Raw genomic sequence first — 72089 nt, 5'->3', positions numbered from 1 at the left:
CATTCTTCCAATATTTACCTATCAACAATCTTGCTGCTGTTATCATATACAATATTAGTTTTATTTCACCCCGTGTAAAACCCTTAACTATACCCAATAAAAACAATTGTGGAGAAAATTGAATTTTTTTCTTCAAAACATTCTGCATGACCCACCAAATTTTTATCCAAAAAGCCTTAACTTTCCTACAGGTCCACCATACATGATAATACATAGCATCCAAACATTCGCATCTCCAACATTTTGGCTGAACATTAGGGTACATACATGACAACTTTTTAGGATCCAAATGCCATCTATAAAACATTTTATAAAAATTTTCCCTCAAATTCTGCGACTGTGTGAACTTAACATTCTGAACCCAAATTTTTTCCCATGTTTCCAACATCACTGGTTCTTCAAAATTTTGTGCCCACTTAATCATACAATCTTTAACTAATTCAGTTTCTGAGTCCCTTTCTAACAAAACATTATAAAGCCTTTTGATATGCATTGGACCTTTCTCTCTTATATGTCTAACTAATTCTTCCTCATGCAGTATAATACCAATTTTTTGGTCCTCTTTCCATCTCATTTGTAATTGATTATATTGTAACCAGGTTAAATTAATCCCTTCGTCCAACAGTGTCTGCAATGTCTTCAGCTGCCATCTGCCCGCATCTGTAAAAAGAACCTCTTTGTATAAAAACCCCCCGAGTGACATTATATTTGTATTCCACAAGGTATGACCAAGATCCAGCCATAGCAGTATTTTATAATCCCATTTGAGTCGGTGCTTCTTCCAAACTCTCATCAAAGAATCTCTGAGTATATGACTTTTAAATACTTTATCAACTTTATCATCATAAAATAAGTAAGCATGCCATCCAAATTCAAGATCAAAACTTTCTGCATTCAATATTCCAGCCTTTTTATTTCCAAACCAATCACTTGTTAAAGTTAAAGCTGCTGCATCATAATATAACTGTAGGTTTGGGAGTTTAAGGCCTCCTCTTTCCGGAACATCTTGCATAATTTTCAATTTCACTCTCGGCTTTTTCTCGTTCCAGACAAACTTATTCACACCAGACTGCCAGACTTTCAGTTGTTTATCACTTTTAAGCACCGGAATCATTTGAAACAAAAACAGAAATCTTGGCAAAATATTCATCTTAACTGCTGCTATTCTTCCAAGTAAAGACAGTTGCAGCTTTTTCCAAGTCTCCATGTCTTTCTGAACCTCTCGCCACAACACCTCATAATTATTTTGAAACAATTTCATATTTGATTCTGCAACCTGAACTCCAAGATATTTTACCTTAGGTACAATTTCAAAACCTGCCTTCCTTTCAAGCTCATGTTTACGATCTTGTGTCATATTCTTAACTATCATTTTAGTCTTTTTTGAGTTCAGTTTAAAACCTGAAACTCTACCATAGTCTTGTATAATGTCGTTCATCAGGATTGTTGATTCCATTGGTTGTGATAGGGTAACAACCAGATCATCTGCAAATGCCTTTATTCTATAATCCTCTTGCCTTATCACTATACCTTTCAAAATTTTTGAGTCCCGTATTGTATTTAGCAAGACTTCCAATGTTAAAATAAATAAAAGTGGGGACAACGGACAACCCTGTCTTGTTCCTTTTTCAATTTTAAACTCTGTCGTCAAACTTCCATTAATAATAATCTGTGCTTTTTGCTCTTGATAAATTGCTGAAATCGCCTGTATAAATTGGTCCCCAAAGCCCATCTTTTTTAAAGTCTTTAGTAGAAAGTTCCAATCCACTCTATCAAAGGCCTTCTCCGCATCCAAAAAAACCAGCACTGCAGAAATCTGTTTATTCTTATCAAGATATTCCAATAAATCTATTACTTGCCTTACATTGTCCTTCATGTATCTGCCCTCAATAAATCCCGCTTGGTCCTCATGAATCACTTTTTGGATTACTGGCATCAACCTGTTGGCTAATACCTTCGCATAAATTTTATAATCTGTGTTCAAAAGAGATATTGGTCTGTAGTTCTCTGGTTTTTTAGGACCAACTTGTTCCTTTGGTATCAAAGATATATAAGCAGTTGTCCAAGATGGGGGTATTTTACCCCCTTGTTGAATATTGCAAAATAAATCTCTAAGTTGTCCCACCATTTCAGCTTGTAAAGTTTTGTAATACACTGCAGTCAAACCATCCGTGCCAGGAGCTTTGGCTGTTTTTAGCTGCTTAATTGCTGCTATTATCTCCTCCTCTGTTATAGGATAATTCATTCTTTCTTTTTGTTGATCAGTAATTTTTGTAACTCTCTTATCCTTTAAATATTTTTCTATAAGTCCATTCTGCACCTCTTCTTTGGCATATAATTTAGTATAATAATCCACAAAAGCTTCTTTAATTAATTTTTGTTGAAAAATTTCTTTCCCTCCAATGTCAATACTATCAATAGTCCGTATACTTTGTTTTTTCCTCAGAGTGTAAGCCAACCATCTGCCCGGTTTATTAGCATTGCAAAATGTATTATGCTTCGCATATTGTAAACTTGTTGCAACTTGTTCCGCCATAAACGTTTGAAATTGGTCTTTCAAAAGTTTTATAGCACTTCGTATTCTTTCATCTGTTGGGTTTTTAATAAGTAACTGTTCTTTATTCTTTATTTCCATTTCCAACTCTAATCTTTTCTTTTGTCGGAACAGTCTATGTTTAGAATTCATGTAGATAAGTACCCCTCTCATATAAGCTTTACTAGCGTCCCAAACAATTTCAATTGGGGTACCTTTATTCAAATTTATTTCAAAAAATTCTTTCAAATGCTTTTTAAGTTCTATTGTATTTTTTTCATATCTAAACAAGTTCTCATTTAATCTCCAAGAACGTCTCTCAACCTTATCCATCTCAATTTCTATCCAAACAGGGCTATGGTCAGTCAAAGTTCTTGGAAAAATCTTTGTTCTTTTTGTCTTAACAAATAGATCATTTGACAACAGGATAAAATCAATCCTAGAAAAAGATCTATGTCTATCGGAAAAAAAAGTGTAATCCAATTCATTTGGATTATGTATTCTCCAAACATCTTTTAGTTCCATATCTTCTTTCATATCAAAAAAGGTCTGCGGTAGTCTAATTCTAGACTTTGCCAAGCTCTTTTTGTCTAATTTAGAATCAATTACTCCATTCCAATCTCCCATCAATAAAATAGATCTATAGTCCCATTGCAATATTTTAGTATGTAACATCTTGTAAAAATAATCCTGTTGTTGGTTGGGAGCATAAATTCCAATCAAAAGAATTTGACCATTTGCTGTGAGCAATTCAATTGCTACAAACCTACCATCTTGATCTACTTCTATAACTTTTGCTGTTAATTTTTTATTTACATAAATAACCACACCATTCTTTTTCTGCGAAGTTGAAGATATATAATGTATTCCTAATTTTGAATTTATCAAATATTTCTGATCTTGAGTTGTAATATGCGTTTCTTGTAAACATATTATATCATTATTAAATTGTTTCAAATATGTAAATAGTTTCTTCCTTTTCTGTGCTGAATTCAACCCATTAACATTCCAAGATAGACACTTAAGGGTCATCAGCCTGTTTCTGGAGCGCAGAGCAAAATATTTGAAGTTCATCCAAGAGCTTCGATCTTGCTCCTCCCATAGCTCCACTCTCTTGTGGGGTACTCTTAGCTGCCTTCTTGTCTTGTCTTTCCTGTTGTTGTTGTTGCTTTTGTTTAAGTAGCTTGGATTGAGCTCTAGTTATACGTTGATCTTTAACTTCAGTCAACTGAATCAAATCCAAAATTGGGGAAGAATCCAGCAAGGGCTCACTCAGAAAACCTCCTTCTGCACCTTGCACATTTTCTAATTCCTGCTTAGACTGTTCTTCCAATTGCCTCTCTTCACTCTCCTTAATCTCCAAAACTGTAGATGTACGTGGAGATGGTGTTCTTTCCTTAAGAATAGTACTATAAAAATGTTGTGCCTTCTCCACGGTATTCAACCGATATCCTTCTCCCTTATATCTAAAAATTATCCCAGCTGGTGCATCCCACCGGAAGGGTATCTGTAAGTCTTTCAATTCCTTAACAAGAAAACCAAATTCCTTTCTAGCTTTCAGCATTTTAGGAGGTAATTCTTTAAAAATGATATGCCACACTTCTTGAAAGACTTGATTACTGTTTCTGCATCAATATCATTCCAGGCTTTTATGACAAACTTGCACAAAACATCCAGCTGTGGAGTACACATGTTTCCTCCTTTTGTGAATGACTTTTCACCGCTAACCATCCACTCATTCCACTGTTCTCGAATGCGATCTTTAAATGGCTTGTTTAGGCACACATCTAGTGGCTGTACCAACAATGTCAATCCTGCAGGAATAACTGCCGCATCTGTGTTTATTCTTGCAAGCCTTTGCTTGGTGCTGGGAGTTAAATGAGCCCTGAACATATCCCACACCAGTAGACTACGTTTTTGAATAAGTCCACCTGGTCGCCTGCTCCATACATTATCAAGCCATAGCTTTACCCCTTCTTCATCCATCCAGCCTTTTTCATTCCCATGTACAAAACAACCAACAGGGAACTTGAGTTTCGGCATTGTTTTTCTTTTAAAAATAATCATTGATCTCAGTTTGGAGCCATCAGCTGTGCATGCTAGTACCACTGTAAAACTGGACTTCTCATGTCCTGTTATTTTAATTAAAATTGTTTTTCACCTTTTGGATGGACAGTTTTATTTCCAATCATATCAAAATTCATTGGAGTTTCATCCATATTTCCGATACTACTTAACGCATAGCCATGTTTATTGCGCTGTTGTATTACGTATCGATGGAAACTATTTACTTTGGCATCAAGATCTGCAGGTAATTTTTGTGCAATTTTTGTCTTTTGCCTCAGTACCAAATTATGCCTTTCCAAGAATCTAGTACAACAGGATACAGTGGCCTTAAATCTGTTGCTGTGATCTGGGTTAGATTTGGCCCACTGAAGTGCAAACAAACGTATTTTATTTCGTGTCACTACATAATCGTTTTGGCGATGCTCATTCACCATGTCTGCTACATGTTTTTCGAGTTCTAGCCAATGTGGGGTGCCTTTTCTTAATGCACACTTACCCCTTGGCATACTCTTTAATGCTTTTACATTTGCTTTCCAGTCCTGAACCATCTTTTCTGTTACTCCATATTGTCTTGCAGCAGCACAGTTATTATGTTCCATGGCAAAGTTTACAACTTTAAGTTTAAAACTGGCTTCATATTTCTTTCTTCTTGCTGGTGGAGCCATGATGGGGTCTTGACAGTTAGCTATTTGTATACTGTACTCTATATACTGTTGCTGTACTGTATGTATTGTTGGTGTACTGTAGAGATACCTATGAGCCAGGCTGCACATCTGCCTGTCAAAGTAATGGGCTACCCTACGTGTAGTGGCAAGAGGGCTATTTTGTACCAGGTTTTTTTCCTTCACCCATGCAGCCTTGACGAGATCGGCACAGCTTCCCGAATCTGAGTTGCTGGTGCTGACTGATGATGCTACATGAGTGCCGACAACATTGAGGGGAAGCTGTGCCGATCTCGTCAAGCCTGCATGCCACTCGATGCTGGAACCAGCTGGTTTCTGCGCGGAGCTTCCCCCAGGCATCTAGGGGGATATTACCGACGCTCCGACTTCCCCAGCTGACCCCCAGTGATGGCGAGCCCCACCTGTCTGGGGAAGTCGGAGCATCGGTAATATCCCCCTGGATGCCTGGGGGAAGCTCCGCTCAGCAACCAGCTGGTTCCAGCATTGAGTGGCATGCAGGCTTGACGAGATCGGCACAGCTTCCCGAATCTGAGTTGCTGGCGCTGATTGATGACGCTACAGGAGCGCCAACAACATTGAGGGGAAGCTGTGCCGATCTCATCAAGCCTGCATGCCACTCAATGCTGGAACCAGCTGGTTGCTGAGCGGAGCTTCCCCCAGGCATCCAGGGGGATATTACCGACGCTCCGACTTCCCCAGACAGGTGGGGCTCGCCATCACTGGGGGTCATCTGGGGAAGTCGGAGCGTCGGTAATATCCCCCTGGATGCCTGGGGGAAGCTCCGCTCAGCAACCAGCTGGTTCCAGCATCGAGTGGCATGCAGGCTTGATGAGATCGGCACAGCTTCCCCTCAATGTTGTTGGCGCTCCCGTAGCGTCATCAGTCAGCGCCAGCAACTCAGATTCGGGTACCCGGCGTATAAGATGACCCCCGACTTTTGAGATGATTTTCCTGTGCTAAAAAGTCGTCTTATACGCCGGAAAATACTGTATATGTGGGTCAAAAAGCAAGAGTGAGAACTGGACACAGAACCACTGATTGGTTCAAAATTGGGAAAGGAGTCCAGTAAGGCTGTATACTGTCACCCTGCCTATTTAACTTACATGCAGAGCATATCATGAGAAAGGCGGGGTTAGATGAATCAAAAGTTGGAATTAAGATTGCCGGGAGAAATATCAAGAACCTCAGATATGCAGATGATACCATTCTAATGGCAGAAAGCAAAGAGGAACTAAATAGCCTCTTGATGCAGGTGAAGAAGGAGAGTGCAAAAGTTGGCTTTAAACTCAATATTAAGAATACTAAGATGGCATCCAGCCCTCTCAATTCCTGGCAAATAGATGGGGGAAAAATGGAGATAGTGACATGTTATTTTTCCTGGGCTCCAAGATCAACGCATATGGGGACTGCAGGCAAGAAATTAAAATATGCTTGCTCTTGGGGAGGAAAGCTATGACAAATCTAGACAGCATACTAAAAAGCAGAGACATCATCCTCCAACAAAAGTGCATATAGTCAAGGCTATGGTTTTCCCAGTTTCAATGTATGGCTGTGAAAGTTGGACCATAAGAAAGACTGAGCGCCAAAGAATTGAGGCCTTTGAACTATGGTGCTAGAAAAGACTCCTGCGAGTCCCTTGGACTGCAAGGCGATCAAACCAGTCAGTCCTAGAGGAGATCAATCCTGACTGCTCTTTAGAAGGCCAGATTCTGAAGATGACACTCAAATATTTTGGCTACCTAATGAGAAGGACTCACTGGAGAAGAGCCTAATGCTGGAAAGATTGAGGGCAAAAGAAGAATGGGACGACAGAGAATGAGGTGGCTGGATGGAGTCACTGAAGCAGTAGGCATGAGCTTAAAGGGACTCCAGAGGATGGTAGAGGACAGGAAGGCCTGGAGGAATGTTGTCCATGGGGTCACAATGTGTCGGACACGACTTCGCAACTAACAACAACAACAAGGTCAAAATTAGCACAGCAAAACATACACAACATTACTATTCTTACTATTACTTTTAGCTATTGTCCTTTTTAAGGACCATTGAAACTGATTAAATTGTTACATACCAATTTATATTACATACCAGTTTTTCAAAGTTTTCTTTACCATCAGCATTAAAGTCTTCACATCTACTCTTCTTTATTCAACAGAATCACACAAGCCATTCTTTTAGCTATTGTCCTTTTTAAGGACCATTGAAACTGATTAAATTGTTACATACCAATTTATATTACATACCAGTTTTTCAAAGTTTTCTTAACTACCATCAGCATTAAAGTCTTCACATCTACTCTTCTTTATTCAGCAGAATCACACAAGCCTTTTTATACATTCAAATGCAGGTATGATTTGTATTTGAAGTTGAGTTTTCAAGTGCATTGAAGTATGCAGAGATCAAACACGATTTGCTGAAGATTTTTTTCACAGTGTGATGAATCTTATCCCTGCTTTACCTACATGGACATTTCAGGATGTCTTTCAGGCGAACCTACACAGTTTTAACCACAATTAAAAACTCAGCTCGGTGACCTTAATTAGTTGATTAGAACCCTCCCACAATGAAACTGACAAGACCTTAATGAGTTTCACACTGATTGTCAGTGGTAGGAAACTTAATCCTAAATGTGCACATTGATTAGAAAATTACTAACTGAAGTAGCCACTAAGTGAGGAATGGCTGTATTTCTCCCTAGTCCTAATGTTTAGATATAAATAAATAAAATAAACAATACAATATAATCAAATCCTGAATTGAACCTTTTGAAATAAAAAAAAAATCATCTTTTTGTGATACTATGGTATGGAATGAAAAGGCACTGTAACATGAATACTTTACTTTCAATCAGATAATTTGATTTGCTAGGTATAGGTTTAAATCTGATTGGTTGTAGGATTTTTATTTGCATGCTTTGAGTTGGGAATGTTTCCTGTGGAGTGCTATGCATATTTCCTTGGGCAAAGATTATGAATGCAATCTAGAACATTACAGTAACAGAGTTGGAAGGGACCTTGGAGGTCATCTAGTCCAGCCCCCTGCTCACGCAGGAGACCTATAGTAGGGATTTTTATAATTATACTTAATTGAACTTTTTTTCTAAATTATTCATATTTTGTGAAAGGATGTAACTGATTTCAGTAGTTGATTGTATATGCTTATAGATGTCAAATAGCACACAGTGTAATAAATGTAAGATTTTTGTGTGAGGGGTCACTAAAAAGAGTATCTTCCTTCATGGACTATAACTTTTGAATGTATTTTCCACATGGAGTGTTTATGAGCTGGTAATATTGACAGCATTATGTTGTTCTGGCATGAAATTTGTGTAACTCAGAGCTGTAATTTGAGAACTGGATCTCACTTGCCATTGCCCATAGCAGATTTACATAAGTCAGGGGTCTGCAACCTTAAACACTCAGAAGAGCCATTTGGACCTGTTTCCCACAGAAAAGAAAACACCGGGAGCCACAAAACCTGAGTGGGCATGGCCAACTCAATGTCACTTCCACCAGTCACATGACAACCCCCCAGCCATGCCTACCTGGGTTTTGTGGCTCCATGTGTTTTCTGTGGGAAATGGGTCTTTCCCTCCCTCCCGCTCGTTTTTCTTTTTCCTCTCACTTGCTCCCTCTTTCCTTTCTCTCCCCTTCTCTCGTTTCTTTTCCCTCTCTCATTCTCCCCCTCCAGCTCTCTCATTTGTGTCCTTCTCCCTCTCTCTCCCCCTTCTCTCTCATTCTCTTTTTCCTCTCTCATTCTCTCCCTCCATCATTTTCTCATCTCTCTCTTTCCCTCCCTCTCCCCCACTCTCTCTTTCTCTCTGTATGTGTTCCCTCTTGAACCATTTCCCAAAACAGGCAAGAGGTGGGGTTTTTTGTTTTTGTTTTTTGCTGATGTTGTTCTTTCTTCTTTGGGTGCTTTTTACCATGATTTAAATCAAGAGTCATTTCAGGTTCCCAGATAAAAGTCTTTCGTCCCTCCCTGTCGGCTGAACCCATCACTGGCTGGCCCCACCCTGTCCCTCCCCTCCCACTCACTCCTCGCCTGGCCTGAGAAGGTAAGGGTGACGGTGAGCGGTGCAGACTCGCTCCATATTCCAGTGCCCCTATACTTGTCATATCTTGCAGGCCCTTGTAGGTTTTGCATGCATGTTGGTCGCTCAGAGAGACATGCGACTTGCTCTCCGCCCTGAGACACAGGTTTGCCTGGCTGCAGACAACGCTGCTGCTGTTGCCACCTCCATAGTCTGCCTACTGCTCTTGCAGCGCCTTGTGCAACAGAGTTAAATTTAGCACACTTCACAATGGGGGAGATGGTGTCCCCTCCTCCTCCTAGAGACCATTATGACATGGAGCATTAGCTGCAGCCGGGTTGGGCCAGTGTTTCAGGGCGGAGAGCAAGTCGCACATCTCCCTGAACGACTGAGGTGCACGCAGCACCAACAAGGGCCAGAAGAATCGCCCACAAGATATGGCAAGTACAGGGGTGCTTCACTCCCACTCTGGAATATGGAGTGAGTCTCCATCTCCCGCTATCACCCTTACCTTCTCAGGCCAGGCAAGTGACTGGGAGAGGTGGGCGAGGGGTGGGGCCAGCCAGTTGTGGGTTCAACGGACAGGGAGTCACAGCAGGGGGACAAAAGAGCTGCATGCAGCTCCGGAGCCACAGGTTGCAGACACCCACTTTAGGTGATAAAGTGCCACAATGAACTAATGCATTTTGCAGACATTAAAGTCTCTTTTTCCTGGCTGAAAGAATTTGGAAATCATGTCCAAAATTTGCTGACTGAATTCTACCAGGTTCCAGAGGCTCAGACAGCTTGCCATAGGATAGAAAAGGTAATACTTGCAGGTTTTCTAACATATTATATGGCTGCAATTATTAATATTTCTTCCTTAGTTTGGCACTCTAATAAATATTGGACAAAATGACACACTGTATTTTATGGTCTAAAGCAGTTTTTATGGCAATTTTTTTCAGGCCATAAAAAATCTGTTAAAAAATTCCTAGAATCTCTGATCCTCAAAATAACAGCAGTGGTTATTTTTGTGGGAAACAAGACTTATCTTTTCCAGTGTTTCTTTGAAAAAATACTTTGGATGCCCTGGCTGCGTTGAAGTCGTTTGTTTGACTCTCAGTCGCCTAGAGTTGCCTGATGGTGAGATCAATGGCATATAAATTTAATGAATAAATAGTTAATCATGGCACCCCTTAAAGTTCTTGTGGAACATATTCTGTGGAGCACAACTGGAAAAGCCCTACTCTAAGAAAAAAGCTGATGTGTATGAGTGGGTTCCTCTCATGTAAGATTTTTCTATAGATTTTAGTATAGATTCAATTAATTTCAGTTGCCATTTACAAATTCTACCAAAAGGATTTCTATCAGGCTATTTTAGAAACTGTGTGACATACTTCATTGTAGAGAAATGCTACAAACACTGTCCAGGATGCCAAGAGTATATTGTTCACACAGCAGAATCTTCTGGCTACTCTCAGAAGCTGAAGGGAATATTAGAAAATAGCTTACATTAGAACAGGAAATCTGACTGCTTCTGGCCCAATAACAAATAATGCTGAACATATTTGATATTTGGATACTATTTAAGCATAAAATGTACTTTCATTAAGGGCTTACTTTCAGGCAGCTATCAGAACAGCAAGGTCAGCATATTACCTGTGTTTTATTACGTTTTGGGCCCCCAAATAAGCACAGGGCTTATTTTTGGGGGTGTCTTATTTGCGGCTGGCTGCCCATTCCCTCCCACTATCTGTCAGGCATGCCTCCTTTCAGATTTCAGGAAAGAACGACCCCGACTCCATTTTCATAGATAAAGGTACTTTTACTAAAATTGAATTGAATGCAGCCAAGGAAAGCAAGATCTGAGGCAATAGGCACGAAAATCACATATAAAAAGCATCCCCTCCCACTGTCCAGCGTAAATCATCCAATCCAAAGGTCCTCCAGAGGTCAGGTGGAATCACACATCTGGCAGTGTCATCAATCTGGAATGTCAAGACCATTAACTTGATAGCAGCTTCAAAGACACAGGACTGCAGCTAAGTTTTTCTTTCGTTTCCCCAGTCATTTCCTCCTCCAGCATGTTTCCCCATCTAGCAACTTTCTAGCTCCCCCCTCCCCGTTACCATGGCAGCCGACAAGCAAGCATTGAAAGATTGGAGGCTGACACTATCTGCTTTCCTGCGGCCACAAGGGCTTATAGGGATTCCCAGGGCAGACGCACTTTTCGCCCGGACGGAGAAATGATGGAGACTCAAAGCTTTGTCTGCTTGGAAATGGAATGCTTTGAAATGGAACTGTACATGTTGGGATTGGCTGCCTCCCACCCACCCCCTCCCCGGCCTCTGGCTCCGCCATGCATTTTTCACCCAGAGGGAGATGAAGCTTCATCTGCTTGCAAATGGGATGCTTTGAAACAGAGCTAATTGCACAAAACTTTGAGTCTCCTTCATTTCTCTGTCTGGGCGAAAAGTACATCTGACCTGGGAAGCCCTGTAAACCATTGTGGTCAGAGGAAAGCAGAAGGTGGGAGGGAGCAGGCAGGCAGCTGCCTCCCCCCCACCCCCATGCCTCTTCCTCCATCTGCTGCCGGTGCCCCTACGCAAGCCTCCCATGAGCCAGGCAGCCTCGCAGCACGTCCAGATCGCCTGCCTGCCCCCTCATGCCTCTACCTCCACCTGGATCCCCCATGCACTTTTCACCCAGAGGGAAAAAGAGAGCCGAAGCTTTGTCTGCTTGCAAATGGGATGCTTTGAAATTGAGCGATTATCCCATCTCACTCCAGCAGCTACCCAGAAGTAAGAGGGTGTCCAAGTGAGAAGTCACCAAAGTGCCACCAGCGCCCCCACAAGAGAGACAGAGAGCGATCCAAGCAACCTCTGTGTATATGTTTTTGTGTATATGAGAGACGGAGAGATCTGATCCAACCTCGGAGAGTTATACCAGGTTGGATCTCTCACTCTCTGTCCCTCCCTCCCTCCTCCCTACCTCTCTTTCACACACACACACACACACACACACACACACACACACACACACACACACGTTGGATCGCATCACTCTCTTGCTGCTGCTGTGGTGGTGGTGGTGGTGGTGCTTTGGTGCCTGGCTGGCCAGGATGGCCTCATTTCTCACTCGTCCACTTTCCCTCTTTGTTCTGCACAGTTGCTGGAGAGAGATGGGGCCGCCCAGATCCCCTCGCTTCTTCCCCAAAGCATCCTTTGCTAACCTGCTTTCCAGCTCCGTGGTGTTTCTCTGCAGCCACATGCAGGGCAACAAAAGAAGTTTGTGGGACTAAAAAAAAAGTTCAATCAGACCTTCCAACTTGCAAAAAAAAAAAAAAAAATTAAAAAAAAATCTTGCAGTGGGGAAGTGCACTGGAGCTGGAAAGCAGGTGGCAAAGCAAACCCAACAATGGCTCCAGGCGCTGAAATAGGCCTGTCTCAAGGCAAGGGGAGCATCTACTGAAATGCAGCAGCAGAGCTGCAGGCCTCCAAAGCTGCTGCCTTTGAAAAGGCGAATGTGGACCAGGCAGCATGAGGTGGTGCTGCAGAACCCAAGCGGCAGGTGGAGGTGGAGGTGGAAGCCACCACTGGGCAGGTGATTTGCAGGGGGGGGACAGACACACAGAAGAAAGCCCCTCCAGTGGATGCGGCTGATGCTCAGTGGCAGCGGAGGCCTTTCACTGTCACTTCCCCTAGCTCCAAAACATCAGAGGGGGGCCAGATAAGGGGACTCACTCACCCATCCTCCATAGCATGGCAGTCCAGCTCAGGAAGGGAGTGAAAGGGAAGAGGCAGGCGGTCAGCTGGGTCATTGAATGGGCAGGGGGAGGTTGCCAAGCGGGGAGTGGCCTGGCTGTGGGGGCCTTGAGGTGCACGGGTGTGGGGTATATGTGGCAATTCCCCTGCCACCTGCCTCGCCTCATCTCATGGCGGTGTCACGTGTCCTTCTGCCGTTGCAGCTATGAGCAACCAGACAATGGGACAGAGTGGGTGGGGCTTAACTAGGGCTTATTTTTTGGGGTAAGGCTTATATTAGGTGGAGGTGTGAAAATCGGGTTAGGTCTTATTTTTGGGGTAGGTCATATTTTCTGGGAAACACGATATTAAATAATGTGCTAACATCAATCAGGGGTTTGGTCTTTATCTTTTGGTTTCTTAGAACAGTTCTTTCCAGTCTGTGTGATCATCAATATCCAGTTATTAGTCATTGTCTAGTTTGGCATTTTGAGAAATACAAACCAATAGATTTGGATTTCATCAGATGGGGAATGTCTGCTTCTATCCTTGATTTTCTCACTAGCTTTTTATTTTATTTGTGTTGTTTTTAATTATCCCAATAGTTCTTGGAATCTGATTGGAATGTTCACATAGCAGGAGATCAGTTTGATGGAATGGAAGGTGAAATGAGCCCGAGACTAATCAGAGAAACAGAACTAGACCTGAGAGATTTGAGGAAATCCGTTTTCTTGCAGAATATGGAATGACATCAGAAGATGTGACTTAATTGCTGAAAACAACAACAAAATAGTATTATACTTATACTTAGATTTTGAAGTTGATCATTGATTCGCTGTAGGAGTATAATGGAAAAAGGCATTTCAGATTACCCTTCACATTTACTGCAAGAAACTATATTCAATAAATCTGAACGTTATTGTTCTTTAGTTTTTTACTAGAAAAGACGGCTACTTATCCAGAGCACACATAGTGCTTAATTAATTAACTTGTATCTAAGTATTGTTGACATGTAGAAGTTGTTCTGCCTCCTATCCTTGACTTTTCCATGAAGTTCTTCGTTGGCAATCTTTTATGGTAAACAGGTAATTTAAATATCGAAGTTTATAGTTTTATAGGCAAAAAACGTGGAATTCCTATTTTATAATTTATTAGCTTGGTACAGCTGTATCCCCAGTACTGGAGTATTTCACTTCTATTTTTTAAAAAGCCTCTTTATTTTAGTGGGAAAAGATTAACTCAGATACATTTTTCAACAGAAATATTGCTAGTCTGTGTAAGAATGGAAGACTAAAAGGTTTTGCTTTTAGCCTATAGAAAAGTCTGAAAGAACTCCAAGATGGTAAAGGGTTTGTAACCCAAGTTTTGTGTGAAATTGCTGAAAGCTAGGTGGAAGATTAAGGAAAGATACAATACCAATCTTTAATTATCTCAGGGGCTCTTCTACAGCAGCTTTGTTCTCTGATACTTCAGAGGTCACACTGAAAACCAAAGGACTTGAGTTAAAAGTAGATACCCTTGGAAGGTAGTAAATTTTCCTTTGCTAAACACATTTAAGCAGAATTGGACAAACCTATATTACAAACATATATCTGCATTTTTATGATGAATCCTGCATGACTTAAGAGTTAGATAACAATCACTTTCAACTCAGTGTTTGCAAGTGTAAGCTCTGAATCTTGCTTTGGAAACAGAGATTGGAAGCATTGTTTATCACAGAGCTATAATTGTTATTTTGCTACTAAGAAAAGAGGTAATTTCCCATGATATAAAACTGACTCTCTTACTTTACCAATAGCCACCAATACCATTACTGCTTAGTAATGGTATTATTAAGCAGGAACTTAGGAACTATTTCTAGTTTAAAGGAAGACTACATAACCAGCCACTTGATTAAACAAAGCAACTTGAAAAAGAAGTTTCATGCGCTTAAGTCACTTACCTGTATTTAAAATATGAAACTAGGTTGGCTGAAGAGCATTTTATTGCTTTCACCTCCCCACCGTGGTGAAGAGAAGTAGTGGTGAAATGACTGACATGGTTGTTAAGAATGCCGCAATGGGCATAAATGTGAGGATGGTCATAAGTGTGAGGACCAGTCAGAAATGACTTTTTTCAGCCCTCTGAGTAGTCCCTATGCACATAGCCGCGCCCACCCGGTCACATGACCAGCTAGCCATGCCCACCCAGTCACATGGCCACCAAGCCACACCCCCAACTAAGCCACACCCACAGAACCGGTTGTTAAAGAAATTGAATCCCACCACTAATTACATATCATTTCCATAATTTCTTCAGATTCCTGCATTTCATATCCCTGCTTAGTGATTGGGTTCTTACACTGTGTTAAATTTTAAAAAAACTGATTTATAGAATAAGCTAAATTGGCCTGGTACATAAACTATAAACACAAAACCATAAATTATTAGAGCTGAGTTTGCATATAGTATTATTCAAAATATAATTTGGGATTAGCATATCTGCAAACATACCTTATAAACTATGGTCTTATTTACAAATCATGGTTAAAAATAATGATCTAACAGAGTCCCAAAACCTGGTTATGTCCTACTTCTTTGAACTATTTTGTCTTGACAAACTTTCCAACATTTCTTCCTCTTCATCAGTAAAATTTTGTCAGAAGTCTCTTCTAGATAATTTCCTTTATGCCATTTCCCTCATGCATTGTTTCTAATTTGTGTTTCTTTCAATTTCTTCTTAATTCACTAACTACAAAAATTATTTTAGCCGCCATATCCAACTTCTTTTTCTTAACAGCTTTTTATCAGCTTCTCAGCTTCTCTTCTCAATCTGCTGCTATGATTCAGCAATCTACTTTAAGGGGTGAAAAGTAGTATTTTCCTGAACACTGATTATTCTTGGATGAAATTAATCAATGAGAATCCATTTTGCAGAAATTCTTTACACTGAAGATAGTTCTGAATGACATTGATTGTATATTTGGGGCTGTTGTCTTGCTGCAGAATAAATTTGCAGCCAATCATACACCTCCCTGATGGTATGGCATGATGGATAAGTATCTGCCTGCATTTCTCAGCATTACAGACACCATTGATTCTGACCAAATCTCCAATTCTGTTTGCAGAAATGCAGCCCTGAACTTGCAAGGAATCTTCACCATGCTTCACTGCTGCCTACAGACACTCATTATTGGACCGCTCTCCAATCTTTCTATGAACAAACTGCCTCCTGCTACAGTCAAAATATTTCAAATTTCAACCCATCAGTCCAGGGCACCTGCTGCCATTTTTCTGCATCCCACTTATGTTTTCATGAATAGTTAAATCGCTTAGCCTTTTTTCCATGTTTGGAGGTATGGCTTTTTGGCCACAATTCTTCCATGAAGATCACTTCTGGCCAGACTTCTCTGGACAGTAGATGCATGCACCTCATCCACTGGTTTCTGCTAGTTTTGTGCTGATGGCACTGCTGGATATCTTCCAAAGTTGAAGGGAAGTAAGCATGATGAGTCTTTCAGGTGCTGCATTAAATTTCCTTGGCCAACCAATACCATCTACAGTCCTCAACGTTGCCCATTTCTTTGTGCTTCTTCAAAAGAGCTTGAAACCTGTCTACTTTGAAATGTTTGCCTGGGAGAGATCTGGCTGATGCAGTATAACTACCTTTTGTCTTATTCCTGTGCTGTTTTTGCCATGGTGTATGTATGACCTGTGACATGAAACTGTCTTACACAACCTCACCTTAATAGCAGAGTTTGGCTGTTCCTCACCTAGTTTAAGCCTCCTACAAAGCTATTTGTTTCAAACCTGTAGCCCTAAAAAATCCCTGACTTTGTGCAAGTGTAAGAATTGATGCCGTTTTGAAGGCTGAGAGTGGTGACACCAAATATTGATTTGATTTAGATTTCTGTTCATTTACTTTACATTTTGTTAATTGATAATAACCTATTAACACTTCTATTTCTGAAAGCATTAATTTACAGCATTTTTGCACAACTGCCTAACATTTTTGCACAGTGTCATAGACAAAACATTAAAAATTTGCATTAAAAAGGACAAAAGACAAACACACATATATATATTATCACCCCGGTTGACTACTGATAAATATATATCAACAATGTTGGTTTCTGCCCCTTGCAAAGCAGGCTAACAATTTATAAACTTCTACATCTATTTACAATCAACTTGGCCTGTCCTCTATCTACTATATGAAAAAACAAAAGTAGTTAACAGGTAAGTCAATAGCGAAGTTAAACTTCAAATCCCTCTGTTAGCAATGTTATTGTATTTAACAATAACTGTCTACACCAGCTTCTTATCTGCCACAAATCACCACAATCATGATCTCTGATCCATCCAGGATCAAATATCTTCTTTGGTTCTTAATAATAAAACTTTCCCTTAAAATTTTTATTGAGGGCTTTCCCAACAATTTTACCTCATCTTCCAAAATCCTAAACCTCTGCTGTAAATATCTCCACCACATCCATTGTTTAGACAGTCTCTCTATAAACTAAAATACAAAATCTCTTATCAGTTATCTGGTTATATATAATAAATTCACTTTCCAAACTCAAGCCATCTTCCCAGGAAAATCCAGTCCAAATTATTTTCTAGTAGGGTATAAGTCCATTTTCTGTAAAATCCAGATCTTTCAGACTTCTGCAACAGGCCGCCAGTTTTCTAGCGTGTTGCTTCTTCATATCTGCCAGCAATGGCTTAGCTGCTATCGTTTGCATCTGGGTACCTTCTTGATTGGAAAACCTGGTAATTTTATCAAGCTTTTTACTTAAGTTTTCAACTTGAGCTTGTAGATTAAAAGGCATTTTTTCCTATGTCTTCTCACAAGGCTTATCTTTAAATTGGTGCATTGTTTGCATGTTTGATATACTTCAGATTCTCCTTTTTCTGAGTTTACACAATCCAAAAAAAATAATTCCTTTCAAAGATAGAGAAGTTAAAGATACTCTAACAAAATGGCTGCAGAAAACATTGAAATAATATTTCTCATAATGAAGGTGCGAAGAAAAAAAAAGTTCCATTATTCCTTTTTAAAAAATGAAGATCTAAAGTTTTTAAAAGTTAAAAAATGAAAAGTCTGATATACAGTGGATGTAAATCCAATCTGGTCACTTTCACTACTCAGAAAGTTGCCCTGGGCTGCCATATGGAAAGTGAAAATAGTTCACAACAGAAAAGGGGGAAAACACCAGTAAAGAAACAAAAGTAAGTTGACCTTAAAATACAAGGGGTTGGAGCAGGCCAGTCAAACTGGCAGGTCGGATATGTCCCGCACAGGCCATGCCCACCCGGCTCCGCAAAGGCAAAAAACACCCTGATACGTCATGATATGGCCCACGATGCAATCGGTTTTGACACCCCTGGGTTACAGTAAATCAGCCTTCAACCAGTCAGTTAACTTTCAAAATTAGGAATCTTAGTAAGAGAAAAAAACATGGAATACTTTATAATTTGATTATAAAGGGGAAAAGTTGTAGACATTTTTTAAAAAAATTTCATTTTGGATACATTTTATAGTCAGCATTATGGAACAAATGAAAGATGTATTACTCTCCTAGTACTACATCTTGGAGGCCTCAAAGTTTAAATGGGTTGCTTTCTAGCACATAAAGAACTGCAGTCTGTTTGTATAGAGAACATGGCTTTATTTAGCGACTGAAATATTTATTCTGAACCCAAAGAAACCAAGGATCCATTGCAGTTGGACAGCCAATAAATTTAAGTTAACAATAGGCTCAATAATTACATATATTTCTTTTTGTTTTCCAAACAATAAATTTAAAAGTAGTATCTAGTAGGTAAAGGGCTGTAAGTTTTCTCCATATTTATACAGGAACAAACCCTCATGAACTAAATAGTACTATTTCCCAAAGGATTGAGAAAAAGGATTTCAGTATTGGATAATTATGCAGAAAATAAATGGCATACCTTTACTTTAAGATTGCCTGGGTATGAATACAGAAGAGCATATTATTTTTTTTTAAAAAAAGATCTTATTCGTTATGCTACCAACATCCCATAATGCATGCATGATTGTTTTAAAGTCGGAAGCAGAAGCAGACATTTCAAAAGATTCTATTACAGTATAGGATTAATATTTAGAGGAGCAATATTTGATTAAGTTCTTCAAACTTCAACTGTAAAGCTAAGGTTCTTGAATATGAATGAGTACATGTTGTTCCTTCAAACGTTCCTTTATAATTTAGCCCAAGTTAAAAATATTTTGGTGTCAGATGTGCCAACAGTATTAGGGCAAACTGATCTTCTCTCAGTTGTTGTAGTAATACACTGAATAGTTTATGCTTAAGAGTTTTAAAGCAGATGTTTTGTCATATCCAAGGCCAATATTAACATTGATCAATTCTATTAATATTGAAATTATTCATTTCAATATGTGTCAAACTGGTGGCCCACAGGCCAGATGCATCACGCGCAGGCCACACCCACCCCAGCTCCGCAAAGGGTAAAAAGAGCACGATACATCACATGATGGCAACGTGACGCTGCAAGTTTGACACCTGTTTTAGATGAATTATTAGAACCTATAGACATCACCTCTTAACAAATCTTTTTATTCATATCAGTATTGAACAATTTATAAACTGACACTACTACAGGGAAACCAGTGTCTAATTTTTGACCCTATCATGCTATTATTGCTAGTGGCCTATAGTATTATTTTTAATACTATATGATGTTACTAATGTAATAGTACTATTATATCAGTCCCTTACTTGCCAGTTTTCCAATTGGAACTTGTTTAAATACATCAGTTAAATATTATTTATTTTCTCAAGTTTCAGATTAATTTCAGATCTGCAGACCAACTCCCTTTTTTTCCAAAAACTACTGAGAGAAATTTGTTTTTTTTAAAGAGGTCAGATTCATCAGAAAGAAATTATAACTCACAATTCTGATCATATAGCTAAAGCAAAGCAAAACAAAACAAATGTTTTTACAATGGGAAAGATTGTCCCAGCTGGAACTAGAATTCAAGTATTTTCAGTCGTGTGTATGGTTGTGAATTTTTTTACTTATATGTGTTTACATTAACTGAAAATACACCTGTACAGTTTAACTAGAACATAAGTAACCAAGACCTAGCATATTCATAGTGCCAGCTACAAGATCTAGAAGAAAATTGGATATCCCTCTTATAGCAGTTGAATATCAATATACCAATGCACCCAACCTTGTAAATTAAAGAATATTAATGTATACACTAGTACAGGGGTGTCAAACACAAGGCCCAGGGGCCAGATCCGCCTGCAGGGTACTTAGATCTAGCCCACAGGCCTGTCCTGAAAACAGTGAAGGAGCGGCCCGCAGTGCTTCTACTGGCAAAAACGGAGCTCTGTTTTCGCTGGCAGAGGGTTGCAGGAGGACGTGGGAGCTGAAAATAGAGCTCGGGTACCTGTTTTCACTGGTAGAGTGCTTGGGCCACCACAGGCGCACCCAACACAAGTGACGTCAAGCTGGCCACGCCCACCCCGGCCTCTGGAGGTCAAACACAACCCTGATGCGGCCCTCAATGAAATCGAGTTTGACACGCCTGCACTAGTATAACATTTAATTAAGTACAGTTACAAATGGAATGTTAGTTGACTCTCTATGCTAAATACTTTATATTCTCTGTAGTAGAACATCTGTTCAGTTCCTCACAGTAAATGAATTTGTGCAGTGTTACCATAACAACAATCTTTCAAGCATCTCAAGCCATTACATTTGTTTAATATTAATTCTGCACTGCAAGCAGATTCTATTTGATGTCAAGGACTATACCATCTTCAGTGCTATGTTTATACCTAACATTTGATGCCCAATAAAACATTCCACTCAAATATCAGACTTTTTGGTTTTTTTAGCGTATATCAAGAACTGAAATACATCATGTCAAGTACAGAACACAGGCCACTATGTACCATTTGTTAACTGATCACGTGACAAAAGAACATGGTATATAACTGAATTTTTCATCAGAATTCACTACTCATAAATACCACAAGATCCTACATTCCTACAATTATTAATACAGATGCTGCACCCATATGTATTTCTCTTCCTTCATGAGTATTTCTACTTCATTATTTTAAGAAACACAGTAACTTTGAATAAACATTTAGGGTGAATATACGTACATGTACAGCAAGGTTGTATTTTAAAAAGGTACCTCTGCTTAAAGAAACTTTTACAATGGATAATCAAGCTTAATAGGTTTAAAATCCTAACATTTGAAATATTTACATCATGAATTACTTTATTTATCTATAACATAGTTCAAGAAAACATCCTAAACTTTCAGTGTAAGAAAACTGATAGAATATTAGTCATAAGCAATATAAAGAAACACCCTTACAGCAAAATGCACACTGCACGGTCACAGGGTAGAATAAATATATATTTCAATTTGAATTAGCTCATGGTTGTGTAGTCCTGCTCATTTTCAACTCTGCACATTGGCTATACCCACTATTACCCTTTAATATATCCTCACAAAACAAATGTATACTTCATAAAAATATTCACACTATGAAAAGTCCATACTGAATGCTGCCAGAATACTGAAGAAGCATTTCTCCTCTAAGATTTCCATTTAAAGGTTAATCCATTCTAATTTTCTGGTTGGTCATTCTATAAATGATGCTGTCATAGCCTGGATCCATATTCCACAGATTGTAGGAGATAACCACCACAGCTATCACCAGTCCAAGCATGATCCAGAAAATTATATTGAAGACAACAGCATAATTAAAGTTGTATGCATATCCTAGGTTATATGGATTTTCAGGCTTGCTCTATAACAAGGAGAGAACAAAGGAATGAGTAAGTATATACAATAAATCATCAATCACTCTAAAGAAACACAAGGTGTATTCTAGATGATTAATTGTAAAATGTCAGTATATAAGGGTTCATGAATTGGAATAGACATGGTAACAGGTCAGCCAATGGGGATTGTTTGGTGACCCAGAAGGCTCGGAACCTGGGCGTGGCTTAGGTTCACTGATCTATATCTATCTATATCTATCTATCTATCTATCTATCTATCTATCTATCTATCTATCTATCTATCTATCTATCTATCTATATGAATGCTTTTGTGATTCTGTGATTCTTCTGTGTTTTCCCGAAAATAAGACCCTGTCTTGTATTTTTTTGAACCCCAAAATAAGTGCTTGGTCTTATTTTTGGGGAGATATTATTTTGGGGTGCGTGGAGCAAGATGGGGCTCCTCTTGCCGTCTTACCTGATTTCGTTTAAATATTTTCGGGGAGGGCTTATTTTTTGGGGAGGCTTATTTTAGCGCATGCGCTCAAAAGCCCGATTGGGCTTATTATCAGGGGATGTCTTATTTTCGGGGAAAGAAGGTATAGCTTCTGTGATTATTGATTCTGTACTTCAGGATTCTGAATTCTGGTTCTGGCTTCTGCTGTATGGTATTGTATATAAAGAAGTTTCTTATATAAATGAATCCTGCTGAATTGTTTACTTGTGTGCTGGTTGGATTGCTGCAAACTCTTAACAGGTTATGGGCCCAGAGCACACCAGATACAGTAAGACTGAACTGTAATTAAGCTGAAGAACAGCCTGTGTTAAAAAAGAAAAAAGAACAAAGCAGAGAAGGCTTGCATGATGGCTGTTGAATTCAAGGACAGCTCTCTGCCTCGATTGGGACAGAAGAATTATATTATTTGGGCTGCAAAAATGGAATGCTTCCTGAAGGCTAAGGAGCTCTGGGATATTGTTATTAATCCACCCCAAGACCATTAGCAGCAGGAGATCAAAGGCAGCATGATAAGGCACTGGCCTACATCATCTTAAGTTTAGAAAATGAACAATTCCTGAATGTAGCTGAGTTAAAAACTGCAAAAGAGGTTTGGCTGAAATTAAGAAGTATGCATGTGAGTGCGTCAGTATGCAATATTGTGCAATTATTGAGACAATTATACAGAGCCCAATTGCAACCACAAGAGAATGTGGAAAGGCATTTGCTGCATATGCAAACTTTATTCATTGAGTTGGAACAGCGTGGCATGCAGATCCCTGAATCTCAGAAGATACTGTTGGTGTTAAATAGTCTTGATGAAACGTGGGACATTGTTTCAGCTGTTTTTGAGTGCAAACCAGAACAGGACTTGAGAATGGAAGCTCTTAAAGCCTGTTCGATTTCAGAAGAAAACGAACACCATTTTAGAAAAAGTCACAAAGAAAAATTCCTGAGATGGGGGCCCAAGGAGCAGAGAGAGAACAGCAACAGACAGCATGTCTGCAGAGACGATGTCTGCAGAGACCCGAGTAACAGAAGAGACCAGATTACAGCCCAGCAAAGGTTTTCTACAAAGAAAGCAGCAGAACGGAAGTGTCTCATCTGTAGTGATAAGACTCATTTGAAGAAAGACTGTTTACAAAGAAAAGATACCACTGATGGATAGGCTGCTGTTGCAAAAGTTAGCTATTGTAATAGCAGGGACAAAGTGGGGCTAGTCAAACAATTGTTAATAATTCTAAATTGTTTTTCAGAATGGATCCAGTTGGAGATGCAGTAGCCTTGGCGAATGGCCAGAAGGCTAAAGTCACTGGAAAAGGCAGTGTGGTGATTCCATGTCTGAAGGAAATTAGACAACATATGTGTGCTTGAAATGGAGCATAATTTACTGAGTGTCTCTAGTCTAGACCAAAATGGGTTTGAGACCACATTTGTAAATGGGAAGTGCCTTATAAAGAGAAATGGGAATGTATGTGCACAGGGCATAAAGCAGGAAAATCTTTATGTGTTGCAGGGACAAAAGGTTCAATGTGCTCAAACATTTGGAAATGTGGCACAACATGATCCATGCATTCATCTCTTGCATAGAAAGCTTGGCCATGCCAGCTTCAGAGTTTTGCAAAAGATAGAACAGTTTGGAGAAGGGTTAAATTTAAAGGGATGTAAGGCATACTTGGACTGTGCAGTATGCAAATCATCAAAGTCCAAAGCATTCCCAGTAAGCAAGAGTAGTACAAGGCAGACAACAAGAGCTCTAGAGCTGGTACATGCAGATTTGGTAGGGCCAATGCAATCCAGTTTGGGAGGAGCAAAGTATGCACTGGTCATTGTAGATGACTACAGCAGATTTGGGTTCTGCTATTTACTAAAGAGTAAAATAGAGGTGCTACAGAAATGTAAGCAACAGGTAAGCTTTGTAGAAAGGAGATATAAACAACAGGTATGTCAGCTGCAAACTGACAGAGGTTCAGAATTCATGTCAGAAAGTTTTCAACAGTGGTTGGGACAGTTAGGAATAAAACACAGATGCAAAAATCTGTACACAGCAGCTGAGAATGGCGTGGTTGAGAGACGGAATGGTGTTTTATAAACAATGAAGGACTCACTGCTGGAGGATTCTGGTCTGAGCAGCTCATATTGGGGTGAAGCCATGTTGACTGCTAATTATTTAATCAATAGGCTGTGGAGTTCCTCTATTAATAATACTCCATATGCTGCGCTATATGGGAGAAAGCCATCTTTGGCACATTTAAGGGTTTTTGGAAGCAATGCATGGGTGCATATTCCAAAAGCAATCAGGAAAAAAGGTCAACCAAAAGTTAGAAAGCTCAGGTTTACAGGTTATGAGCCTGGCTCAAAGAGCTATTTTAGCGATGGGAGCAAAAGAATAGTCATTTCCAGGTCTGCTAGCTTTGCAGAGCAAAATTGGAACATAATTGATGCAAATTTTTGGAGTGATCTACTTAGTGACAGTGACCCACTTAGTGACGGTGTCAGCGTTCAAGGAAGAGAAACTGAAGGAGAGCAAGAAAAGGAGTCAGGAGAAGATGATGACTTGGATATGAAGCAAGAGAGGGTTGAAACACAAGAGCAGTCAATACCACGCAGGTCAGAGCGATGGAATAAGGGATTCCACCTGACAGGTATTCTGCTAAGGTGTGTAATGTGTGGTATAAGCCAAGAAACTATCAGGAAATATTGACATTACCCAAAATTGAACAAGTAAAATGGAAAGAAGCCATGGACAAAGTACTGCCCAACAATGAGGTACAATATAAAGCAAGGTTAGTGGCACAAAGTTTTTCACAAAGGAAAAACATGCACTATAAGGAGGTATTCGCGCCAACTGTAAAGAGTAAAAGCATAAGGTTGGCACTAGCATTGGCAGAGGCAGAATTTATTGCTCTGTCTGAGCTTTGCTCAGAGATAACCTGGTACGTACAGCTGTTAAAGGATTTACACATAAAAGTAACTGAAGCTGTAACAGTGTTTGAGGATAATGCTGCTTGCATTAAAATGGCTACAGGTGACACAGTAAAGAATAGAATCAAGCATGTGGATATTAAATACTGTAAGAGAAGCCATCAAATGTAAATTAATTAGCTTGCTTCACTGTTCTTCAGAGGACAATCTGGCACATATAATGACCAAGCCATTGGTTGAGTGCACCATGGGAAGAATATTAAGTTATTCGGTTTTATGTCTATTGCAGTCATGAAGGGAGGAGTGTCAGTATATAAAGGTTCATGTATTGGAATAGACATGGCAACAGGTCAGCCAATGGGGACTGTTTGGTGACCCAGACGGCTCGGAGACTAGCTGTGGATTAGGTCCCCTGATCTGTATAAATATATGAGTGCTTCTGTGATTATTGATTCTGTACTTCTGAATTCTGAGTTCTGGTTCTGGCTTCTGCTGTATGGTATTGTATATTAAGAAGTTTCTTATATAAATGAATCCCGCTGAACTGTTTACTTATATGTTGGTTGGATTGCTGCAAACTCTAACATAAAAAAATGTCAATTTATTCAATGTAATTTTTTTCCTATTAAGTTATTGAGTATCGGTTGGAAGAATCTTCATCTTAATCCAAATTAGAAATCTACTAAATAATCCCTGACCAGTAGTTATCTAGCACCTATATGAAAATTTCCAAGGAGGAAGTCTACAACTGCTTAGGTAGATTGTTCCACTGGTTAGTAGCTTTTATCTTTATGGAATTCATTCTAATATTCAGCATTAATCTAATTTCTTTTAATAGCAACCTTTTGGTCACTGTCCTGCCTCTTTAACAGAGAACAGTCTGCCCCTCATATAATGGACAGCCTCATGGGCATATCACAGTCAAATCTCCATTTAATCTTACCTTTTGAAAGTATAATACATCCAGTTCCTCATGTGGGCTAGTTTCCAGACCCCTCAATATCATCTAAACCTGCTCCAATTTTTTCAGGCCCTTTTAAAAACAAGCTGTGCCTCATTAGACACAGAACAATGTCTGGTCTAAACAGCACAAAAACATTATTTCCTTCTGTGATCTGGGTGCAACGTTTCTATAAATGCAGCCCGAGACTGCATTGGCCTTTTAGCAATTACAGCACATTGCTTACTCACACTCAACTGGTAGACCACCAGGACTCCTAGATCTTTCTCACGTTCTCTAAATGACAATGTTCCAATGCATCTGATTTTTTTCCTACCCAGATTCTATACAGTATTTACCACAGCTGAACACCAATCTGTTGGATTTAGCCCAGTGTTCAGGCCTATTGAAATATTTTCAACATAAAAAACCAAGCAATCTTTACATGCCAGTGTAATTCATGGAATTAAGGGCATGTTGCACCTAATGAAAAATTCCAACAAAATGTTTGGAAAATAACAGATATGTATATTTTATAAATTCATCAGTAATCTGTGATATTACATTATTTTTAAATTTGCTTTAAACTTCACAGAAGTAATTTGGAAATCTAGTGACAAATAATTTCAGTAAATCAAATGTTTTCCTAATTTCTGAGGTTCAAAGAAAAATGCTGTAGATTATTATGTCAAATCATTAAGTCACAAAAATAGAAATGATAGAGAAATTGAATAATTATTCAACTTCTGCATTATATTACTCTGAGACTCAAGTGACTATACTCAAGTGCATTTACAACTACTGTTTTTTATTCCAAGAATTATGTACTGAGGGGCTAAAAAAATAAAGTATAAAGCACAGAGTAAACAGGTTATCATTAATACTCTGCATTTTTCTGTTTAGTTATTCTACTAAAATGCATGAGATTTTCAAAAAAAGATGTATTATCCAACTACCAAAAGAAATGCAAAAGTTTGTATAACCTCTGAGGATTGTAGAATAGATCTGGATTTTCTCACAAAGGGAGTATCAAAAGTCTTCACAGTTACCACTTCTACCACTGCATTCCCACTGTAGATGTTGTACATCTCATCTGCAAACTGAAAGAGCCCAACATTCAGAATTTGCCAGCTGAAATTAGATTCAAATGATAAAAGGCACACAACTCAAATATTATAATGGAATAACAGTTGGAAGGGACTTTGGAGGTCTTCTAGTCCAACCCCTTGTTGAAGCAGAAAATGCTGTACTAGGCCTGTCAAACTGGCGGCTCGCAGGCCGGATATATCACAAGCAGGCCACGTCCACCTGGCTCTACAAAGGCAAAAAACATCGTGATATATCACAATCCGGCCCGTGACGCAATCGAGTTTGATATCCATGCCCTATACCAGTAGTCGGCAAACCATGGCTTGTGAGCCACGTGCAGCTCTTTGGCCCCTTGAGTGTGGCTCTTCCACACTCGTGATGCCCTGGCCGGCTGTGGCTGAGCCGGGAGCATGCGCATGCGCAGGGAGACCCTCCTCAAGCGAGCGCTAAAGCTCAGGAAAGGTGCGCGCAGGGTGGGCAGTGGCTTGCTTAAGGAGGGTCTTCCCACGTGTGCGCATGCTCCCAGTTCAGCCACAGCTGGCCAGTCATCACGAGAGTGGGAGGAGGAGAGTGCAGGAGAGAAGCTGCCTTATACCTACCTTCACGCCACATTTGCACATAAGGCAGCCTTTGCTTCTTGCTCTTCAGGCTGGAGTTCACTTTGGAGAGAGGGTGGGGCAGGCTAAGAGCTGGCGAGAACGGCCACAGCCTTCACCTGCCCATTCTCTCCAAAGTTCCTCGCGGCAGAGGCAGCATTGCTTACCCGCTGAAAGCGCAGCCCTGGCTGCTGTTTCTGCCGCTTCTCCAACCACTCGGAGCCCTGCGTAATAGTGCTGTGGCTTGCTCAAGGTAGCTGCCATTTACACTTCCCACGCCCCCCCTCTTCCTCCGTCTTCTCCTTGAGTTGGAGCCTCGTGGCATGACCGAGACTGAGGAGGGGTGGGATAGTAGCTACACGGATCCCCTGGCGCCGCCCTTGTCCCCTGCCCTGCAATAATGAACCGCTTTGCCAAGGAAAGCAGTCTCTCAACCGGGTGGGAGGCGAGATCTGGCATCGCAGGCATGGGAGACTGTGACAGCCGGGTAAGCCCATTCTCTCTTGGCTGCTTGGAGAAAATAGCGAGAAAGCAAAGGATAAGGAAGTTGGGAAGCCATGAAACAGGACTGAGGGAAGGAACAAATAATTTAAGTAGTATATTGGTTTTTCCGTACAACGGAAGGAGCAGCAGACTGGGGCTTCAATCCCTTCCCCCGGACTCTGGAGGTCTGGGCCATGCCAAAAGCCCGCTCGGGTGGGGAGACAGGGAAGCCCTGGACTGCCTATTCTTGCCAGCACCCCCCCCTTTGCCCCCAGCAACAACAGTTCTCATGCTGCCACTTCTCTGGCAGAACCCCCAGACCAGCTGGCGGGGCAGAGAGGGCGGGGGGAGAGAGAATGATTTTGTGGCTGGGTAGGCATGGCTGGGGGGGGGTCATGTGACTGGGTGAGTGAGTGACATCGAGTTGGCCACGCCCACCCAGGTTTTATGGCTCCGGTGTGTTTTTTTTCTGTGGGAAACGGGTCCAAGTGGCTCTTAAGTTTGCCGACCCCTGCCCTATACCATTTTAGACAAATGGCTGTCCAATCTCTTCTTTAAAAGTTGCAGTGATAGAACACCCACAACTTTACTGATTATTCTAACTCTGTGATGGCAAACTTATGGCACATGTGCTAGAGGTGGCACACAAAGCCCTCTCTGTGGGCATGCGCAGTTGCCCCAGCTCAGCCAGCTGGTCATCGGGTTTCCAAGGCTTCCATGTGTGCTGGCCAGGTGGTCGTTTCCGGTGGTTTCCGGTGCTCTGGCGCGCATGCACCTTCCGGTTTGGGCATTCTGTGCCTAAAAGGTTTGCCATCACTGTTCTAACTGTCAGGAAATTTCTCCTCAATTCTAGGTTGGTTCTCCCCTCCACAAATGGGCAGGAGAAAATGGCGACTACAGTAGAGCCACTTATCACACAGCTTCAGGACAAACTGCTGCCTTACCAAGATCTGCACAATGCTGCAGAAACTTTCTGTAGCGTTCAGAAGTTTCTGCAGCACTATGCAGACCTCTCTAAAGCAGCAGGATGAAGAATTTCTTTAGTGGCCTCAAATGGGCAGGACAAAATGGTTGCATTTTGATTGCTGCCATGCAATCCAGGGACACATGGCCTGTTCTCCTTCTACAACATGAACTCCGGATAGCTTCAAAAGCTAAGTGTGGGACATGATGGATATGTGGAGAGTAGGCAATGCTGCAGGGTTCCAGAAGGGTGGGATGAGGGGAGAGAGGTGGAAGAACACTGCAGCAACCTTATGGTAAATCATAAGGGCAAACAACTGCAGGCCTGCTGCAATAACTTTGAAATAGGGTCATATGTTTTTGGGGTCTGTTATAATTTCAAATGTTTGTTAAGTGGCCTGTTGTACCTCAAGGATTACCTGTACATATGACTGAAGAATGAATTAAGACTATATCTTTATTTGGCCAACAACTATAAACTGAAGAAAATTTTATTTGAAAAAATCCAAACAGGTATCAGCAATAAAGCACTGCATAATCTACTCATGCCTGTTTCTATATTCTAAGTTAAGAAAAAGTTACATTATTTACCAGCATTTTTGCTCTACTAACCTTTTGCAGAGTGTCTGCAAGAATCTGAGAAGCATCCTTGAACTGCTGTGAATCTTCCCCATACCTTTTACGTATTTCTTCCAACCCAGAAAGTTCTAGAGAATATAGATCTGGTGAATGATCCTTGGCCAGATGTTTGTGTCTAGAAAGCTTGGGAAGCAGTAGGTAAAAATTGTTAAAAGAATATCAAAGTAAAAAGTAGGCATTTCAATTTTAGAAAGCAACGTTTTAACTATTTTAAGTAACTGTTTTCTAGAATCTGTATCCTACAGATGACTCTACGTGGGGTGGAAGTTAATGTTAATGGTTGATGTTAATGACAGGCGCACTGGTGCAATTTAAGCCATGATCCTTTTGTATAGCCCCCAGAGACAAGACAGAGATCTCTTAGCAAGTGGAAGCAGCTTGCCACTGTCTTTCTGGGAAAGCAGCAAAGAAGATTGCAAATGGAATCACATGTTGACAGGATGCTTGGCAACCAGTCATAAGCACAAACAGTTTGCTAAACACCTAGATCATGGTCACAATACTGAGGGGGGGGGAGAGGTGGATATGACATTTTGCATGTGGTCAGAAGTGCACTACAGGACATAAAGCACCCTTTCTCAGGTGGTCATTAATTCGGACCATTAGAGATAGTCATAAGTCAAAGATACCTTTATATACAAAAGATGTAGAGCTAGAATCATGGAGCATGACATTCCATTTTAGTGAAAGTGCTGGAACATGTTGATACTTTTTATCCTATATTCCGCTTCTCCAGGAATTTATCAAGGTCCAGTTTAGCCAATAAACTACACATTCTGTGTTCTTTCTAATTTAAAATGTTCTAAATCAGCTGAATAATTACAGTCATAAAATATACAGTCAACCACATAGTAGAATTTTGCTTGCAGAATTTGCTTACCAAGCTTGTGATATCATTCAAAACTTGCAATTCTGACAAGAGGAGGAGATCAACCTATGAAATAAACATGTATACATAAAAACAAGCACACATACAAAAAGGTGAATTGAAAAAGCATTTCAATTTATAATAAAAAGACTGAAAATCAATTCTGATATTAATTTAGCATGGGTAGCACATGCAGGACTTACCCATACATTCTCTTAACAAATGAAACACTTAATATAAAGCTGAAATAAACTGAAGCAGAGAAAAATATTATTTTGTTGGGATAAATCGGAAGGGGTGATACTTACCATGAGCAAAGATTTAGGCTGAATTCCACAGAGAATAGAATAGGAATAGGAATTTTTCTTAAAATTATTTTCATATTTTCCTCATTGTCACTATTTGTGTCCCTTCACTCAGAATACTTTTAATTCCTTCCTCAGAAATATTTAATAAATTATTCTCTGAATAGTTCTAGCATTAACTTGTGCTAAAGAACAACAGTAGGAAGGGAGCTTGAAGGTCTTCTAGTCCAACCCCCTGCTTAGGCAGGAAACCCTATACCAGTAATGGCTAACCTTTTTGCCATCACATGACAAAAATGGGGGTCGTGTGTGTGTGGGGAGGTCACACACGTGCATGCCCACACCCATAATTCTATGCACCCCACTCCCCGCGCATGTGCTCGCGACCTCCCACGCTCCCCCCGCTTTTGGCACGTGATGGCACAGTGGGCCCTGTAGTCCCATTTTAAACCCTCCACAGGCTCCACAGGCTTCCTAGGAACCTAGGGAGGACGAAAACGGCCTCCCCCCCCCCAGAGGCCCTCCAGAGGCTGGAAACAGCCCATTTGTGGGTCTGGAAGGCCCGTTTTTTGCTCTCCCCAGGCTCCAGCGCCTTTCCAGAAGGCACGAAAATTAGCTGGCCGGCACACACATGTGCACCAGAGCTGAGCTCGCGTGCCCACCGATATGGCTCCGCGTGCCACCTGTGGCACATGTGCCATAGGTTCACCATCACAGTCCTATACCATTTCAAACAAATGGTTATCCGGTCTCTTCTTAAAAACTTCCAGTGTTGGAGCGTTTACAACTTCTGGAGGCAAGTTGTTCCACTGATTAATTGTTCTAACTGTCAGGAAATTTCTCCTTAGTTCTAAGTTGCTTCTCTCCTTGATTAGTTTACCCATTGCTTCTTGTCCTACCTTCAGGTGCTTCTTTGTGGCAGCCCCTGAGATATCAGAACACTGCTATCATGTCACCCCTAGTCCTTCTTTTCATAAGACGAGACATATCCAGTTCCAGCAACCATTCTTTATATGTTTTATCCTCGAGTCCCCTAATCGTCTTTGTTGCTCTTCTCTGCATTTTTTCTAGAGTCTCAACATCTTTTTTACATCATGGCGACCAAAATTGGATGCAGTATTCCAAGTGTGGCCTTACCAAGGCATTATAAAGTGGTATTAACAGTTCACATGATGTGGAGTCTATCCCTCTGTATATGCAGCCTAGAACTGTGTTGGCTTTTTTGGCAGCTGCAGCACACTGCTGTCTTAGAAAGCTAAGAATTTTTTGATCAGATATAAATTAATTCCAGATTCATGTGGAGAAATGGGTATAGAAAAGAAGTTAGTCGTTGAGCAAGACCTCAAAGGAGGCATTGAAGAAGACGTGGCAGAGAGAAGTAGAAAGAAAAGAGATGTGGCCAAGATAGTTGTACAGGAATCTATTACGGTGCTTAAAGATGGAGATTAAATCTATCACATGGAATATTAATGGAGCAAATGCCCCATGTAAGCGTAAAAAATTATTTCACTATTTGAGGAAACTTAAATTAGTTATAGTCTGTCTTCAAGAAACACATATTAAGAAACAATACAAGAAATATTTAATAAATAAATGACTAGGAGATGAATTTATATCAGCTGGTGTAAAAAAAATTAATGGAGTTGTTTTATATATAAAACCCCATTCAAACCTAAGTTACTTGTAGCAAATGAATATGGTAGATTTGTAGCAGTCGAAATTGAACTTAATGGAATAAAATCAATAGTGGTGGGCATGTATAGGCCCAAATGATGATAGAAGCAAATTTTTTGATCATTTAATGGATCAGTTACTGCCTTTCTCATATGGAAACAGGCTTATGTTGGGGGATTGGAATTAAGTGACTACACCAGCTTTGGATAGAACAATCATCAAAGGGGTTAAATGCTTACAGGGTAAATTATCTAAGATTTTCTTTGAGATGATGGATAATTTAGTACTAATAGATTCATGGAGATATAAAAATGGAGATGCCAGAGAATATACCTTCTTTTAAAACTCTTTTAACTTTTTTTAAAACTTCTTTTAAAACCTGGACCACACGTTTTCTGAATAGTTTTTATCCCAGAGCTATAATTGCACTCAACAACAAATTAAAGGGCCACCATCAGTGAGCTGTTGGACAGCATTACTTGGTCTGCTGTGTGGATGTTTGGGTGGTTTAGGAGTGGGGAATTGTGATGGGTGGGGGTGTGTTTGGGGATTGTTGTGTGTTGGACCTGGTCTTTGGGTGTTAAGTGAATTTCGTTGTATGGGTATACTGTGTATAAACATACAATGACAATAAAATTATTATTGTTGTTATTATTATTATTCTGAAAGAGATAAATCTTTTTCAAGGATTGACATGATATGGATATCTAAAATCTTGCAAATAAAATTCTGAAAGTGGACATTCTGCCTAAGTCTTTCTCTGACCATAATCTTGTGCTTTTGGCTTTAAGAGGAAAAAGCTCGAGTTTCAGATGGAGATTAAAGAAGCTATTTTACAAAAGGAAAAGATTGTAAAAGACTGTAAAAAGAAACTGCAGGAATACTTTGAGAATAATTTGGGTAAAGGACAAGCTTAACAACAGTATAGGAGGCTAGTAAAGCGGTTATAAGGGGCTATTTTATACAGTATAATCGCTTAAAGAAGAAAAAATCCCAGGAAAAGACGCAAAGAACATTGGATGAAATTAGACAGAAAGAAATTCAGCTGCAAAAGACATCTATGGATCCTAAAATTTTACACCATATTAAATTGTTACATCAACAATTATCTATGTTAGCTGTACAGGATATAGAAACCAAATTGAACTATGCAAAACAAAGACATTTTGAATTTGCAATTAAAGCAAGCAGATGGTTGGCATATAAATTAAGAAAAGAAAGAGAAAAGACAATATTGGAAAAATTTGCAAGGCAATAATGTAATAACAGACAATGAATTCATTAAAAAGTCCTTTCATAATTTTTATTCAAATTTCTATAAAAGATAGGAGATTGATATGTTAAAAATAGATAAATATCTTTTAAGACAACAGTTACCTACCTCTAGGTATCACAAACCTAGAGACAATTTAGGAATGATCCGATAACTGTTTTTGAGGTATCAGAAGCTATCAAAAAAATGAGGCCAGGCAAAGCCCCAGGCCCAGATGGTCTCACAAGTCAATACTATAAGTACTTCGAGGATTAACTTCTTCAACCACTAAAGGACACAATGAATGATATACTACAGGGGGGAAATATACCCCAGATGTGGAAAGAAGCCAATATTGTGCTGCTCCCAAAGGAAGGTCAAGACATTACAAAGACAAAGACTTATAGACCAATTTCATTATTAAATGAAGATTGCAAACTCTTCGCTGCCATTCTGGCAAAAAGACTAAAGAATATTCTACAGGTATATTATACATGAAGACCAAGCAGATTTTCTACTGAAAAGCCAGCTAAGAGGTAATTAGAGGACTGTCTTAAATATTATTGAATAGTTACAATATCATAATTAGAAACAGGCTGCCTTAATATTTTTAGATGCAGAGAAGGGCTTTGACAACATAAATTGGGCTTTTATGTTTTAAGGTGCTGGAAGAAATGGACTTTGGAGTGAATTTTATCTGAGGAATTAAAGCAATCTACACATCAAGAATGCAAAAATTGTCATAAATGGTGACTTAACTAACATGCGAAATTCAAAAGGGTACAAGACAAAGATGTATTTTGTCCCCTGCGCTATTTATCTTGGTTTTGTAAATCCTGAATAAAAGTATTAGACAAGATGATAAAATAAGGTGTATAAATATTAAGAAAGAAATTTATAAATTGACGGCCTTCACTGATGATCTGGTTATATTTTTACAGGCCCCAAAAATAATATAGAATACTTGATGAGGAAACTGAAAGAGTTTCCTCATCAAGTGGAAGGTTGATGAGGAAATCATCCTCATCAACCTGGGGGATTTGGCAGGTTTCAAATAGATAAACAGAAAACAATGCTGATCAAGAATATGTCTTCTCAGAATAGTGATATATTAAATTAAAACTCAGGTTTTAGGGTTGAGAAAAAGGTGAAATACTTAGGGGTTATGTTGACAAATACAAATATAAAACTGTTTCAAAATAACTATCCCTTCTTTGGAGGGATATTAAACAGGATTTTCAAAGATAGGATAAATTACTAGTGGGTAGAATTTCTGTAATCAAGATGAATATCTTGCCAAAGATGCTTTTTTTTATTTCAGACGTTACCAATACTTACATCTGATAATTTATTTAAACAATGGCAGAAGGATATTTCTAAGTTCATATGGCAAGGGGAAAAAACCAAGAATTAGATTTAAGCCACTGCAAGATGCTAAGGAAAGTTGGGTCTATCAGATATGAAAATGTATTTTGATGCATGCTGTTTGACCTGGGCAAAAGAATGGGTGAACCTCCAGATAAGAGGTTACTTGAACTAGAGGGCCATAAATTAAGATTTGGATGGCACGGCTACTTATGGTATGATAAAAGTTAATGTTGATTTTAATAACCATTTTGTGGCAAAGCAGACTGGTTGATGTACTGTAAAATTTTATCTTTCAACTCTGGTTACCCAATATTAAAGCCGAGGGAAGAACTTGAATCAGGTGGTTATGTTTGCCATTGGTTTACCTATCAACAACTGCCTAAAAATGGAAGGACACTTTGATTCCTACTATGGACAAATGGTTGCAGAAGTTGATGAGTTGGCTGAAATGGCAAAATTGACCACTTTGATTAAAGAAAAGAACTTAAGTACTTTTGTTTTTATATGGACACCACTTCTGAACTTTGTGCTTGATGTGGCAAAGAATGAAACTGACTTTGGTTTTACAAATCAGACTGATAGATCTTTATAGAAATGGCTTGTTCATATTATTATGAAAAAGCAAAAAGTTGTGATTTGATGTTAATGCCTTATTTTACTGTAACAGAGAGTTGGAAGTCAATGCTTCTTTTTCTTTCCCCCCCCCTTATCTTTCCTCACTTCTCTTTCCCTTGCCCCTACCCCCACTGCTTTTCTATTTACTTTGTATTTTGTATTTTATAATACTTTATAACTCAATAAAAATGTTAAACAGGCAAATGTAAAACTGAAACTAATAAATACTCCATGCCCTGAAACAGACCTTATCTAGAATATAGATTTCACAAAATGGGATTCCTTAACATACATAACATCAATTTAAAATAGTTGTCAAGCAAGACAATTTGATTGAGTCTTTCCTTACCTCATTGTTTCTGCTTAATGAGTTGAGGGGAAGGGAAGCAAGAATGGAGTTATCCTGGAAAAGTCTGTTCCGAAGCTGCCGCAGTGTGACAGAAAGATCTTCAAATACAGAATTTGCTTTTCCCACCATATAAACTCTCTGAAAGAACCATCATTATGCATTATAATCTTGCACTGTTATAAGAGTCTTCAATTAACTCTTTCCTAATATTGAAAGTTCTAAGAAAAATCTCTACTCAGAAGCATTTAAAGATCATAATTTTTGATGCTTTTTTTTTAAAAAAAATATGGAACTTACTTCTTCACTAGGAGCTAGTTGGACAACTACTGGCGTTTCCTCAGAAAATAAAGTATGTATTGCATTTGCAACCCCATCCAGGCTGAAGGGAACTGCCTAAAATAAAATGCTAGTAAATTAAAATTGAAATCTATAGAAAACAGGAAAATAATAACTTTCAGCATATATTATTGTTTCTGTATAGGTAGTCCTTGATTTACAACTACAATTGAGCCCAAAATTTATGTTAAGTGAGAAATTTGTTCAGTGAGTTTTGCCCCATTTTACAACTTTTCTCGCCAGATTTGTTAAGTGAATCACTGCGGTTTATCTTAGTAACACGGTTGTTAAATGCAACTGGTTTCCCCATTGACTTTGCTTGTCAGATGCTCTCAAAAGGGGATCATATGGCTACAGGACACTGATCATCATAAATGTCAATCAACTGTCAAGCATCTGAATGTAAATCAAGTGACCATGGGGATACTGCTGTTCTGACCTAGGCTTCCTTAGAAATTAAACTTGGTCCTGGCAAACCTCTTTAATTCATACGGCTGTAAATTACCTTCATTTACAGTCTGCAAGGCTTGATAAACAGTCTTTCAGAGGAAGGTTATCAACACCCACCTATCTCACGTGGAATGCTGCCAAAAAGCTAATTTCCAGAGGCAGGGCAAGGCCTGCCTCTGGAAATAAGCAGCTTTGGTGGCGCAGCAGACTAAAGTGCTGTTAAGTAGCACTTAGCTGCCAGCTGCCTGCAATTACTGCAAGTTCAAATTTCACCAGGCTCAAGGTTGACTCAGCCTTCCATCCTTCCGAGGTAGGTAAAATGAGGACCCGGATTGTGGGGGCAATAAGCTGACTTTGTATAAAAAGAACACCGCTGGGGGGGGGGGGGGGAAAGCCCTACTAAGCAGGTATATACAAAAGTATGAAGGCTATTGCTTAACGCATTGTAAGCCGCCCTGAGTCTCCGGAGAAGGGCAGCATATAAATCGAACCAATAAATAAATAAATAAATAAAATAAATAAGGCCAAACTTGGCACAGAGTCACAAACAAATGTTTCAAATATTGAATCAGCCAGATGAACTAATTGCTTCCTGCAAAAGCTCACATCTTGTTCGCTTCTCTTTTATGTCTTATGGAAAGTCTTATGGAAAGTCAATCATTTCCAAGCCTTACTCCCAAGTCGACCCTGTTTCCTTAATCGTTCCTGTCTCCTAGCAGCTCTGTGCATGCACACACTGGGAACAGGCTCACACTGTTCTTCTGCCTCGCTGATATCAGACTCCAGAGGCAGCAAAGAACTACTAGATGCCTTGGCCCCCTCTCTGCCTCTGTCTCAGAGCCATCGTCAGAGCCTTCCCCAAACTCCAGGACTGGCCCTCGTTCCTCCCCAACCTCCTCACTGTCCGAATCTGCTGCCAGCTCTGCTGGCCGCTGGCGGGCCATAACACCTGCAACGTTTGAAAAAGTGTGAAAAATGATCCTAAGTCACTTTTTTCAGTGCCATTGTAACTTCGAACAGTAATTAAATGAACTGTTGTAAGTCAAGGACTACCTGTACTGTCCCAAGGAAAACAAAAATCGACATGAAATATATTTATGAAGACTTTTAATTGCATGTAACTACTAGCTTTCCCCAAAATAAAGAAACATGTAGTTCTAAAAAATAACAGGTTACATTTCAGACTAGAATGCATAAAGTTGTAATTATCTGAAGTAAGGAGAGTAAACATTAGTTATATTTTCAGTAGGGCTATCTTAGGATCTTTTAAGATTAGCCAAACATTTCTGTCATGGAAAATAATGAAGATTTCAGAATCTTCAAGTAACTTATTTTGATGAAACTGAAGAACAAACAATAAGAAATAATGCATATTCAAATAAGGTAATACAAATTAAGGTGTACAGTATTAACATTCAGATTAAAGTGGATACAAATTATAGAAAAATCATGCCCAAATTACATAAACCAGTGTTTTTATGAAGCCTTGCTTTCTAACTGTATATAGATCTTTCCATTTAAGAGGTAATTATTATTCTATAATCTAAAAATACCTGTTTTAAAGGAAGAAAGTAAAACTTTACTCAAATAAAAATTTATTATTTAAATTGGCCTTAGCTCATATATACCTCCTGTCTAGCTTTTTTTTTTCTTTGATTTATTGCAGTGTTAGTCAATAGAGAACTTTCCAAAGGTTCTGAACTACAGTTCCTATCCCACCCACCCCCACCACCACTGAGTAAGTTTGCTGGGGTTCCTGGAAACTGCAAGTCCTTAGGTTGTCTAACCTCAATATATTATATTTCCATGTGCCGGATTGATTTTTTTTACTTCAGTATATAAATGGCATACATTTCCTATATTCCTCCCAGTACACGAATAGTTTATTCATGTGGGAAGAAAAAGAAAGCAAAAATATGTTAATTATTAAGATCAAGAAAAAAAATTACTTTCTGCTACAGTTGATATAAAAAGAAAGGGAAAATTTCTGTACATTCTCCATCTCAGATGGAAACCTCTACCAGTACATCATTTCCATACAGAGCTTCTAGAAAGAACTGCTGTATAAATTTACTGAAATACAAACATTCTAAATGTTCCAAGAAAAAAAAGTATCTTCTATGTGACTACCAAAATTTACATTCTGTTTCTGTACACCAACTCATAACAAAAGCATGCAGTCTCGAAACCATACTTTCTTGTTCTTCTATATGGAAATTTTGCTACTAATACACTGGAATCTATAATGTACTTACATTTTCAACTGGGTAAGATACTCCATTCTTAGGCATTGTTAGCTTGTCTATCCCTGTTACAGTAACAAGAACAGTAGCTCGCGGACGCCGAAAGAGATCACCTACTGCTAACCCAGGCCAAGAGAGATCCTGTAGCAATGCAATTTTTTAAAATAAAATAGTTTATATTTTCCAAAAAAATGTTTTATGTGAATTTATGTATAACTTAATATGGGGCATTAGAAACTGTATTAATGAAATCATTACACTATTTAAATGAAAAGAACAGATGCAGTACTATTCATCAATTCATGATTTTGGTAAACATGTTGGACATACCGGTAAGTATAAATAAATGTATAATCTGATTTTGAATTTCCCTAGATAGTGCCGGAACACAGATCTGCAACACTTTAAAAAAAAGGCAAGGAATTCTGTGGCCGAAGAGATATACAGTAATGAGTCACATACTTCCTCAATAGAGAAGCCCATGGATAAGGCTGCCACATCTGGGATCCGTTCTCCAGGAATTGGCCAATTTCCTTCTCGAAATATAACAGATTCAGGAGTTCTTAATACACTGAATTCATTGGCAGAAACAACTGAAATAAGAATGCAATATGATAAAGTCATTTCCACAAACATGTAAGGCAGAACAGGTAGCCCTCAACTTACAACCATTTGTTTAGTGACCATCTGAAGTTGCAACAGCACTGAAAAGAGTGATTTATGGCTGTTTTTCACACTTACAACAATTGCAGCATCCCTATGGTCATGTGATCAAAATTCTGATACTTGGCAATTGGTTTTTATCAGGGTGGATTTGATTTAAATCGAGTTGATTTAAATCACAATTTAAATCATGATTTAAATCACTAGTAAAAAGGCTTGATTTAAATCAACTCGATTTAAATCATAATTTTTAAAGAGCAACTGTCATCTCTGCTACTCCTTTGACCCATTGTTGACTCATGGATAGTGTTGCAGAATATACAGCCTCATGCTACATAACTAAGCTCCATTTCATGCTGAATAAACTAAATTATTTATGTATCTTAAATAGAATAGCAGTTGTCATTGTTCTCAAATAGTTTAAATGTACGCAGATATAAAATACATAAATTTTTTCCAGTAGGAATTATTCTTTTAATGGCACTGTATCAAATGCTTTCTACCTCTGTAGCTTGAGTTGAATGAACTTAGGTACAGGTAATCATTGATTTATGACCACAATTGAGGCCAAAATTTCTGTTACTAAACGAGACAGTTAAGTGAGTTTTGCCCCAATTTACAACTTTTATTGCCACAGTTATTAAATATTGTAGTGTAGTATTGTACTATAGTTAAGTTAGTAACACAGTTGTAAAGTTATTTATTTATTTATTATATTTCTATACCGCCTTTCTCCCGTAGGACTCAAGGCAGTGTACAGTCAAGAAAAATATAGACACACAAACATCATAAAATTGCTAATTAAAATTATTACTTAGTTTAGTCAATTAAATAAAACCCAGAATTAGATAACATTTAAAAAATCATTCACATGTTCATATGTTTAGCCCTGCCTGTTGGAACATCAGGGTCTTGAAGGCACGGTGGAAAGCACGGAGATCAGGGATATTCCGTATCTCCGGGGGCAGTTCATTCCAAAGGGTTGGAGCCCTCACAGAGAAGGCCCTCCCCCTGGGAATCGCCAGTCGGCATAATTTGACTGACGGTACCCTGAGTAGTCCCTCCCTGTGAGAACGAACTGGTCGGTGGGAGGCTATTAGTGGCAAAAGACGGTCTCGTAGGTACCCGGGTCCTAAGCCATGGAGCGCTTTAAAGGTGATAACTAACACCTTGAATCGCACCCGGAAGACCACCGGGAGCCAGTGCAGCTCACGTAGGAGAGGTGTTACATGGGCGTAACGAGCTGCGCCCATAATCACCCGCGTGGCTACATTCTGGACCAGTTGGAGCCTCCAGGTGCTTTTCAAGGGGAGCCCCATGTAGAGAGCATTACAGTAGTCCATACGGGAGGTAACTAGGGCATGAGTGACCATGCACAAGGTGTCCCGATCCAGAAAGGGACGCAACTGGCGGATCAGGCGAACCTGATAAAAGGCACCCATGGCCACTGATGTCAAATGATCTTCTAAAGATAGCCGTGAATCCAGGAGGACACCTAAGTTGCAGGCCCTCTTTGTGGGGAGCAAGATCTCATCCCCTATTGTCAGTGATGGTACCAGCTGACTATACCGGGACGCTGGAAGCCACAGCCACTCGGTCTTGGAGGGGTTGAGTCTGAGCTTGTTTCTCCCCATCCAGATCCGCACGGCCTCCAGGCAATGGGACATCACAGTAAGGGCATCATTGGGGTGGTCTGGGGTGGAGATGTATAGCTGTGTGTCATCAGCATACTGATGAACACTCACCCTGAAACCACGGATGATCTCGCCTAGCGGTTTTACATAAATGTTGAACAGAAGGGGTGAGAGGACTGACCCTTGTGGCACCCCACAAATAAGGTGCCTCGAGGTCGACCTCTGCCCCCCTGCCAACACAAACTGCGAACGGTCAGAGAGGAAGGAGGAGAACCACCGAAGCATGGTGCCCCCTATTCCTAACCCCTCCAGCCGGTGCAGTAAGATACCATGGTCAATGGTATCAAAAGCCGCTGAGAGATTTAATAGGACCAGGATAGAGGAGCAACCTCTGTCCCGAGCCCTCCAGAGATCATCCACCAACGCGACCAATGCCGTTTCCGTGCTGTATTGTGACCTGAAGCCCGACTGGAACGGATCCAGATAGACAACTTCATCCAGGTATCGGGGTAGTTGTCGCGCCACCACACTCTCAACAACCTTCGCAACAAAACGAAGATTGGAGACTGGACGATAATTTGATAATATAGCCGGGTCCAGGGAAGGCTTCTTGAGGAGGGGCTTCACAACCGCCTCTTTCAAGGCGGCGGGAAAGACACCTTCACTCAGAGAAGCATTTATAATCCCCTGGAGCCAGCTTCGTGTAACCTCCTGGGAGGCCAGTACCAACCAGGAGGGACACGGGTCCAATAAACATGTGGCAGCGTTAAGCTTGCCCAGAATCCTGTCCACGTCCTCAGGAGCCACAGAGTCAAACTCTTCCCAGATAACGCTCTCAAGACCTGCCCCCGTCTCCTCCCCTGGATCTACCCAATCGGAGTCCAGGCCTTCCCGAATCTGAGCGACTTTATCATGCAGGAATTGTACAAAATCCTCAGCTCGACCCTTTAAGGGATCTTCCCGTACCCCCACCTGAAGTAGGGAGCGGGTCACCCTAAACAGCGCGGCTGGGTGGATCTCTGCAGATGCAATAAGAGCGGAGAAGTAGCTAGACTTCGCCGCTCTTATCGCCACTAGGTAGGTCTTAATATAAGATCTCACTTGTGTTCGGTCAGATTCAGATCGGCTTGTCCCCCAATCGCTCTCCAGGCGTCTTTTCCGACGCTTCATCTCTCTCAGCTCCTCAGAAAACCAAGGAGCTAGACGAGATCGGCATCGGGTCAGAGGCCGCAAAGGCACGACGCGGTCCAAGGCCCCAGTAGCCGCCCTGTCCCAGGCGACCACCAGGTCCTCAGTCGAGTTGTGAGCCAGAGTCTCAGGAAATGGCCCAAGCTCCATCAGGAACCTTTCGGGGTCCATCAGGCGCCTGGGACGGAACCATTTGTTTGGTTCTGTCTCCCTGCGGTGGGTGGAAGTGACTTGAAAGTCCATGTGAAGGAGAGAATGATCAGACCATGACAAGGGCTTGATGTCTATATCCCTTATTCTTAGATCATTCAGCCACTGATCAGAGACAAAAATCAAGTCCAGAGTGTGATTCCCCAAGTGGGTGGGGCCTTGAACTACCTGGGTCAGGTCCATGGCCGTCATGGAAGCCATGAACTCCCGAGCCGTCTCCGACATCTCACCAGTGGATGGCAGGTTAAAATCCCCCATAACAATAAGTCTGGGGGTTTCCACCGCCACCCCGGCTATAATGTCGAGCAGCTCAGGCAGGACCGCTGTTACGTGGCAGGGAGCCAGGTACACAATCAGTAGGCCCATCTGAATCCCCCGACCCCACTTCACAAGGAGGGACTTACATCCGGCTATCTGAGGAACAGTGGCCTCCCTCGGGCAAAGACTTTCTCTAATGATTGCTGCCACTCCCCCACCCCTTCCCTGAGTCCTTGGCTGATGGAATGCACGTTATCTGGGTTCCCCATTGATTTTGTTTGTCAGAAGGTTGCAAAAGGTGATCAGATGACCTCAGGACACTGCAACCATAATAAATATAAACCAGGGTAGATAAAAATCAATGATTTTTTTTAAAAAATCAAAAAAATCAGATTTTTTTTATTTAAATTGGATTTTTTTGATTTTTATCGAATTTATTTTAATAAAAAACTTTTGGGGTAAAAATCTATTGTAAGATAGTTTTCTCACCTGGATTCAAAAACACTACTACAGCATTCTGATACAGGAAAACATGGGGCTCCCCTTGAGGAGCACCCGGAGGCTCCAACTGGCGCAGAGTGCGGCCGCGCGGGTGGTAATGGGAGCGACATGGCAATCTGTATACTTTTGCAGAGTTACAGTATATATATTGGGTTATTTGTTCTCCCCTGAGGAGAGGTCACAAATTCGAAAGGCAGCTATGGTTTTTTTTGGGGATTAAACCCAAGTGGGGGCTGTTCAGCCGTTGCTGCAGATGTTAAGTCTCTCCTGCGCGAGCTGCACTGGCTCCCGGTGGTCTTCCGGGTGCGCTTCAAGGTTTTGGTTACCACCTTTAAAGCGCTCCATGGCTTAGGACCTGGTTATCTACGGGACCGCCTACTACCACCAATAGCCTCCCACCGGCCAGTACGCTCTCATAGAGAAGGACTCCTCCAGGTGCCGTCAGCCAAACAGTGTCGGCTGGCGACCCCTAGGGGGAGAGCCTTCTCTGTGGGGGCACCTACCATCTGGAATGAGCTCCTCCCAGAGATACGGAGGATCCCAGATCTGCGCACCTTCCGCCGCGCTGTGAAGACCTTTTTATTCCATCAGGCGGGCTTGGCCTAATCTCTTCCCTTTTTTAAATATGTAAATTTTAATCTGTTTTTAAATTATTGGGGTGTTTTAATCTGTCTGGGCCAAAATGATTTAATTTGATTTTATCTGGTTTTTAAATTTTTTGTATCTATGTATTTTATTGTTTGGCTGTTCACCGCCCTGAGTCCTTCGGGAGTAGGGCGGTATACAAATCAAATAAACTAGAAACTAACTAAACTAGAAAAGACAAGATCTCTAGTTACAGTAAACATGTTATGATTTAAATGATCTACGCACAAGATGTTCCTGAACCTGTACTAAAGTAGCAGAATGCACCCATATATGTAAACATACTGAATGACCAGCTATCAAGTGGTTTCTACATCATGCACTTCAGGAAAGGATCCATGGCTAAGTAGTATAATTTATTATAATTTTTTTAAAAACAATTTCAGATTTACTCTAAAGCACTTCCATTAAGTTCATTAGAAAATACCATTGGCCACAAGCATTTTAATCCTCTGCAAAAAAGTACAAATAGGTTAGGATAGACAAAATATAATCTTCTAATATTTGTTCAAGAATTTTAGTTCTATGTTGGCAATTTAAAGGCTAATTTACACACTTCAGTGGGCAAGATTTGGTCCAAACCTCAGTTTTCTTATTCTTGTTAACCTGCTGTAAAGGTAAAATGGATCTTCCTTCAGAATCATGTTTTACTCCACACACAAACCTCCAGTTAGTATAATTTAGTTCTTGTTATTTTGACCATGTTAACCTTGGAGGGAGGTCAAAACTACATCCAAGGCTGTATTTAAGCAGAATAGGTATTGACAATAAACACATAGGATTCTATAATACTAATTTACACCAACAGCACCGCATCAGTAAATATTAGCTACCAGTAACTAATATGTCATTTGAATTTGTAATGTAGGACAAAGGTTCCATTTTGGAGTGTCCACAAAAAATTAGACAGTTTGCTATAATGATTAAGGCACTAGGCTAGAAACCAGGAGACTGAGTTTCAGTCCCATTTTACACTCTTAAAAGAAGCTTCAGTTTGCTAAACTATTTTAAGTGTTCAGAAAAGGTAATCACAGGTTATCCACATTTAATCTGTTAATTTAAAACATTGTTGTCCTCTAGCATAGTATAAAAACAATTGATCCAACATAGAGAAACAAATGTATTTGCTTTCTAAGTTATATCTTAATTCAGAATTTCTTTTTAAACTTGATTTTTGGGAAAAATTATAATTTAAATCTTGATCAGTATCATTTAAGAGAGCTACATATAGTCTACAAGAATCAGTTTGGTTTGATAGCTTTTAAAATAAGAGCCATCTCTCAATGGGTGGATATTAGTACAGGAATTTTTCCCTCAAGTTGTTTGCACTCAAAACTGTAACCACAGAAGCTGGGCAACAGATACAGGGTCTATGGTTTCAAAAAAATGCATGAAGCAGAAGCTAAGGACAAAGCAACAGCATCTATTTTCATCTGAAGGAAAGAAATCAATAAAGTCACCATGACATACAGATCAGTTTATTGACAATAATTAAATCCAACGCCAAATGAGCCCAACAACTGCATAATTTAGAACAGCAATATAACCACAGCAAAGCAACCCCACTATAACATCCGTCGCCGCCGTAACAGCCGCCTTCCTGAGCCAGGCCCTCCAGCAGGAGCCACAACTCACATCGTCTCCTGCCATCAACTCTGGAGATGACAACTCAGAAAAACGGTCTCCTTCGGCTATCGGCCTCCGAGTTTCCACTACCAACCCCCCTCCGGGCCCCCCCTTAAACACTCTGCGACGCTTCGAATTGCTGCAGCCCGGCCTCGCCTTCTCACCGGTTCCCATGACTGACAGGAGGTTCTCCGACCACGCTCGCCCTCTCCCGTTTCCATCCACATCCAGCGGCTGACCTTTCCGCCTTTCAGCTTTCCCCCTTGCCCGAAGGGCGACTAGGGCGAGCTAAGCTTCGCGGGCCCGTCGCCTCCACCTTTCCCGCCTCCAGTTCCGATGAAAACAAGTATGGAACCTTACCTGCCAAAAGCACCGAGGCGACACACAGCACTCCCCACCTAAGCGCCATCACCCTCACGTCTGCCCCGACCGCCGTTCCAGTCAGGGCCAAGAAGAAGCATCCGGCGCCCAGATGCCGAATGTCCCGCCTTTCGTCGTAATTGACCTCATTATCAACCACTCAGAAACCTTATATCATGAAGGCAGCGGAAAGAAGGTGTGGCCACTCTCTGAACGGCAAGTCTGTGTTGCCTCTATGTGTGCTGGCGAAAATCTTGCCATCGCAGCGACTTCTCGCTGTCATGCGGAAGAGGGGGGGAGATTTAGCTTGAGTGATTGATCGCTTGGCCATTCACAATAAAGAAGGGTTTTTTAAGAAAAGCTCAATAAATTCCATAGGAAAAGAGAATCATGGGACACTGTAGGACCGTGAGGTTCGTGTACATCGGCAGGAAATACTGCAAGGATCTGGGAGTAGGAAGGAAAAGCGGGACCGGTGCAATCTAGTGACGAGGCATCGGGCACTCTCCCAGACCTAAATTTTTGCGAAGGACAGGCTGAGATAGCCGGAATATTGACAAACTGGCCAATATTCGGGACAAGCCGCTGCAGCGTTCTAATTGACTGTAGGGCTGGAGGAGAATAAAGATAAGGTCGAGTGATAGACAGGGAAGCTGATATTTGACACATTTGCACGCAGCGATAATGCATATGAAAGAGGATTTAACCAGCCTTTGCCATATTTGCAAAGAAATATGAGTAAGAGTCAATTGGGGCAAGTGGTTAAGGCATCAGGCTAGAAACGGAGATCTCCCGCTTTAGGCACGAAATCATCTGGGTAATCTCTCTCTCTCTCTCAAATTGGCCTCATACCTTACCACATACCATAGTTTATTGTCACTGCCTCTGTAATCTTTTCTGTATTTTTCATTGATTCCACGAGTTTATCTTAAAAGTTGGTAGTGCCATGGGAATGTTTTCATTAAATATCCCATTTTATATAGTGCTAAAGTTTCCTCTCTTACTTTTTAAATGATATATAGTTTAAGAACATGAGAAAGTGCATTAGGTTAAGTTAATTCATTAGTCCATCTTACTGAGGAGCATCACTATTTTACTCTCCACTCTGTCAGGAGGTTTAAAATGAAGCCAACTTGTAATAATCTCTTTTTTCCATTAACATTTTATGTGTGCTTTCCTGGCAGATATCAGTGATTGCCATGAGGGAAAACTCTTTAATTGCAGAACCACCACCTCTTCTGTTTATGTTTAATTTCAAAGTCATTGGACTCTTTGAAAATATCAGTATTTTTACAAGGTGTATTTCAACATAGGCCTAATCATGGATGATTTTTGTTGCAGCTTCAGAAGTGAGGCTGTTTATTTTACTGTTTATAGATCCTTACAGCTGTTGCCTGGGATATTTTTCAAGGATTATCTTGAAATAAAGTTTGGTAGGGATTGTTTTAAACTGAAATATGGTGAATAGAAAAAATAACTTTGCCTTGAGGTTAGGAGTTAAGAGATGTGGTGATGCATTTTTTGTCTTCATATATAAATCATGACTAAATTTTCAATCAAATGAAAGAAAACTTTTGGTAATTTGTCTTAAATGATTTTAATATTTTTCTTGGAAATTTTATCCAGTAGTGATCACTCCCTTCAAATTCCTCATCAAACATCAATTTTAATAAGACAAACCAGTTAACTTTCCATAAGTTGTTTATAAAACAGTGGTTTGTCCTCATTTGGGGTGTACGTTCCCAGTAAGTTCCATGCCTTTCAACTTCTATCCCAAGAAATCTAGCATGCTCATCAATCAGTACAAGTTCTAGTTTTAGTTGGTGATATATATACAAAACAATTCCATTTTTTTGTGTTGTTCTTCTTGCTGAAATTTTTATAAAACAAATATTTTATGTTCTTTTTTCTAACATTTATATCTTGTAGATGTAGACAAATTATCTCCCATTTTAATTTTTTCAAATAATGATTATTTTTCTCTTTTGAGGAGCTGCTATTCCATTTATATTCCACATTAAGCATCAAGTGTAAAAATTATAAAAATCAATACCTAATTCAGTATCCTCCCTTTCAGTTTTCTCTTGCACCTGTTGGAGTTTTATGTAGTATCCTCTGACATCTCCATTTGAATTTCCTCCAATTCCTTTTTGAATTTTTCTGGAAATTCCCTTGCCTTTCGATAGGATTGAATTGAAACCTCTGCTGTTTAAAAGTTGGACACCTTCCAATATGTCCTATCAAAATGGGATTTTTTTCTGCTTTAATCTCTCAATCAAACAAGAATACTCTTTTTGCCTATGCAAAATTTTAATAGAAATTTCTTTAAGAATGATTATACAGGTAATCCCTGAGTTATGACAGTTCACTTAGCAACCATTTGAAGTTAAGACCTAGCCCCCCCCCAAGTACTTACAACCCAGTCCGAAAGTTACGAATGTTGCAGCATCACAGCCATTGTTCACACTTACGAACAACGGCAGAGGCGTTGCAACATTCACCCTGCCTTTTCCCTTACCCCATCCTGCCGGGACTTACCTTGCAACGATCTAGCGAGCTGTTGGTTCCTTTGCCTGCTTTGGTGCATTTTCAGAAAACAGAGGCCTAAAGTGAGAGATCATGTGAGATCAGTAGCGTGAAATCTTGCGCTCCTGATCGCGTGTGATCTCACACTACAGTACTTTAGACCTATGTTCTCTGCGAATTGAGGCTGCACGAGATCTGGGGCAAAAGGCTTTGCAAACAGAAGGAAGGCATCTTCATTTTCAAAGCCTTTTGCCCTGGATCTTGTGCAGGCCTCAGTTCATAGAGAACAAAGGCCTAAAGTACTGTAGTGCAAGATCACGTGAGATCAGTAGCATGAGATCTCATGCTAAAGTAGTTTATGTCAGATATATATTGATGGTCGTGCTCATTTGGTTCTATGAGGAAGTTATTTGGTCCATACAGCTTCAGGTTCAAAAAGTTGTTTTATTATTTACAAAATATATACATGCATACAATAATGAACAGGGTGTCCTGTTGCACCTTTTACCCTAACTCTATGACTCAGATGTTGAGAGGAGAGATAAGTTCACTTGTTGTCTTGCTGAGAGATAGATGAGAGAGAGAAAAAACAGGGAAGATGTCTAAGTGGTTTCTGGGTAAGAGTCCAATAAAAGAGTTCATTGGCTGATATAGTCAATGTGATGTCTGTAAAGACTTAACCCCTTCTAGTCTCTGGTACATCATATGCTGGCAATATTCTGACAGACCCCTTCTATTGCCAAGTGTGATGGAACAGTGTTCAAAGATAATAATAAACACAAGTATAAGAAAAAATAAATTATAAGTACAGTCCAACTGATTTGCAATGGTTCCAATGTGTTTCACAAGGTACAGGTTTAGTTAAGAAATTGGCAATTTGGTCTTTGGTATCACAATGAACAAATTCAACAAAACCCTTTTTAACTAGGTCTCTCACATTTTTATAACGTATATCAATATGGTGAGATCTGAAGCTGACATCATCCCTGACCGAAGAGGCTACGACAGACTCATTGTCCTCGTGGAGAGTGATAGGTAGTGAAGGTTGTGTCCAAATATCTGAAACTAATTCGTATATCCATGTGAGAAGCGTGCAAGCGTCAGAAGCACTGGCATATTCAGCTTCGGCCGTGGAATTAGCAATGAAGTTTTGGCGACAAACGCGCCATTCTCCTGCCTGGCTGTCACGGCAGTCAGGCTTGGGTAATAGACAGGGAGCTGGCCAATCGGACCGAGTCTACTGGACGCTCAAGCTCTGCCTCTTCTTGCTTGGCTCCGGTTTTTCGACTCGGTCTGCCTTGGACAGCCGTGTCTATAGTTTTCTCCAGCCTTTTTGAATTTTATATGGTATTTGACTTCGGAACGATTACGACTACGGACTTCGCCTTCTCCTTATCTGCTGCGGCCGCCATTTACTTTGCTAGCCGCCATCGGGCGGCCTTGCTGGCGCGCGCACGGGTTCACCCGGCCGCGTCCCCGGCTTTCCCGCCCTTACCGGCGGACGATTGCAGGCAGCCTTTCCATTCTTAAGATCGCGGCTGCTCCCAGGCCTCTCCGCCTTGTTTTGGCGGTAAACGCTGCGCTCCAAAGCCAAGTGCTTGGCAGCTCTATTTGGTGCTTGGGACACGATCGGCGGCGTGAACAGCCTGCTTAAGCGCAAGTATTGCTTTTGATTTCTTCGGCGGCCATTTCATTGCCTGGAGCCGTTCGCGCCTCATTCAAAATGGCGGACGCAATGAATTCGCGCCATTCTCATCGTTCCCATTCCAAGGGGAAACGGGCCCATGGGGATGATCCTGAAGAGGGTCCTTCTAGGGGCAGACCCGCTAAAACAAAGAAAGGGTCTGCCATCCCTGCTCCTCCTCCTCTCCCTCCTAACAAGCCTTCCAGGGAGGAAGAAAGAAGACACAAGGCCATAGAGAAGGCCTTCCAAAGGGCCCAGGCCTCTTCCAGTGTAGGCCCTGACCCTCTCTCTCCTGAACCTTCGATCAACAGGCCTGCCTCCACTGGGGAAGCTGCTCTTCGGCCTACCCCGGCCTTATCTCCTGATAGATCGATCCACGAGGGATTTCCCCTTAATGCTGAGGTGGACTCTGTCTTCCCTGTGGCCATGGAGGCCTCACCTCCTTCACCTACAGACCAACCTTGCAATCCTGGTCCTTCCATTCCTCAGCCTGATCCGGCCTACCAGGCTTTTTCCAATATTCCTCCTGCCTTAGCCGGCTTGATATCTGAAGCCATTCGCCAGGGCATCGCTCAGGGCCAGCAACAGCGAACCCCTTCTGAGGTTCTTCCTACTGCTGATCATAATCTTTCCTTCAGGGATCATTCTCATCATGAAGTAGAGGAGGCAGTGACTGAGTCAGGTGAAATAGTGGATTCTACTAGCCACGATTCTCTTTCTGAAGGAGAACTTATTGTGGACCACGACTTGTCTGATGATGAGGGCCTAGAACCGGACCAACCGGCCTTCATAGGCCTTTTCCGCCCTCATATGTTTCGATCCCTGCTCTTCAAGGCCCAGAATATCACACGCCTGGGGGGTTCCTCCACCTTGCCTGATAATTCATCAGCCTCAGCAGATCCCACCTCAGCTCTTTTCCAGGAACCTTCTGTTCCTAAGGAAGTGGTGCCTGCCCCAAAATTATTTTCTGATGTCGTCCTTCGCCAATGGTCTCTCCCTAGCTCGGGCCCTCTCCCCAACAATCTGGACAAGAAGTTTTATAATATGGCTTCTGATTTCTCTCAGCTCCTACAGGTCCCCTCCGTGGATTCTCCAGTGCTGGCTCTCTCTTCTCCATCCCCCATTGCAGGTCCTCCAGAGGAGTGTCTGCGCCCTGAGGAGAAGAAGGCAGAACGTACCTTGATCAAAGGACATCAGGCTTCTGCCTGGTCTGTGCAAGCATCGTCGGCTGCTTCGTTTTTCAATCGAGCAACCATTCTCTGGTTACGACAGTTGCAGGCCCGCTTGCCACCTTCTGACCAATGCTCCCATCAGGACTTGAACAAGATTATGGCTGCAGTGGAGTTCTCCGCAGATGCAACCTTGAATGCGGCTCGCTTCTCGGCCAAGGCGATCGGTACCTCCATCACCTCCCGTCGCCTTCTATGGCTCCGCAACTGGCAAGCTGATATCAGAAGTAAGTGGCGTTTGGCTTCCTCCCCCTTCTCCGGGGACAAATTATTCGGCGCTCAGCTTGACCCACTGTTAGTGGAAACGAAGGATCACCGCAAAATATTGCCTGCTCTCAACCGCCGGTCTGATTACCGTTCTCCTTCTTCCTTTCGTTCTACACCGTACCGGAACATGGAGCTTTACCTCCCTCAACGTTCTCACTGGTCCTTCTCTTCCAGAGGTCCTCCACCGGATCAACAGGTCAGGCCCAATCCCCGGGTGGGGTTCAGGCGGCCCTTTCGAGGGGGAAGGGGCCGTCCCTTCAGGAGGTCCCGCTAATGCTGACTCCCCTCAATCTATAGGGGGGCGTTTATTCCTTTTTGTTTCCCAGTGGGATTCTTCTGTGTCAGATGCCTGGGTCAGGTCCAGCATTCGTTTTGGCCTCTCTCTCGAGTTCCTCTCCATCCCTCCGAAGCTTTTCCTTCCCTGCCCTCCCTCCTGGGATCCTGTCAAGAATGCTCGGATGGACTCTGCCATCCAGCACCTCTTGGATATTGGAGCCATCCAGCCCGTCCCCTCTTCCCAGAGGGGGCAGGGTTTCTATTCCTGTCTCTTCCTTGTCCCCAAGGCTTCGGGCGGATGGAGGGCTATCCTCGATCTAAAATCCTTAAACCAGCACATCGTCTATCGCCGGTTTAAGATGCACTCCTTGCAAACGATACTCCTGGGCATTCGCCAGGGAGACTATATGACATCAATTGATTTAACTGAGGCTTAACTCCACGTTCCAATTCGGCCTAGTCACCGCAAATTCCTTCGTTTTTGTTACAATGGGCGTCACTTTCAGTATAGTGCCCTACCCTTTGGGTTATCATCAGCCCCCAGGGTCTTTTCTAAGATAATGGCTGCCCTTATGGCCCATATCTGCTCCACCCCGATTAGAGTCATGTTCTATTTGGATGATATCCTCATCCTTTCTCGGTCATCTGACCAGGCCCTAAGGGACTTGAACCTTACGCTCCACTCCTTACAAGAGCACGGCTTTTCTGTAAATTGGGCTAAAAGCCATTTAGTCCCCACAACTCGGATCCTCCACCTTGGGGCTGTTCTTGATACCACTACAATGGAGGTTTTCTTATCTCCTTACCGAGTGAAGAGTCTCTCTTCTCTGGCCCGTCGTCTCTGGCATGGACACTATGCGTCTCTCTCTGACCTTTCCACCTTGCTCGGCAAAATGTTATCAACTTATGGGATAGTCCCGTGGTCTCGGCTCCATAGCAGAGACCTCCAATGGCTCCTTCTTCCCTTTCAAAAGTCGGCTTCTTCCACTTCCTCCAGGAAAATTCGGCTTCCCTCAGCGGTACTCGAGTCCCTTCGCTGGTGGTCTTCCCCGGCCGTGACTCGGGGGACCAGGTTCCTGGAACCACGACGTGCCGTCATCACAACCGACGCGAGCCTCCAAGGTTGGGGAGCTCACCTCAATTCCGTCTCAGCTCAGGGACTTTGGTCCCTACAGGAACAATCCCTCAGCATCAACATCCTCGAGCTACGAGCGGTCTACCTGGCCCTCCTCCACTTCGAGCCTCTCATCTCCGGTCGGGATGTCCTGGTCTTAACGGACAACATCTCGACCAAGGCTCACATCAATCGTATGGGGGGAACGCACTCCAAACTTCTCATGGGAGAAACTCGTCGTCTGGGTCTATGGGCCGAGTCCCACCTACTCTCCCTCCGGGCCGACTACATAGCGGGGAAGGACAACGTTCGAGCAGATGCCCTCAGTCGCTCTCCTCTGGATCCTACGGAATGGAGTCTGCCACCCGATCTCTTCCAATTACTGGCGGAGCGCTTCGGCCTTCCTCAGGTGGACCTATTCGCCTCCAGCGACAATCACCAGCTGCCACGCTTTGTTGCTTGGTTCCCGACTCCGGGGGTGGAGGCGGTGGATGCATTCCGCATTCCCTGGCCTCAGGGGATCCTCCTGTACGCTTTCCCTCCTCTTCCCCTCATTGCCAGAGTGATTCGCAAACTCCTACTGGACAGAGCGGAACTTCTTCTCCTGGCACCCTTTTGGCCTCGCAGGCCTTGGTTTGCAGATTTGGTGGAGTTGTCCGTAGCTCCTCATTGGAGGATCCCAGACAATCTGATCACTCTTCAACAGGGCAACCTCTTCCACCCCGACCCGCAATCCTTCCACTTGACCGCCTGGAGGTTGAGCGGCTCCGTCTGACAGCATCCCAGGTTCCACCTGCAGCCATCCCCATCATCATGGCAGCGCGTCGTCTTTCCATGGCCCGTATCTACGATTCTACCTGAAAGGCATTCCTCCGCTGGTGCTCCAGGAACCACCTGGATCCTTCGTCAGCCTCAGTGGTCCACCTCGTGGGGTTCCTTCAACAGGGCTTCGCCTCCGGCCTCATCCCCAATACCTTGCGACGCCAGGTCGCCGCCTTATCCTCGGTCCTTCAATTCGGATCCTCTACGCCAATTTCCAAAGATCCCCTTATCCAGAGTTTTTTGAGGGGTGCCACCAATTTACGCCCTCCAGTGGTTCACAGGTTCCCCACGTGGGACCTCAACAAAGTTCTCACTGCCCTTACCTCGCCTCCCTTTGAACCCCTCTGTGATGTCAACTTGAAATTCCTGTCTTTCAAAGTATCATTTTTAGTGGCAATTACCTCAGCTCGTCACATATCTGAACTCGCTTCCCTTTCAGTTCGATCTGATCTCTGTATTTTCCACAAGGACAGAGTTGTGCTTCGTTTGGACCCGGCCTTCATACCTAAAATCAATTCCATCTTTCATAGGTCGCAAGAGCTTGTGCTCCCAAATTTTTGCCCTCTCCCACAACATCAACTGGAACGTCGCTGGCATACCCTCGATGTCCGCAGGGCCTTAAAGATTTACCTCTCTCGTACCTTACCCTTTCGGAGATCAGAAGCACTCTTCATTTCGTTCCAACCGTCCATGGGATCAAAAGTCTCTTCCGCCACGGTTGGCCGGTGGCTTCGGGCCACTATTTCTACAGCTTATGATGCCCGTTCCTTGCCGGTTCCACGCCGGATCACAGCACATTCTACCAGAAGCGCAGCCACTTCTGCGGCTTGGGCTACTCAAGCTCCATGGGAAGAAATCTGCAAAGCTGCCACTTGGTCCTCGGTGACTCCGTTTATCCGGCATTACCGCCTGGACACCTTCGCTTCTGCTGATGCCGCCTTCGGGAGACGAGTCTTGCAACGGGTCCGACCAGATCCCTCCCTATAGGACATGAAGCTTTGGTATGTCCCAAGCCTGACTGCCGTGACAGCCAGGCAGGAGAATGGGCGTTGTACTTACCTGATACGCCCCTTCTCTGCACGCTGTCACGGCAGTCAGCCCCACCCTGGTCTATATCCGGGGCTGATATGGGGGAGGGGGTTATCTCATCTCTCTTCTGCTTTTTTTCTATAGACACGTCAGTCTGCTGGAGCCCTTCGCCTCAAAACTGGAGCCAAGCAGGAAGAGGCGGAGCTTGAGCGTCCAGTAGACTCGGTCCAATTGGCCAGCTCCCTGTCTATTACCCAAGCCTGACTGCCGTGACAGCGTGCAGAGAAGGGGCGTATCAGGTAAGTACAACGCCCAGTCTATGGGACAACCATTTAGGAAGTATATAAAGCCTGATGTGCTTTTTCTTGATTTTTCATCCCCTGCCCAATCGGCATCTGAATAACAGATAAGTTCTGGGGTGACTCTTTTATCAGGTTCTAATAATAAGACCATATCTTTTGTATTATGCAAATATCTGAGTAACCTTTTCATAGCAACCCAATGTTGTTCTTTAGGCTCATCTACTTATCTAGATAAGAGATTTGTACTTAATGATATATCGGGTCTACTCCATCCGCTCATATAAAGGAGTGATCCTATGATGGATTGATATTGAGTTTTATCGTGATGCTTGCTACCGTCTAAGCAATTTTATTATAATCAGAGCGCATGGGTGTATCTGTGGGGTTGCAGTCTTCCATGCCACACCTTTGTAACAGGTCTTCAATCTTACCCTTTTGTGAGAAGCAAAAACCTCTATCAGTTTTAAAAATTTGTACGCCCAGATATTGGTCTATATGACCTAAGGTCTTTAAATTAACATGTTCTCTTAATTTGTTTGCAAATTGTTCGCTGGATTGTATGTTGGGCCCAATATAAATCAAATCATCAACATAGATTAAAATAATTTCTTTTCCCCCTTCATAAGGTTTTGTCATTACGTACTGGTCTGATCGAATTTGATTATACCCCATTGATTTTAAAAATTTGGTAAGGCAGTCAAACCAGAGTTTGCCTGATTTTTTTTAAGCCGTATAACCCTTTGTGTAGCCTCCATGTTTTGCCAAATTCAACTTGGAATCCTGGTGCCCCATTGACATAAATTTCCTCCTCTAATGGTGCATGGAGGTATGTGGTTTGGATGTCAAATTGGTAGACTTCTTGATTTGAGACAATGGCTGAAGTCAGTGCCGTTTTTACGCTTTCTGGTTTTACTGTGGGGGAGTAAGTTTCATCGTAATCTTCGGGAAAGCGTTGGGCAAAACCTTGGGCTATAAGGCGTGCTTTGTATAGATATGTGTTGTCAGGGAGTGTTTTAATTTTATAAACCCATCGAGTGCCAATCGGGTGTTTGTGTTGTGGAGGTGTTGTTTTTGTGAATACTTTTAAATTTATTAAACAGTCCATTTCTTTGGACATAGCATCCCACCATTTTAATTGTTCTGATTCTGGTAATTGGAGCATGTGTTTAAAATTTTTTGGAGTGATGGGTATTTGGTTTGTCTGTGTCACATTGTTCACGTCAAATCTTTTAGGTGGGATGCCTTGTGTAATTCGTTTGGATTTTCTGATTGGTAGTTGTGTATCTGTGTTGTTTGTTCATGGTGTAACTTTTGGTGTTGTTGTTTGTACATGTTGAATTCTCTGTGGTGTATCTAATGTATTTGTTTCTTGGGTTAATATGTATGAGTCATTTGAGTGTATTTTGGTCCAGTTGTGGTTTTCTATGAATGTGGCTGAACGGGAAATTATTACAGTGTTGTTGTTTTTTATGAATTGATATGCTTTCGAACCTGGTGCATATCCTACGAAACGTAATTTTTTGGACACCTCATTCCCCTTCCGTCTGAGTGGTTTGGGGATATTGATGTATGCGTAGCAGCCAAAAACACGAAGATGTGTGAGGTGTGGTTGAGTGCCATATACAAGAAAGTAGGGCATTTGGTTGATAACCTTATTCCATGTGCGGTTAAAAGTGTAATTGACATATGCAAGGGCTTCTGCCCAATAGCTAGGGGGGTACATCAACATCTAACATGACGCTGTGCATCATGGTCTGTAATATTCCACTTTTTCTTTCACAAATCCCATTCTGCTGTGGGGTAAAAGGAGATGTTTTGTAGTGTATAATGCCTTTGGAGTCAATCCAGTTTTGAAATTGTACAGATGTGAATTCGGCTCCACAATCTGTTCGAACTTTTTTTAATTTGATATTGTGTTGGTTTTGTATGAGAGTGTAAAATTTTTTTTATTTTTTGGAATGCTTGAGATTTTTCAGTAAGGGTATAGATATGTCTGAAACGACTGAAATCATCGACTAAGTTCAAAAAATATTTGCGTTTGCACAAAGAAAGTGGAAAAGAGCCTACAATGTCAACGTGTACCAATTTGTATATGTGTTTTGATCGTCTGGTGCTGGTGTGGGGAATTGGGGCTGCCTTTGATTTTGCAGCTTCACAAATCTCACAGTCAAGTTAGATAGGACAATTCTTAGTGTATATGCCTTGGGAAAAATTTTGAGTATTGTCTACAGCAACAGTATTGGCATGTGCTAAACGTCTGTGTAATAAATGGGCACAATTATCATGTAAAGGTTCACCTATATGAGTTTGAATTTTTGTTTTTGCGGTTCGTTGGTTTTGTGATGTGGGTGAAGTTGGAGAGAGGTGTGTTGTGTTGGTCGTTATGTGATTCGGAAGTGTCATGTGTATTGGTACGGTGAGGTGTGGTACCTTCGTGGTGGGTGCCTTGAAAGAGGCGGTGGTGAGGCCTCTCCTCAAGAAGCCTTCCCTGGACCCGGCAGTGTTGGCAAATTATCGTCCAGTCTCCAACCTTCGCTTCGTTGCGAAGGTTCTTGAGAGTGTGGTAGCGTGACAGCTCCCCCAGTACCTGGATGAATCGTTGTATCTGGATCCATTCCAGTCGGGCTTCAGGCCTGGGTACAGCATGGAAACGGCATTGGTCGCGTTGGTTGATGATCTCTGGAGGGCTCGGGACAGGGGTTGTTCCTCTGTCCTGGTCCTATTAGACCTCTCAGCGGCTTTTGATACCATCGACCATGGTATCATGCTGCACCGGCTAGAGGAGTTAGGGGTGTGGGGCACCATTCTACGGTGGTTCTCCTCCTTTCTCTCTGACCGGTCACAGTCTGTGTTGACAGGGGGGCAGAGGTCGACCCCGAGGCCCCTTGTATGTGGGGTGCCACAAGGGTCGGTCCTCTCGCCCCTTCTGTTCAACATTTATGTGAAGCCACTGGGTGAGATCATCCGTGGTTTCGGGGTGAAGTACCATCAGTATGCTGATGATACTCAGCTGTACATCTCCACCCCGGACCACCCCAATGATGCCCTTGAAGTGATGTCCCGGTGCCTGGAGGCCGTGCGAATCTGGATGGGAGAAACAGACTCAGGCTCAACCCATCCAAGACCGAGTGGCTGTGGTTTCCGACATCCCGAAATAGTCACTTGGTGCCATCACTGAATATTGGGGGCGAGTCATTGGCCCCCACGGAGAGGGTTCGCAACTTGGGTGTCCTCCTAGACTCACGGCTGTCTTTAGAAGAGCACATGACGGCCGTGGCCAGGGGGACTTTTTATCAGGTCCGCCTGATTCACCAGTTGCGTCCCTTTCTGGATTGGGACTCGTTAAATACGGTCACTCATGCTCTCGTTACTTCCCGCTTGGACTACTGCAATGCTCTCTACATGGGGCTCCCCTTGAGGAGCACCCGGAGGCTCCAACTGGCGCAGAGTGCGGCCGCGTGGGTGGTTATGGGAGCGACATGGCGCTCCAGTGTGACCCCCCTCCTGCGCGAGCTGCACTGGCTCCCGGTGGTCTTCCAGGTGCGCTTCAAGGTTTTGGTTACCACCTTTAGAGCGCTCCATGGCATCGGACCGGGGTATTTACGAGACCGCCTTCTGTTACCAATAGCCTCTTACCGACCAGTACAGTCCCATAGAGAGGGGCTCCTCAGGGTGCCGTCGGCCAAACAGTGTCGACTGGCGGCCCCCAGGGGGAGAGCCTTCTCTGTGGGGGCACCTACCATCTGGAACGAGCTCCCCTCAGAGATACGGAGGATCCCGGACCTGCGCACGTTTCGCCGTGCTCTCAAAACTTTTCTATTTCAGCAGGCTGGCCTGGCCTAACTCTCCTCTTTTAAATTTTTAATTCGTGATTTTATAAATTGGGTGTTTTAATCTGTATTTCGGCCAAAATATTTAATAATTTTAAGGGATTTTTAATATTTGTATTATCTGTATTTTATCTTGGCTGTTCACCGCCCTGAGTCCTTTGGGAATAGGGCGGTATAGAAATTTGATAAATAAATAAATAAATAAATAAATAAATAAATAAATAAATAAATAAATAAATAAATAAATGATTGTCAGGGTCAGGTCTCGATGAGGATTGAGGTAGTTGAGTCGTGGGTGAGGATGATGTAAAGGAATCTGGAATAAGAAAAGGTAAATCATTAATGACAGAAATATTAGCAATAATAGCGTTATCATGTTTGGATTTTATAAAACCGTGTTGATCATCAAGAGATACTTTAAAACCGATTTTACCTAATTTTGAAGTACTCAAATATTGTGGCCAAAGGTAGGTGTATAGAGCACTTGACTAATTTCCCCTATACTGGGTATAAAGATAGATCCTTCATATTTAACTGTATTGGAAGTACCATTTGCTGCTGTAATTGAAATATTGGTTGGTTGAATATCATATAATATGGATTTGTCATTGGTGGTATGGTGTATGCTTCCAGAATCGATGACCCATAGGAGCGTGGTGTCATGCAGGTATTGTTGGGTGTTGGGAAAGATGCCGAATGTTTGGGAATCGGAGTTAGAATATATAGATTGTTCAATATGTTGTCCCCTTCTGTCTTTATAATCTTTGTGTGTGGGACCCTTTCTAATGTAAAATTCAGTGGCCATGGATCTTTTAGGTTCAGTATGTTCTTTCATAGTATGATTTCTTTTGTTAGTCTTGTCTGTAGGGGTGTATCCCCTTGTATCATGAGTGTGGGTGGTGTTGTCACTGTGTGGAGGATGGGAGTTGTAGGTATGATGATGTCCTCTATAGTTACAATAATTAAAATTACTTTGATATTGAGAGGGGTGTTTCTGCCAGTTTTGGTAGAATGGTTTGTGTGAAGAATGGGAAGGATGGGAATCATGTTTAGGGTAAAAAGGGTGGTCAAAAGAAGTAGGGTATGTATCAGTATGATAGAGTCTTCTATCTTCGTCTATTAATTTGGATTTGATTTCAGCGACAGTGTACATGTGGGGGGGGGGGTAAGGAGTGGAGACTATTAATGAATCCTGACCAACCAGGAATGTGTTTGATAGAATTGAAAATGATACCAATCATGGCAGTTTCAGGTACAGGATGATTGCGTTGAATCAGTTGTTTTCGCATGGATTCGAGGTGGAAAAGATGTTTGGCCATAGATGTGCCAGGTTTATATATGGTGCTATAAAAGTCACCGGCAAGAGTAGCGATAGTTGCAGGCGAGAGTTTGTTGTAATGGTTTAGCAAGTATTGCCATACTTCTTGTGCAGTAAAACCTGTAGGTATAGAATGAACAAAATCACTTTCTAAAGTTGACATAAGAGTGGCATAAACACTATTGTGAAGAAAAGTTAAGTCAGATAACCAAGGTTTAGTAGGGGGAGATTCAATTATAAGAAATGTGCCTTCTCTTAAAAGATGTAAATGAATTTCTTGTTCCCAAGTAGGGAAATTATTACCTGAGGTTTGTAATTTTTTGAAGTTTGGTGATAAAGGTAATGGGCCATGTTGTTTAAAATGTTGCAAAACAGTTTCAATTTCTAAAGATAAATTTACATTAGTAGATAAAGACAAAGAATGATTAGTTTCAATATTTAAATCATTACAGTTTACAGTAATAGAAGGCTGAAATGAGTTACTGTCAGCAGAGATAGATAATTGAACGTCGGATTGTTGATTGGAGTCATTCGGTGTGAGAGAAGATGTTGCAGGTGATTCAACGATAGGAGGAATAATGGAGGTGGTGGTTGTAGTTTGGTACGGAAGAGCTGCTGCGACGGTGTCGGCTGCTGTAGAAGGTAGGTTGGCTTTTGATGCAAAAGCTGCAAAAATCGTGTGAATTTGTTGTTTGGACGGGGCATCTGTAGTGTTGGAGGCGGCAGTGGCAGCAGCGGCATCTTTGGCGATAAGGGGGGGAGTGAAGCGGCGGCTGCAAAGACTGAAAAGGATCTTTTTACATTGGAAACAATATTGGTATCAGTAGAAATATATGCAGCTGCTGCAGCTGCAGCAGTATAGATGGGGAGGTCTGCAGCAGCGGCAAAAATAGAAAAGTTCTGAAAATTTAAAAAAAAATTGTGAGGATTCGAACTCAGTGCTCTGGATGAAAAAGGTAGGGAATCAGTCTGAATATCTCCAGTTGTGGGGTGGGTAGTAGGATGTATGGGGGTAAGGGGGTTGGATGAGACCTTGTGGTCTGAAGTGATAGACGTCATTTTGTTTAAAGTGTGGTCATATAAATTGTCGGCCATTTTGTGGACCACATGGTGGAGTGTGGGGGTAGCCATTTTGTCAGCCATTTTTGAAGCCATTCTTTCGGGGAAGGTGGAAGCCTTATTGGAAGCAATAAAGTCAATAGGTGGGGAGGGAGGATTTTTAATAAAATGGGTGTTTAAAAGGTCAGTCTGGGAATCTATGGGTTGAAGCAAAAAATTGTCGCTTACCAGGTCTGGTGAGGTTGAAAGGGTGTTCAACAGTTCAAGAGTTCTTTGAGGAGTCCAGCCTGCATTTAGCAGGCCTGTCGCATATAAAGCTTGATATAAATGCTGTTTTGGAGAAGCTTGAGAAAATAAAAGTTGGTCTGAAGTTATAAGGTTGGAACAGACAAGGGATTCAGAAGGTTGAAGTCCTTGATGATAGTCATGAGGTGGAGTAGAATTGAGATTGAAGCAAGATTGTTGTAAGCGTGGGTCTGTTCTTTCGGTGTTCGGGTGAAGAGGAGAAAAAAAAATTGGGTCCTTTCGTAAAGAGGTTTGTACTTGCTGCATAGCTTCAATAGAAAGTTTTTTTAGTCTTTTGGATAATGATTTGTGCTGTTTTGTTAAGGATATGGTTAATGCATCAATCTCTTGTAAAGATAATTCGTTCAGGTTCAAGGATTCCATGTTAGGAAAAATCGTTCTATGATTTTAAAATTTACAAAAAAATTCATAGACCTGAGCAATAATTTTTCGTCGTCTGCTACCATTTGTCAGATACATACATACATACATACATACATACATACATACATACATATATATATATAATTTGATTTGATTTACATGCCGCCCTTCTCCAGAGACTCAGGGCGGCTTACAGTGCGTTAAGCAATAGCCTTCATACTTTTGTATATTTTATACCAAGTCAGCTTATTGCCCCCACAAACTGGGTCCTCAATTTACCTACCTTAGAAAGGATGGAAGGCTGAGTCAACCTTGAGCCTGGCAAGATTTGAACTTACTTTAATTGCAGACAGCTGGTGTTAAATTACAGTGCCTTGTCTGCAGAGCTATCCAGGCTCTGGTCGTGCTCATTTGGTTCTATGAGGAAGTTATTTGGTCAATACAGCCTCAGGTTCAAAAAGTTGTTTTATTATTTACAAAATATATACATGCATACAATAATGAACAGGGTGTCCTGTTGCACCTTTTACCCTAACTCTATGACTCAGATGTTGAGAGGAGAGATAAGTTCACTTGTTGTCTTGCTGAGAGATAGATGAGAGAGAGAGAAAAAACAGGGAAGATGTCTAAGTGGTTTCTGGGTAAGAGTCCAATAAAAGAGTTCATTGGCTGATATAGTCACATGTGATGTCTCTAAAGACTTAACCCCTTCTAGTCTCTGGTACATCATATGCTGGCAATATTCTGACAGTTTAGGCCTCTGTTCTCTGCAAACCAAAGTCTGTACCAGATCTGGCTGAAGAGTGCTTGCAAGCCGACGAGACTTAGGGGCAGTGAAATTACATTGCTTCAAACCTCCCCTTGGCTTGCAAACACCTTTCACACTGTTCCAATCTCGACACGAAGAGTGTTTACAAACTGATGGGTGGCTTGAAGCAAGAGATTTCACTGCCCCAAAATCTTGTTGGCTGCAAGCACTCTTTGCACCGAGACTGCAAGAAGGCAAAGAAACTGTGGGAGAGAGACTGGAGACAGATCTTCACAAGGTAAGTGACCCAGCGTGGCAGGATTTGGGGGGGGGGGAGCAATTGTGAGGATCCCAGGGGAGGAAGCATGGGGTATCCTAGGGGTCGGGGGAGGCCTTGAGTGGTCTGAAGCAGTGGCCTGTTCCATTGCTAGGCCCCCATGGCCTTCCCCAGATACCTGAGATACCTCATGTGCACTTAACGACCTGTGCATTTGATTAGCGAATGTGTGGGTGAAAGCAGGGTGTGATCACGGTCAAGTTATGCGATTCACTCCTATGAATCCTCAGGTTACGAATGTAATTGGCAGGCTCCATTACATTTGTAACTCAAGGACTACCTGTATTTGTATTACCACTCTTCAGTCTTATATTGACTGGAAAAAATGCTGCTGTCCCTTGGTCCCTTGTCTTCTTCCTGACAAAGTGCACCAAAACATCCCTTGGAATATTTCACATTCCCTTTACCAATTTCTGCCCCTGTATCCTCATCCCAACCTCAAAAATATTACTATCTTTTCTGTAATATCTTCACCAGAATATCAAACAAAATTCCTTCTTTCTCAATTACAATAGAGCCAGATTATATATTACTCTTTCTAGCTCTCTGCCTATAACTTCTATCTTATTCTCCAAAATTTCCACTTTGTCATTAATGTGTTTTACATCTTCAGATACTTAGAGCTTTCCATTTTCTTAACTACTTTTATCTCCTCTTTTATCTTTACAAGTCTTTCATCATTCTTTTTAAAAATCTGTCAATTTAGTATCAAGAGATTCAGCTAACTTAATGGCCAGTTGTCTAAATATTTTCTGAAGCAACACCTCTCCCTGTGCTTCCCTCTATTTTTGCCACTGTTGTTGTTATTGTGGTGTAATAACCCCAAAATTAAAGTGTCTCAAACTTCTATGTTATCAGTAAGAGAAATAGAAATAAAAATGTAAAGGAAAAGTTTATTTGAGTTTGCAAATAAACCAGGGAAGTGGCTAGCATATAAATTGCTAAGGAAAAAGGAAAAAAATGATGTTGAAATTATAAGGAGACATTGTATTAATGGATAATATTTTTGTAAAGGTTCTATCCCCTATGGGAAAATTTAATACATAATATTACAAATATTTAAAAATAAATCCATAATCCATTCAGGCTGCTGCACATATTCTATCATGTCTTATTAATGTCTCTTTTGCAGCTCTGGTTTGAGTATTGCAATTTCAAGAAAACAATTGATAGTAATAGCATTATCTGTGAACCTGAGCAGTATAGTATTTACTTCTAACTACTGTCCCATACCAATTTCATCTTTTGGTTGTGGGCTTTGGAAGATTTAGAAAACAAACTGGCCATACAAAAATTATTTAAACAATATTCCAATTTGTATAAAGGAAGTGAGAGCTCCCTAGAGAAAATAGATGAATATCTAAAGGAATAGAGTTTACCAAGGATTACAGGGGACAGGGTCATCTTATGAATGGGTCTATGACAATAAGCAAAATTTCTAAAGATATAAAGATTAAACCTAGGAAAGTTACCTAGTCCAAATAGATTATCAGATTCTTATTATAGATGTTATAACTTTAACAACCTTCATAAACTTGATGAACCCTATCTTGCAGGGAGAGAGGACAGGCCAATATATCATTAATACCTAAAGAGGGACAAGATTTAACAAGAAACTATAGGCCAATATTATTATTCAATAATGATTACAAGGTGTTCACAATGATTCTATCTGATACACTGGAAATAATTTTGCAAGAATTTATTCATGAAGTTCAATGTGTTTTTAATTAAAAGACAGTTAAGGGACAATGTAAGAAATGAGTTGGAATATTTGGAACAACATAATGAAAAATAAGCCACATATGATTTTCATAGATGAGGGAAGGCCTTTGACAAATTGAACTGAGTTTCTTGTTCAAGGTTTTGAAAGATATGAATTTTGGGGAGAACTTTATAAAATGTGCAAGATTGATTTACATGTCACAAAAAACACAAATAATTTTGAATGGAGATCTAAGAAAATCCTCTAAGGTATAAAAAGGAACAGGTAGTGGCTTCTTCTTGAACTCACAGCATAAGGTTACTTCTGCTGCTACTATTGCCAGCCAGGCCACTGAAAAAGAAACCCATCCACTCAACTTGAATGGTTGTTCCCACTGCTGAACTAAAGTGTAATCCCTCATCCTTGAATCAGCAGAAACTCTTTTGCTGTCTCTATTTCTAATTTCTATTCTGCCTCTACTGCATTTAATCTCAGTCACTGCCAGATGATGTTTTCCTGACTATGTGAGTACAGTGTGTGATAGGCAAAGCAACTGACTGAATCCTCCAGCTTTGCTGCTTCCCTCTTCAGGATATCTTCTGTGAAAAACACTTGCTGATCACAGCACTGCAGCAGGATGGGATGGATATAAACGCAAAGACTCTGTCAAATGTCTCTAGGCTGCTTTGTGTACTACTGTTCCAACATCTTATTCTGTCACAACACATTATGTTTAATAAAGTGTTTTTAAAAACAAATAGAAATCACAAAAGAAATTAGGTCACTCCTATCACTAGCTCCTGATTTTATCTGCAAATCTGCTCAACTGCCAGTTCATATTATACAGCCTTTTCCAAACTAGTTTCCTTTATATATGTTAGAATACAATGTTATGAAGATGCAGACTGTCATCCTGAAGGCCTTATAACATGAAATATATTTAATATAATTTAATTTTGAAGAAGTATTTGATTAATGGTGCACAAATTTAACTTTGTTAGCTGTTGCAGGCCTATTCAAATCTGGGATTTTTCTGTTTTTTGCCACTTACTCAAGGCAAGCTTGCACGATCTTAAAGAAACCTAAGCAGGATCAATCAAGGATATAATATTACCAATTTTCATTTTTACTCATACCGTGTTTCTCCAAAAACACAACCTACCCCAATAATAAGCCCAACCCTAATGTTTGGAGGGTGGGCCTAATATTACCCCTACCCCGAAAATAAGCCGGGGGATGGGCATGGCCAGCATGAGTGACAGCACGGGGGGGGGCAACTGTCCAGCTGCAGCTACAGCCCGCTGGCTCCTTGGCGGAGCGCAAATATGCTTTTGTCCTTCTCTTTCTGGGCGCAGCACTTCTGCTTGTTGGGCCACTTCCCCAAAGCCAGCAGCTCTGTGGCGATCTGCTTTGCTTTTTCCCTCTTTTTGGGAGGCTTGCGGGAGGCTTTTTGACAAACAGGAGGAAAATGGGGAGGGGGATTTTCCTGCCTGCCATCCTTCCCACAGTCTCTGCTGAGCTTGAGGAATGGATGATAGGCAGGAAAATTCCCCTCCCCATTTTCCTCCCATTCACCAAAAAGCTTTAAGGTTCGGAATGGAGGCAACGGTGTGTCCAGCTCACCAAGTCTGGCCTGCTGCACCTCAAAAAAAGTAAGACCAACTCAAAAATAAGCCCAAGTGCTTATTTTCAAGTCTAAAAGAAAATAAAACTCGGTCTTATTTTCTGAGAAACACGGTAATACAAATGAAAGCTAAGATGATCTGAATTTCAAATTCCACATCAGATGCTAATCAGCACAGTTGTTCTCTCTGTGTATATATTTAATGGTGCCATTGTTGGAAGAAATGTCCATCTGGGTTCAGTTCCAAGTGGGGAGAAAGACACTGGAAACATGGAGGCTATTTGGAAAGATTGTTTAATGGTGGGCAGGACCGCATGGTTTGAGGTCCTGGGCAATTGAGCACATGGGTGTGTGAGAGAGATATTTATACCCTCTTTTTGGGTTTTTAACTTGCTTCCTGTTCCTGTGAAAGAAATCAGTGGTGGGTTCCTCCCAGTCCTGCCCAGTTCCACAGAGCCTGTAGCGGTGACAATATGACTTGGGAAAACTGATCCTGTACTACCCAATATAACTGAGGGCATCTCCATTACCACCAATTGGAATTGCTTATAGTACCCACTTCCCTATTCTTCACAGGAGGGCCAGAAGGTTACCATGGTCAATGGTATTGCACACAACTGAGAGATACAGTAGCATCAAAAGTGTTGCACTTGCTGCATCCTAAACTCAAGGGAAGTCATCAATATAAGTGGCCAAAGGAATATTAGTCCTATACCGGGGGTCTGAAATCCAGCTAAAAGAGGTCTAGATAAGTGCTTCACCCAAAACTCTTTGCAGTTTGGACCAACTTTTCCAAAAAATTTCACACAAACACACAAAAAAAGTCTAAGGTTGGACACAGAGGAACATTTTTCCACATGGTTGAATCAAAAAGTCACTTTTTCAAATGGGAGTACACAACTGCCTCCTTCAGGGCAGGAAATACAATCAGTGGTGGGATCCAACTAATTTAACAACCGGTTTGTCCTAAAGACCGGGTGGGCATGGTTGGGGTGTGTGTCATGTGACTGAGTGGGTGTGGCTAACTTGATGTCACAGCAAGGTGGGATGGCACAGGCGGGTGAAGCGGCAGCGACTGGAGCCTGAGACTTACCTTTGTGCAGCAACAGCAACGGTGATTCTCCGATACCTCATCTCTTGCTGGGTCTCATTGCCCGACAATCAGGGTTTTTAAAAAGGTTTTTGCAACAGGAAACAGTGGGTGCCTACTTCTGGCCTCTGTTGGTGCAGCTGGGCGCACAACCCTGCCCTGAGATTCTGTCCTGCAGCTGCCACCACTTTTTCGGTGCGAGAAGCCTGCAGCCGCTGTCTCTTTTCAGCGCGAGAAGCCTGCAGCTGCCACCTCTTTTTCAGTGCGAGAAGCGTGCAGCCGCCGCTCTTTGCTGGCACGAAGGGCCTGCAGCAGCTGCCTCTTTGCCGGCTGAAACCGAGCTGGCAGCAGTGGCTGGAGGCTTCTCGCGCCGGCAAAGACAGGTGGCTGCAGGCTTCTCGCGCCGACAAAGAATGACAGTGCAGGCTTCTTGTGCTGGCAAAGAGCAGCAGCTGCACGCTTCTCGCACTGAAAAACACCAGTGGCTGTAGGTTTCTCATGCTGGCAAAGAGCGGCAGCTGCAAGCTATTCGCGCCAGCAAAGAGTGGTGGCTGGAGGCTTCTTGCGCCGGCAAAATGGTGAGGCCCTGGTCTGGGCTTCCACCTGCTCGACCTCCGCCTCGTATCCTGCTCGACCTCCGCCTCGTATCCCGCAGCCAGCCTCCAGTATCATGTCAGTACAGTACAAGTAATCATGTCCCTCCAGTACAAGTAATTGTCTATGTCTCATTCTTTTAGTCAAGTAAGGGCAGCTGCTTGGTAATATAATTACCAGTTTGGCAACCCAAAGCCTCGTCTATTGGTAGAGTCTTGTAGTAATTTTAGCTTAATTCTTGCCTTTCTACCTTGCCAGATAAATTTGGATACTATTCTATTTAGTTCTTTGAAAAATTTCCTTTCTAGCTTTATTGGGATTGTTTGGAACAGGTATAACAGTCTCGATAAGATATTCATTTTGATGGTGGTTATTCTTCCTAACAATGATAGTTGCATGTTTTTCCACTTTTCCAAATCCAGTTTAATTTTCTGTGTTAGTTTTAAATAGTTGTCTTCTTTTATAGTTACACATCTCGCTGATAGGTTATTTTCCAGATATTTTATTTTTTTTACTATCTGAATGCCTATCTTTTCCATTAGGTCTAATGATTGGTATTTAGGGCAGCTTTTTGAAAACAAAGAAGCTTTTTGTATTTTTGTACAGCAGGGGTGTCAAACTCGCATCATCATGGTGGTGTCACATGACATTGGGACCTTTTTCCCCTTCACTAAACTGGATGGGGGTGGGGCCAGTACGTGACCATCCGGCCCTTGGGCCGCGGGTTTGACACCCCTGTTGTACAGGTGATCCTTGACTTACAACAGTTCATTTAGTGACCATTCAAAATTATAATGGCACTGAAAAAAGTGACTTATGACCATTTTTCACACTTACAACCGTTGCAGCATCCCCACAGTCACGAGAGGCCGGGCGAGGCGATTGCCCCTCGACGTGAGTGATGTTGAGTTGGCCACACCCACCCAGTCACATGACCACCCAGCTACTCCTACCCAGTTGGTCATTAGGGCAGAGAACTGGTTATTAAATTATTTGAATCCCATCTTTTCTTTCTAGAGTTTTCTGAACTACATTGTTAACTGTAAGAACAATAAAAAGTTCCTTAACTTTGTTTATAATTGAACTTTATTTTAAAGATAATACTTCATATTTCACATCACTAAACCATGTTCTTCCTTATCAGAATCCCCCTTCTTTGTCCACAAGGAAGTGGTGACTGGAATCAATAGTTTCTTTGCTATAGCTTGAAAATAGGAAATTCATTCTAGATTATTGTGCATCAATGAAAAGCATCCATAAATATCAATAAGAACTGGATTACATCCACAATTTATGTAGAATCTTAATGTTATGGTTTATTATTAGAAATAGGGATTCTAGAGAACTGGAGTCTTTTATAAATCCTTCTTTAAATCAAAATGCTAAAAAAACCCAACCCAGTCAATACACACCTGCACAGTCAGAAGAAAGGATGAGAAAGACCATTCCATAAGTAAAGGCTTATCACAGTTTATTTTTAAAAAACAAGCAAACCAGGGTAGGCTGCTATTGCTGCTGCTACTGATGATGCTACTGAAAGTATGTTAGTACACACACATGTAGCAATAATTAAAACCCTGCCAGAATTTCTATTATATATTTTATAAGGTATATTTAATATTGAAATCTCACTGGCTTGATTTTTTGCAAAAACGCCTTTTCATTCTGCATGCAAATTCAAATCAGAAACACCCTTATTTCTTTTTTTTTAAAGTTTTTTTTATTTTTTACACACACAGACAGACAGACACACACACACACACATACAATGTATTTTTTCTGAACAGTATTGGGCGGTTCACAAATTTAAACAATTTTTAGTCATTTCAACACAATTTATATATTCCCTTTTTGCCATAATATTTATTCTCTCTATTTTTTAAAAAATCAATATTACCCATTCATCCTAACTCTTTATATAACAGTTTTTTTCTCTTTATATAATAATAATAAACCAAATTACTTCCTTAAATCTTATCTCTAATTTTCAAATACTTTGTCAAACATATATATTTAAATCTCTTCAAACAACATCTTAATCATTTCTACTCTCACCACAATCTAGTTAATTCATAATACAATATCATTTCACCCTCTTTTCTTTTTTGATTAAGTTCCAAATATGCAATTAAAAATATTCCAATTGTTACAATTTTCCTGATTAAATTTGTTCATATTTTTAAAACTTGTCATTTTATAAACTCCAACAATGCAATTAAAAATATTCCAATTGTTACAATTTCTCTAATTTTAGGTAAAACATATTTAAACACCCTTATTTCTAAGCACATGTTTAAAATATTTGATGTTTTTCATATAATCTATTCATAGAGCTCTTTCCCATGAAGTAGGCTCAGGGCTGGCTCTAGGCTGAATAGACACGGATCTAGAGGTGCCAAATCTTAGGGAATGCCAAAATTGAAAAGACTTCCCAAAACAATAAAAAAGTGAAAAGCAGTAACAGGTAGACTGTGATGAGCCAAACGATACGGTATGACTTTGCCTATTGTGCCAAAATGTTTAGACTGAGTCTGGATAGTTTGGAGTACTTAAGGTTTTGCTTTTAGAGAACCACCAAAACTAGGAAAGAGGAATATGCACAGCTATTAAACTTAGGTTCATGGATGAAGAAGCAGTGAAGTTCTAATCCAACTCAAGATATCTTTTGACCACTTCTCACAGGGTAAGAAAAATAGTAGCATTGCTCCAGGTGAACATAGGGAAACATCACAATCATAGAAAAGAACTGCAACTGTTCTTATATAGCAGTGATGGCTAATCTTTTTGCCGTTGTGTGCCAAAAGCGTGGGGAGCAGAGGGGGGTCATGTGTGCGTGGCACGTGATGGCACAGTGGACCCGGTAGGCCTGTTTTTCACCCTCTCCAGGCTCCAGAGGCTTTCTCGGAGCCAGGGGAGGGCGAAAACAGGCTTCCCCACCCCTCTGGAGGCTCTCTGGAGGCCAGAAAAGGCCTGTTTGCCAACTTCCAGTGGGCCCAGAAGGCCCAAAAATCAGATGCGTGTGCTGGAGCTGAGCTAAGGCAACGCTCGCATGCCCACTGATATGGCTCCGCGGGCCACCTGTGGCACACGTGCCATAGGTTCGCCATTACGGTTATATAGTGTCCCTTTTTCTTACTACTGGTACTTTTCTTTAGCAAAATGAAAAAAGAAAAGAATGAGAGGTAGTTAGTATCCACTGAGCCATGGTGGCGCAATGGTTAGAGTGCAGTACTGTAGGCTACTTCTGCTGACTGCCGGATGCTTTCAATTTGCCAATTTAAATCTCACCAGGCTCAAAGTTGACTCAGCCTTCTATCCTTCTGAGGTGGGTAAAATGAGTACCCAAATTGTTGAGGGAAATATGCTGATTCTGTAAAC

General features: G+C 41.4%; 1 protein-coding gene across 1 annotated transcript; it reads right to left on the bottom strand.

Annotated features, from left to right (window-relative positions):
• Positions 1–18665: 18665 nt before the first annotated feature.
• Positions 18666–46574, bottom strand: ATP6AP2 (ATPase H+ transporting accessory protein 2). Its single transcript, XM_070944220.1, has 9 exons — positions 46489–46574; positions 39866–39996; positions 39416–39544; positions 36672–36767; positions 36375–36512; positions 30824–30877; positions 29917–30066; positions 27157–27273; positions 18666–21838 (listed from the first exon to the last, which is right to left on the bottom strand). Exons 1-9 carry the CDS (start codon positions 46535–46537, stop codon positions 21644–21646), a joined length of 1059 nt encoding a protein of 352 aa, XP_070800321.1. The 5' UTR covers positions 46538–46574; the 3' UTR covers positions 18666–21643.
• Between the last annotated feature and the right edge of the window lie 25515 nt (positions 46575–72089).

The sequence above is a fragment of the Pituophis catenifer genome, unplaced genomic scaffold (assembly GCF_029215685.1).
Source record: "Pituophis catenifer annectens isolate HBS135680 unplaced genomic scaffold, rPitCat1.0.hap2 SCAF_4, whole genome shotgun sequence".
NCBI lineage: Eukaryota > Metazoa > Chordata > Lepidosauria > Squamata > Colubridae > Pituophis > Pituophis catenifer.
Note: the sequence above shows the minus strand (reverse complement) of the source record. Positions and strands in the feature narration are given on the sequence as shown.

Bases quoted from the DNA above. Each gene is read 5' to 3' on its own strand.
- ATP6AP2 (XM_070944220.1), bottom strand. From the start codon at position 46,537: ATGGCGCTTAGGTGGGGAGTGCTGTGTGTCGCCTCGGTGCTTTTGGCA. The intron at 39,545-39,865 runs GTATGTGACTCA...GCATTGCTACAG, and splicing joins TGGGCTTCTCTATTGAGGAA to GATCTCTCTTGGCCTGGGTT. The intron at 30,878-36,374 runs GTAAGGAAAGAC...TTTATTTCATAG, and splicing joins CATTAAGCAGAAACAATGAG to GTTGATCTCCTCCTCTTGTC.